The sequence below is a fragment of the Lolium perenne genome, chromosome 3 (assembly GCF_019359855.2).
Source record: "Lolium perenne isolate Kyuss_39 chromosome 3, Kyuss_2.0, whole genome shotgun sequence".
In the NCBI taxonomy this organism is placed as follows: domain Eukaryota; kingdom Viridiplantae; phylum Streptophyta; class Magnoliopsida; order Poales; family Poaceae; genus Lolium; species Lolium perenne.
In genome coordinates, this window is record NC_067246.2 from 253,313,310 (window position 1) to 253,385,398 (window position 72,089).

The 72,089-nt window shown below is 46.7% G+C and overlaps 2 protein-coding genes across 3 annotated transcripts; one reads left to right on the forward strand and one right to left on the reverse strand.

Moving 5' to 3' along the window:
• Nucleotides 1–25,698: 25,698 nt before the first annotated feature.
• Nucleotides 25,699–28,071, reverse strand: LOC127344769 (uncharacterized). Of its 2 annotated transcripts, XM_051371104.2 has the most exons (4): nt 27,863–28,071; nt 27,384–27,768; nt 27,017–27,054; nt 25,699–26,463 (listed from the first exon to the last, which is right to left on the reverse strand). In XM_051371104.2, the coding sequence occupies exons 1-4, from the start codon at nt 27,881–27,883 to the stop codon at nt 26,245–26,247; spliced, it is 663 nt and encodes a 220-aa protein (XP_051227064.1). In that variant the 5' UTR covers nt 27,884–28,071; the 3' UTR covers nt 25,699–26,244. The 2 variants fall into 2 exon arrangements, with proteins under 2 accessions (XP_051227064.1, XP_051227065.1); XM_051371105.2 differs by lacking the exon at nt 27,863–28,071 and having other exon boundaries at nt 27,384–27,803.
• A 313-nt stretch (nt 28,072–28,384) lies between these two features.
• On the forward strand, nt 28,385–33,656 carry LOC139838142 (uncharacterized). Its single transcript, XM_071827503.1, has 4 exons — nt 28,385–28,408; nt 29,148–30,627; nt 31,897–32,870; nt 33,054–33,656. The coding sequence occupies exons 1-4, from the start codon at nt 28,385–28,387 to the stop codon at nt 33,654–33,656; spliced, it is 3,081 nt and encodes a 1,026-aa protein (XP_071683604.1).
• Nucleotides 33,657–72,089: the final 38,433 nt, after the last annotated feature.

Sequence of the window (72,089 nt, forward strand, 5' to 3'; positions counted from 1 at the left end):
GTCGGATCTTGTGAGCTGCCTAACATGATCAAGATCATCTATCTGTAATTCTATATGTTGCGTTTATTGGGATCCGATGAATAGAGAATACTTGTTATGTTGATTATCAAAGTTATGCTTATGTGTTGTTTATGATCTTGCATGCTCTCCGTTACTAGTAGATGCTCTGGCCAAGTAGATGCTTGTAACTCCAAGAGGGAGTACTTATGCTCGATAGTGGGTTCATGCCAGCATTGACACAGGACGATGTGAGAAAGTTCTAAGGTTGTGTTGTGCTGTTGCCACTAGGGATAAAACATTAGTGCTATGTTCAAGGATGTAGTCACTAGTTACATTACACACCATACTTAATGCAATTGTCTGTTGTTTGCAACTTAATATTGGAGGGGGTTCGGATGATAACCTGAAGGTGGACTTTTTAGGCATAGATGCAGTTGGATGACGGTCTATGTACTTTGTCGTAATGCCCAATTAAATCTCACTATACTCATCATGATATGTATGTGCATGGTCATGCTCTCATTATTTGTCAATTGCCCAACTGTAATTTGTTCACCCAACATGCTGTTCGTCTTATGGGAGAGACACCTCTAGTGAACTGTGGACCCCGGTCCAATTCTCTTTACTGAAATACAATCTACTGCAATACTTGTTCTACTATTTTCTGCAAACAATCATCTTCCACACAATACGGTTAATCCTTTGTTACAGCAAGCCGGTGAGATTGACAACCTCACTGTTTCGTTGGGGCAAAGTACTTTGGTTGTGTTGTGCAGGTTCCACGTTGGCGCCGGAATCCCTGGTGTTGCGCCGCACTACATCCCGCCGCCATCAACCTTCAACGTGCTTCTTGGCTCCTCCTGGTTCGATAAACCTTGGTTTCTTTCTGAGGGAAAACTTGCTGCTGTGCGCATCATACCTTCCTCTTGGGGTTGCCCAACGAACGTGTGAAATACACGCCATCACTAGCCAAAAACCTGTACCGAGAGGGAATGCTTCTCGTGCATCCAAACCTTAACCCAAACCTATGCCATTTGTGTCCACCATAACTACCTACTACATGGTATTTCCTGCCATTCCAAGTAAATACTTCGTGTGCTACCTTTAAACAATTCAAAATTTACTATCTTTTATTTGTGTCAATGTTTTATAGCTCATGAGGAAGTATGTGGTGTTTTATCTTTCAATCTTGTTGGGCAACTTTCACCAATGGACTAGTAGCTTCATCCACTTATCCAATAACTTTGCAAAAAGAGCTGGCAATGGGGTTCCCAGCCCCGATTAATTAACCTTCATAATTTTACAAATAGACACTCCTCCATGGTATGTGATTGTTGGAAGGCACCCGAGGATTCGGTTAGCCATGGCTTGAGAAAGCAAAGGAGGGGAGGAGTGTCATCTAAATAAAACTAAAATAAAAGGCACTCCTTCATGGTATGAGATTGTTGGCAGGCACCCGAGGATTCGGTTAGCCGTGGTTTGTGAAAGCAAAGGTTGGAAGGAGTGCCAACCTAAAATAAAACTTTATGGGAGCCGCTCTTCGAGAGTTTGTCTAGCAAGGGGGTTAGAGTACCCGCTGCCAGTCGTTTGCAACAACAAACACCTCTCAAAATGTTACTTTTATTCTCTTTATATGATTTCAAAACTAAAAAATCTCTAGCACATGACTTAATCCCTGCTTCCCTCTGCGAAGGGCCTGTCTTTTACTTTATGTTGAGTCAGTAAACCTATTTCCCTCCATCTTAAGCAAGCATTTGAGTTGTTGTGATCAAAACATCTATACTGTGATTTATTTCATCGTGTCTTTTACTCTTCCTTGTTTAGTACAAGTTTTATCCGAATGAATATGGCTTTGAAAGTTATCAATGATTATGAGGAGATTATTATGATTGAGTATGCAAGTTGTGCCATATAAACTTTAACATAAGAGCGCTGCTCGATAGATAGGTATAACATGTTAATTGTTCTCTGACCAAGAACGAAGTTTGCCATCACCAATTATGATTTCTTATGCACCTTTATTTGTGATTACCTTCTACTTGTTTCAAGTTGAATTATATGAGGAAGTTGTTTACTAGAATGTCTTGTGTGAATGAATATTATGCTTCTTGTCCGTATTTTATTTATCGACTCTTCACTCCATAAACATGTGGTCCTGTTTACCGAGTTCAGTTTCACTTGGGGACAAGCGAAGTCTAAGCTTGGGGGGAGTTGATACGTCCATTTTGCATCACTATTTTATATCATAATTTGCTGTTATTCATTGATATATTTCATATTTGGAGATGATACTTATGTTATTTCATCTATTTTGCATGTTTCATGATTATTGGAGGATCGCGCACTGGAGTCAGGATTCTGCTGGAAAAAGCGCCGTCCGAATGCAATATTTCGGAAGATCAACAATTGACGGAAATTATATGAAAATTCCTATTTTTCCAGAAGACGAAGGAAGCCAGAAGGGGGAGCCGAGGAGGGCCGCCGTGGGCCCACCTCACAGGCCGGCGCGGGCCAAGGCCTGGCCGCGCCGCCTTGTGGGGAGGGGGCCCACAGCCCCCTCTGGCCTCCTCTCCTTCGCGTACATCTTCGTCCCAAAAACCTAAGGTCCAGGGGGATAGTCGCGAAGAGTCACAGCCGCCTCTGCGGGGCGGAGAACACCAGAGAGAAAAGAGCTCTCCGGCAGGCTGAGATCCGCCAGGGAAATTCCCTCCCGGAGGGGGAAATCGACGCCATCGTCACCGTCATCGAGCTGGACATCATCTCCATCACCATCGTCATCATCTACATCATCATCACCGCCGTCTCCACCGCTGCACATCGCCACCGCTGTAACAATTTGGGTTGGATCTTGATTGTTTGATAGGGGAAACTCTCCGGGTATTGATTTCTACTTGTTATTGATGCTATTGAGTGAAACCATTGAACCAAGGTTTATGTTCAGATTGTTATTCACCATCATATCACCTCTGATCATGTTCCATATGATGTCTCGTGAGTAGTTCGTTTAGTTCTTGAGGACATGGGTGAAGTCTAAATGTTAGTAGTGAATTATGGTTGAGTAATATTCAATGTTATGATATTTAAGTTGTGGTGTTATTCTTCTAGTGGTGTCATGTGAACGTCGACTACATGATACTTCACCTTTATGGGCCAAGGGGAATACATCTTGTACTCGTTTGCCAATTGCGGGGTTGCCGGAGTGACAGAAACCTGAACCCCCGTTGGTATATCGATGCAGGAGGGATAGCAGGATCTCAGAGTTTAAGGCTGTGGTTAGATTTATCTTAATTACTTTCTTGTAGTTGCGGATGCTTGCAAGGGGTATAATCACAAGTATGTATTAGTCCTAGGAAGGGCGGTGCATTAGCATAGGTTCACTGATACGTCTCCGACGTATCGATAATTTCTTATGTTCCATGCCACATTATTGATGAAACCTACATGTTTTATGCATACTTTATGTCATATTTATGCATTTTCCGGCACTAACCTATTAACGAGATGCCGAAGAGCCAGTTGCTATTTTCTGCTGTTTTTGGTTTCAGAAATCCTAGTAAGGAAATATTCTCGGAATTGGACGAAATCAACGCCCAGGGGCCTATTTTGCCACGAAGCTTCCAGAAGACCGAAGAGGAGACGAAGTGGGTCCACGGGGCGCCGCCACAGTAGGGCGGCGCGGCCCAAGGGGGGCCCGCACGGCCCTAGTGTGTGGGGCCCCCGTGCGGCCCCCTGACCTGCCCTTCCGCCTACATATAGTCTTCGTCGCAAAACCCCCAGTACCGAGAGCCACGATACGGAAAACCTTCCAGAGACACCGCCGCCGCCAATCCCATCTCGGGGGATTCAGGAGATCGCCTCCGGCACCCTGCCGGAGAGGGGAATCATCTCCCGGAGGACTCTTCACCGCCATGGTCGCCTCCGGAGTGATGAGTGAGTAGTTCACCCCTGGACTATGGGTCCATAGCAGTAGCTAGATGGTTGTCTTCTCCTAATTATGCTTCATTGTCGGGTCTTGTGAGCTGCCTAACATGATCAAGATCATCTATCTGTAATGCTATATGTTGTGTTTGTTGGGATCCGATGGATAGAGAATACTATGTTATGTTGATTATCAATTTATATCTATGTGTTGTTTATGATCTTGCATGCTCTCTTTTATTAGTAGAGGCTCTGGCCAAGTTTTTACTCTTAACTCCAAGAGGGAGTATTTATGCTTGATAGTGGGTTCATGCCTCCATTAAATCTGGGACAGTGACAGAAAATTCTAAGGTTGTGGATGTGCTGTTGCCACTAGGGATAAAATATTGATGCTATGTCCGAGGATGTAGTTATTGATTACATTACGCACCATACTTAATGCAATTGTCTGTTGTTTGCAACTTAATACTGGAAGGGGTTCGGATGATAACCTGAAGGTGGACTTTTTAGGCATAGATGCATGCTGGATAGCGGTCTATGTACTTTGTCGTAATGCCCAATTAAATCTCACAATACTCATCATATCATGTATGTGCATGGTCATGCCCTCTCTATTTGTCAATTGCCCAACTGTAATTTGTTCACCCAACATGCTATTTATTTTATGGGAGAGACACCTCTAGTGAACTGTGGACCCCGGTCCATTCTTTTACATCGAATACAATCTACTGCAATACTTGTTCTACTGTTTTCTGCAAACAATCATCATCCACACTATACATCTAATCCTTTGTTACAGCAAGCCGGTGAGATTGACAACCTCACCGTTTCGTTGGGGCAAAGTACTTTGGTTGTGTTGTGCAGGTTCCACGTTGGCGCCGGAAACCCTGGTGTTGCGCCGCACTACATCCCGCCGCCATCAACCTTCGACGTGCTTCTTGGCTCCTACTGGTTCGATAAACCTTGGTTTCTTACTGAGGGAAACTTACTGCTGTACGCATCACACCTTCCTCTTGGGGTTCCCAACGGACGCGTGTTGAACGGAAAGACATACGTCAACTACGCGCAGCAAGTAGATTTTCTGGCGCCGTTGCCGGGGAGATCAAGACACGCTGCAAGGGGAGTCTCCACAATCCAATCTCTTTACTTTGTTTTTGTCTTGCTTTACTTTATTTACTACTTTGTTTGCTGCATTATATCAAAATACAAAAAAATTAGTTGCTAGCTTTACTTTATTTACTGTCTTGTTTGCACTCTATATTAAAAACACAAAAAAATTAGTTACTTGCATTTGCTTTACTTATTTCATCATGTTTCCTCCTAAGTTTGTTCTTAAAGATGTACCGGTAGGCCGAGGGCCTATCCTTGGGAAAGATAATATAGAAGATTTTTTCACTCACGTTAGTACGGTTGAAGATTTTGAAGATAGACACTTGGTAGAACTTGCTCCTACTTATGAAATTGCTGTTGCTTCTTTAGTACACGCGTTAGAAGCTAGATTTGTTAATCTTAATCCCGTGATTCAATATATGTTTCTTACATTCAGTGATATGGAAGAAGGAGAAAAGAAAGATTTTGTATTAGAAACCCTTCTTAAAGAATTTGGGGGAATAGCAAGAGAAGCTAGAAAAGTCTTCACTAAATATAATATGCTAGGCTCTTATACCAACTTTGCCAGTACCCTTGAAAAGATGGAAAAAGATAGACAAAATTACACTAATAAAGTTAATTATGAGGGGGATATTAAAACATCAATACCTTGCAAGCTCTTGGGAATGTGCGAGGCACTAGAAAAGAATTTTGATTGGATTGTTCCTGAAGATTTGTTTGATGAGAGTAGCAAGCCTAAGGGTAATGAAAAGGGAGCCTCTGAAACTTACATAGATAAGATACAATGCATAGTTGAGAAAACTCCAAACCCCGCTGTATACACTTCGTCTCTTGATAATATTTGATACACACTTTCTGCGCCTAGCTGAAAGGCGTTAAAGAAAAGCGCTTATGGGAGACAACCCATGTTTTTACTACAGTACTTTTATTTTATATTTGAGTCTTGGAAGTTGTTACTACTGTAGCAACCTCTCCTTATCTTAGTTTTGTGCATTTTTGTGCCAAGTAAAGTCGTTGATAGTAAGGTTCATACTAGATTTGGATTACTGCGCAGAAACAGATTTCTTTGCTGTCACGAATCTGGGCCTAATTCTCTGTAGGTAACTCAGAAAATTATGCCAATTTACGTGAGTGATCCTCAGATATGTACGCAACTTTCATTCAATTTGAGCATTTTCATTTGAGCAAGTCTGGTGCCTCTTAGAAATTGATCTTTACGAACTGTTCTGTTTTGACAAATTCTGCCTTTTATTTCGCATTGCCTGTTTTGCTATGCTTGATGGATTTTTCTATTCCATTGACTTTCAGTAGCTTTGTGCGATGTCCAGAAGTGTTAAGAATGATTATGTCACCTCTGAACATGTAAATTTTAATTGTGCACTAACCCTCTAATGAGTTGTTTTGAGTTTGGTGTGGAGGAAGTTTTCAAGGATCAAGAGAGGAGGATGATACAATATGATCAAGGAGAGTGAAAGCTCTAAGCTTGGGGATGCCCCGGTGGTTCACCCCTGCATATTTCAAGAAGACTCAAGCGTCTAAGCTTGGGGATGCCCAAGGCATCCCCTTCTTCATCGACAACATTATCAGGTTCCTCTAGTGAAACTATATTTTTATTCCATCACATCTTATGTGCTTTGCTTGGAGCGTCGGTTTGTTTTTGTTTTTGTTTTTGTTTGAATAAAATGGATCCTAGCATTCATTGTGTGGGAGAGAGACACGCTCCGCTGTTGCATATGGACAAATATGTCCTTAGGCTTTACTCATAGTATTCATGGCGAAGGTTGAATCTTCTTCGTTAAATTGTTATATGGTTGGAATCGGGAAATGCTACATGTAGTAATTCTAAAATGTCTTGGATAATGTGATACTTGGCAATTGTTGTGCTCATGTTTAAGCTCTTGCATCATATACTTTGCACCCATTAATGAAGAAATACATAGAGCTTGCTAAAATTTGGTTTGCATAATTGGTCTCTCTAAGGTCTAGATAATTTCTAGTAAAGAGTTTGAACAACAAGGAAGGCGGTGTAGAGTCTTATAATGTTTACAATATGTATTTTATGTGAGTTTTGCTGCACCGGTTCATCCTTGTGTTTGTTTCAAATAATCTTGCTAGCCTAAACCTTGTATCGAGAGGGAATACTTCTCATGCATCCAAAATCCTTGAGCCAACCACTATGCCATTTGTGTCCACCATACCTACCTACTACATGGTATTTCTCCGCCATTCCAAATTAAATTGCTTGAGTGCTACCTTTAAAATTTCTATTCTTTACCTTTGCAATATATAGCTCATGGGACAAATAGCTTAAAAACTATTGTGGTATTGAACATGTACTTATGCACTTTATCTCTTATTAAGTTGCTTGTTGTGCGATAACCATGTTCCTGGGGACGCCATCAACTACTCTTTGTTGAATATCATGTGAGTTGCTATGCATGTCCGTCTTGTCTGAAGTAAGGGAGATTTACCACTCATTTAATGGTTAGAGCATGCATAATGTTAGAGAAGAACATTGGGCCGCTAACTAAAGCCATGAATCATGGTGGAAGTTTCAGTTTTGGACATATATCCTCAATCTCATATGAGAACATTAATTGTTGCTAAATGCTTATGCATTAAAGAGGAGTCCATTATCTGTTGTCTATGTTGTCCCGGTATGGATGTCTAAGTTGAGAATAATCAAAAACGAGAAATCCAATGCGAGCTTTCTCCTTAGACCTTTGTACAGGCGGCATAGAGGTACCCCTTTGTGATACTTGGTTAAAACATGTGTATTGCGATGATAATCCCGGTAATCCGAGCTAATTAGGACAAGGTGCGGGCACTATTAGTATACTATGCATGAGGCTTGCAACTTGTAAGATATAATTTACATGATACATATGCTTTATTACTACCGTTGACAAAATTGTTTCTTGTTTTCAAAACCAAAGCTCTAGCACAAATATAGCAATCAATGCTTCCCTCTGCGAAGGGCCATTCTTTTACTTTTATGTTGAGTCAGTTCACCTATCTCTCTCTACCTCAAGAAGCAAACACTTGTGTGAACTGTGCATTGATTCCTACATATTTGCATATTGCACTTGTTATATTACTTTGCATTGACAATATCCATGAGATATACATGTTATAAGTTGAAAGCAACCGCTGAAACTTCATCTTTCTTTGTGTTGCTTCAATACCTTTACTTTGATTTATTACTTTATGAGTTAACTCTTATGCAAGACTTATTGATGCTTGTCTTGAAAGTACTATTCATGAAAAGTCTTTGCTACATGATTCATTTGTTTACTCATGTCATTTACCATTGTTTTGATCGCTGCATTCATTACATATGCTTACAATAGTATGATCGAGGTTATGATGGCATGTCACTCCAGAAATTATCTTTGTTATCGTTTACCTGCTCGGGACGAGCTGAAATTAAGCTTGGGGATGCTGATACGTCTCCGACGTATCGATAATTTCTTATGTTCCATGCCACATTATTGATGATACCTACATGTTTTATGCATACTTTATGTCATATTTATGCATTTTCTGGCACTAACCTATTAACGAGATGCCGAAAAGCCGATTCTTTGTTTCTGCTTGTTTTTGGTTTCAGAAATCCTAGTAAGGAAATATTCTCGGAATTGGACGAAATCAACGCCCAGGGGCCTATTTTGCCACGAAGCTTCCAGAAGACCGAAGAGGAGACGAAGTGGGGCCACGGGGCGCCGCCACAGTAGGGCGGCGCGGCCCAAGGGGGGCCCGCGCGGCCCTAGTGTGTGGGGCCCCCGTGCGGCCCCCTGACCTGCCCTTCCGCCTACATATAGTCTTCGTCGCGAAACCCCCAGTATCGAGAGCCACGATACGGAAAACCTTCCAGAGACACCGCCGCCGCCAATCCCATCTCGGGGGATTCAGGAGATCGCCTCCAGCACCCTGCCGGAGAGGGGAATCATCTCCCGAAGGACTCTTCACCGCCATGGTCGCCTCCGGAGTGATGAGTGAGTAGTTCACCCCTGGACTATGGGTCCATAGCAGTAGCTAGATTGTTGTCTTCTCCTAATTATGCTTCATTGTTGGGTCTTGTGAGCTGCCTAACATGATCAAGATCATCTATCTGTAATGCTATATGTTGTGTTTGTTGGGATCCGATGGATAGAGAATACTATGTTATGTTGATTATAAATTTATATCTATGTGTTGTTTATGATCTTGCATGCTCTCCGTTATTAGTAGAGGCTCTGGCCTAGTTTTTACTCTTAACTCCAAGAGGGAGTATTTATGCTCGATAGTGGGTTCATGCCTCCATTAAATCTGGGACAGGTGAGGAAAGTTCTAAGGTTGTGGATGTGCTGTTGCCACTAGGGATAAAACATTGATGCTATGTCCGAGGATGTAGTTATTGATTACATTACGCACCATACTTAATGCAATTGTCTGTTGTTTGCAACTTAATACTGGAAGGGGTTCGGATGATAACCTGAAGGTGGACTTTTTAGGCATAGATGCATGCTGGATAGCGGTCTATGTACTTTGTCGTAATGCCCAATTAAATCTCACAATACTCATCATATCATGCATGTGCATGGTCATGCCCTCTCTATTTGTCAATTGCCCAACTGTAATTTGTTCACCCAACATGCTATTTATCTTATGGGAGAGACACCTCTAGTGAACTGTGGACCCCGGTCCATTCTTTTACATCGAATACAATCTACTGCAATACTCGTTCTACTGTTTTCTGCAAACAATCATCATCCACACTATACATCTAATCCTTTGTTACAGCAAGCCGGTGAGATTGAAAACCTCACTGTTTCGTTGGGGCAAAGTACTTTGGTTGTGTTGTGCAGGTTCCACGTTGGCGCCGGAATCCCTGGTGTTGCGCCGCACTATATCCCGCCGCCATCAACCTTCGACGTGCTTCTTGGCTCCTACTAGTTCGATAAACCTTGGTTTCTTACTGAGGGAAACTTACTGCTGTACGCATCACACCTTCCTCTTGGGGTTCCCAACGGACGCGTGTTGAATGGAAATACATACGTCAACTACGCGCAGCATTCACCCACACAACACTTATCAAAACAATGAAGATTAATTAGCTATATGAAGCGAAAGCACTAGACTAAAATCCCGTGTGTCCTCAAGAACGTTTGGTCATTATAAGTAAACAAACCGGCTTGTCCTTTGTGCTAAAAAAGATTGGGCCACTCGCTGCAATTGTTACTCTCGCACTTTACTTACTCGTACTTTATTCATCTGCTACATCAAAACCCCCTGAATACTTGTCTGTGAGCATTTACAGTGAATCCTTCATCGAAACTGCTTGTCAACACCTTCTGCTCCTCGTTGGGATCGACATTCTTACTTATCGAAAATACTACGATACACCCCCTATACTTGTGGGTCATCACCACACTTCACAGTGTGGCGCCGATGCCACGGGCGCCACACATCCACTTAAGTGTGGCGCCCGCGCCCGCCCCCAGCCCGACCCTCTTCTTCTTTCTCTTCTCTGTTTCTTCAAGACTGCAAGGCGGTCGGCGGTTCCTCCTCCTCCCCCTCCCCCCCACCAAATCGGCCACGATTTCGTCAGATCTGACCGGCCAATCTCTTCCCCATCCATTCCTCAAGGTAATCCCCTTCGAATCCCTCACATTCATCCACTAATTTCATAGATCTTGCTAGATTTGTACATGAACCCTAGACATGGAAACTAGATTTGAAATGACTATGTATGTGTTGAAATGGCTATGTATGTGTTGAATGTGTATGTGTAGGAACCCTAGATATGTATATATCCTAGATTTGTGGAGGAATCCTAGACATCAAATTTCATGAATGTGTATGTGTAGGAAACATATATATGTATGTATCCATATTTGTGTTACATATGACCATTATTTGTGATGGAATAACTCATATTTGTGATGGAATAACTCATATTTGTTAGGAATGGCTCATAATATGGTTTTTTATCCCTAGATAAGTATGTATATGTATGTATGTGATGTATGTGTGATGGCTTATTTGGATATATTCTCATGTATGTGTTGCTCATATTTGTTAGGAATGGCTCATAATATGGTGTATTTGTGTAAACATGTAGGATGGTGTGGCTCCTAGATCAAGAGTATGACAGAGATCACCGGGCTTTTCATATGACGGAGAGGAGAACGGATCTTCAACCTTTGAAGATTCGTTACATCATCTTCTGAAGAGCCGGAGGTATGGACTATTTTGTTGTTGTCAAACATGTTCTTACTAATTTCAACTTTTATAATCTCATGTGTTCATGTTTGTGAAGATTCCTGACGACGAGAAAATTTTGAGTCAAAGCATTAGTCGCGGCAAGAAGCAAGCCACACGGTCTGCTTATCAGTTGAAGCCAAGGGGCAAGGCTCCAAACCGATACACTCTGGAAGATTATGTCAACCGAGGAAAGAAGGTTTTCATTGAGGAGGAGGAGGCGCCGCCGTGGAGATCATCATTGAGGAGGATGAGGAACGATGAACCGTTATCTTCAGAGGAGGAAGAGCAGCAGTAGCAGCAGCAACAAGAGCCACGGCAGCGGACGAAAAGGATGGCCGTCCGGAAGCAGCCCGTGAGGAGGGGACGTCGAGGATAGATGGATTTGTGTTGTGAACTCTATCTTCATTGCTACGTGTTCTAAACTCTATGTCATTACTACGTGTTGTGAACTATATGTCATTTCGAACCATGTTTATTGTTGCTACTTGTTGTTTGAATCTACGTGCTACGATGTGAGCTATGATGTGTTATATGTGTATGTTCTATGTGTATGAAATTGGTATTGTTGTGTTCAAAACTGTTTAACTAAGGCAAGAATCTTCATGGTTTTAACACAAGTCAACAAGTGGCGCCCCTCACACTGGCGCCACACATCACTATGTGGCGCACATGGCATCGGCGCCACATAGGTTGATTATATGTCGAAAACATCCAGGGGCTCCGGACGCTTGGTCCTTAGCCGTTTGGGCGAGGCTGTTTGTGTGGCGCCCGTGGCATCGGCGCCACACTGTGGCATCGGCGCCACACATAGAGCCTCGCCAAAACGGCTAAGTCCCAGGCGATTTGTCTTACAGTATGTTTTGGGCAATTACAAGTGCATGTGTGGCGCCGATACGAGCGGCGCCACACATCCTGCCACGTCGAAACGGCGCACCAGCTCAGCGTCGAGGGCGCCACGTCGGCTGGGAGAGTGGCGCCGAAGGCACGGGCGCCACTCAGGCATGTGTGGCGTCCATGAGAGGGGCGCCACACAAAAGGGTTAGATGAGTGAAATAGTTTACCCGGAAGGCCAGTCTGTGCTATAGTTACAACAAAGGGTTATTTTTGTGTAAATCCCCGAGCATGTTCCTCGTGACGGCAGGGGAGAAGGTCGAGAGCTGAGCTGTCCTGTGGTGGTAGTGGTAGTGCCTTCCCACGCCACCTCACCTCGCCGTTGGTCGGCGCTTTCAGCTGCGCGCCCCCCTATCATTGCGAGAGTCACGACGAGGACGTGCTGGACCAACCACCCGTCCACACGCCACCGCGTGCCCAGATCCCGTCACCGCGATCCCGCATCTTCGAGAGCGCCACCTTCAGCCTTGATTGGTGTGCAGGAGAGAGGAGAGTCGCCTGACGCCTGTCATGCTTGTATGGTGAAATGGAACCTCGCCTTTCGTTTGGTCAGTTTTGTCCGAGGGTGCAATCTGCCAGCCACGACGCTGACATCTTCTGGCTTGATAGTTGCAACATTTTGTCGTCTGCTTCGCTAGCCACTAAACCACTGCACCTTGATATTGTGTACTAATATAAGTTATTCTTCTGTTAGGCAACATGCCAGTTCTTGAATTGAAAATATGCTTGCAGAGAACAAGATGAAGCCGGCCTCGTCGAGTAGGCAACACACCGAACAAATGCTGCATGATTTTTCCTCTGACGGATGGTTAAAGCGAAAACTCTAGAAAAAGACTGACCTTCGCGAAGTGAAGACAACTCGCTCCGCACGCGACAAGTGGCGCGCTGTGTTGCCAGGAAATCCCTAGGAGTGGTCTTCCTGCTCGTCACGTGTCGCAAGGGAAAATAAGGTGAGGATGGGGGAGGAGAGAGAAGACTGGGTTGTGTCACTTTTTCCTTTTTTCTTCTAGATTCGTTTTTTTAAAATGAAATATCTTGAAAACCGTAAGTCCAAATTGCGAACCGTTTTCACTTTTGAGATCCTCGCGTCGAGATCTTCAAAACTAGAGCCCATATTGATAGGTTTGGAGATACTTTTTTTTCGTACTTCCAATAATATTATGATTGTACCTGTGGTGTGTACCTAACTGTACTCGTGTTTCAACTGATAAGTACTTCTGTTTTTAGTGTATTTGGTGTAATTTTCCCTTTACTCGCTAACTCTACTCGCCCGTGTGCGGGATTGTACCTGTACTTACGCGCGACTGTACCTGCTCGTGTGCGCCATTGTACTTATGTACATGTATTTACTTGTGTTCACGACTGCTCGTATGCTCGTATGCGCGTTTGTACCTGCTCGTCTGCGTGACTGTACTTGTACTCGTGTGTTGTGCGTGATCAGATCACTGTGTGCACGATCAGATGCTCGTGTGCGTATTTGATCAGATTTGTACTCACCTGTGTGTTCAACTTTACTCGTGTGTTATGCGTGACTGTACTTGCTCGTGTGCGTCATTGTACTCGCTCGTGTGCGCGACTGTACTCGCACATCTGCGCGACTGTACTTGTTGGTCTGCTCGACTGTTATCGATCGGGTGCGCGACTGTACTCGCTTGTGTGTGTCAATGTACCTATGTTTTGATAAAAAAACGTCGTCAATGTACCTATTGTTTTGATAAAAAAAACAAGGATATACAGTTATATGTAGTGAGCTAGGTACATCATTTTGTACTTGATTTTGCGAGAGTTAGTTAGCTACGTGCGGCAGTACGCGTACTTTGGGCGGAAAATCACGCGTACTCACGCGGGAGAATGCCCAGCTAGCGCGTACTCGCGTGCCGGAGGATGAGCGGCTAGCTACCGCGTACTCGCGCGGCGCGGGACGGTACTCGCGGCGGAGCGCGTGGCGCGGGACGGGATTCGCGTGGGATGGACACGCGTCAGCTTCTCGTACGTTTCGCGGACGGAATTTTCCCTTCGTAGAGGTCGGTCTTTTTCTAGTGGTACCCATGGTTAAAGGGCTGACAATGAGAGACCTGAAGACAGTAATATAGTTTATATATGATGGGCCTGCTCATGTGAAGCCCTCTTTCCGACTTGAGGCAGGCATGTTGGACCGAAAGAGTTGTTCTACTTGAGGGAGGTGCTATACACCGACCCATGCGGCCCACAGACCACGCCGCACACCCTCAGGCCGTCAAGCGGGTGTTTTGAGCCGGCCCGCCGGTTATTCTCATTTTTTCTTTACCTTTTATGTTTTTTCTTATTTATGTTATCAAAAGCTGAATGTTTTTAAACCTGATTTCTTCAAATTTGGACACTCACCGGAGACAACAGGACTGCTGCTCTGTTCCACGTCGGAGACCACCTCGCCTAGACAATAGTTGCGACCCTACACATGTTTCCTTAAACATATAGCCCTTTTAATCCGCAGCGTTAAACAAGCAGGTAGCACAGCTTTTGCTAACGTAATTATGGTGCGTTCCAGTATAAAAGTATTATAAGCGAGAGCACCTCTAGCAAAATTACAAAATAGACTTTAGAGGAAGAAATATGCATCGTGAACGGTTGAAGCCGAAAAACGATTAGAGGAGGAAAGATAGGATAGTGATCCCTAAAAATCGAGGCGCTTCTCTCATCTTTCCTCCACGCCACAGTACCTCCCCAAAAATTGAGCTCCCACCCAACCGGCCGCCACTCCAGCCCAAAACATCCGCCTGTCGTCGCCGACACCATCGTTCTCCCCTGACACGGCTGGAATGGCACCGGAGCTCGTCCCCGCATGCTCGCCGGAGTTTTTGGGTGATGAATCAGCGCCCGATTCAATCCCCGTGAGGCCATCGATGCTGCAGAACAGGTTGGGCAACACCAGACCGGTGCATCCGGTGGGAGCGGCCAACAAGGCCACCGGAAATCCCGCGGCCGTGGGTAAGCCGCCTCTAGCGCGGATGTTGAGCGGCCCACGATCACGGAAGCCGACGGCGGCGATGCAAGCCCACTAAGTCGGCGGCATAGAAGAGGAAAAGGATGGCCACGACGGCATCGCCTCGACGCCTATGCGCAAGGCCAAGGTGTAACGGCCCCGGATATACCCCTATTAGATTTGCTTGTTGTTTTTCTTTTATGCATCATCATGACATCATGCATCTCTCACCTTGCATATTTTGCGAAAAACCAAAACTATTCGCAATAAACTCTATTTTGATTTCTCTTGTATGGTTTAATAAAACCCTCCTCCGCTCTTTTCTTATTTTAACAAAACCCGAAAGAAAGATATTTGCAATATTTTGGAAAAAATAGTTTTACTAAATGATTTGAAAATGTTGTCCCTTTAAAACTCTTCCCAATCCTCCCGTATCTCTCTTTTGTTTTCCTCAAAGTTCGGTGGTGCAAAGAGATCAGAAGAAATAGGAATAGAGAAGAAGGAAGCATGTCATCCGTTTCAGCCTAGCTTCATGTCTTGGTCCATCTCACGTTACAGCCCAACACTCCAGCTTGTTCCTTCTTTGCCCAGCCCGCAGCAACCCGACCTGACCCCTTTTATTTCAGCCCAAAGCCCACCGAAACATCCCTTGCTTCCTCACGTCGTTGTCTTCCTCGTACGGCAGCGCATCGAGCTACTCCATGTCGCCTGTATTACGATGGGACGGCCGATCCTTCTGCCTCCTCATTCCTTTAAAACCGGCGCTCACATGTCCCATCAAACCCTAGCTCCAGTCCTCTTCCCAGCCGCCGCCACTCTTTCTTTCTCCCTCGTGATCCATCCTCCTTCCGACATCTCTGCTCCTCTCCAACACCGTGCGCGGCGACGCCAAGCTCCACCTCCAAGCCAAACAGCAAAGCAAGCTCGTCTTTGATCTGCAGCCTCCAGTACGTCCGTCTCGTTGCAGCGCACGCCGGAGCTCCTCTTTGTCGACCTCCGCCTGCTCCGCGACCCTGCTTCTGCAACCCCGGCGCGAACCATCGGTCGTCTCCGACCACGCCTCCCCAACCTGCTCCACGCGGAAGTCCCCGACGCCGGCCATGTTCGTCTCGATGCTTCCTCGTCGAGCAGCGGCATGTTATCAACGATCCAAGGGTGAGCGCCATGCCGTTCCCGTCTTTTCCATGTTTTTCATCCATGTCCGACTCCGCGCACAGCCTCTGACCGTCGGCTTCCTCTTTCCATGCACGCGACCGTGGACGAGCTCGAACCTCTGCGTGTTTGCGTTCCACCAAGATCGTCGTCCGCGTCAGCGCTCGTCGCCGTTCCTCTATTCGCTGAAGCGCGGCCATGCAGTGCGTCCTCGCACGCAACGCGCACGCAGCAGCCTTCGTCGTCGCCGGCAGCGGCCTCCTGTAGCTTCCCATCACGGACGTCGTCGACGGTCGACGTCATGTACTGCCGGCCTCGCGTCCCTGCTTCATCAACGGCTGGCCATGCGCGTCTACCGCGCGCCAGCATCCGCGTCGCCAAGACCCTTTGGTTGCCAACGCTGCTCGCCGGCAAGCACAGCGCCATCTCCCAGCTTCTCGGGCCCCGTCATGCAAGTCCAAGTTTCCGCCTTGGACTCCATCAAGAGCAGCGCGTCTCCTTGTTTGATATCATCTGAAGCTAGCCCAGCTGGTTCGTTTCTGCAATGCATCTGTGCAATCCCGTGTTCAATCCCCAAGCCATGCAAAGCCATCCCTTTTTCTTATTTAATTCTTTGCTCCATGACAGCTGGGCCCCATCCGTCAGCCTCTGGGGCTGGCTTCTTGTCGGTGAGAAATGTCCTCGCCCACCTGCTCCAGTCAGCGTCCATGTCAGCAGCGTCCGGGCCCGTGCGTCCGTGACCCAGGCTGTCCTCCCCTTCGGTGAGAAACGTCCCAGGCCTTTTTCTATTTTCTGAAAATTGCAGGAATTTGCTAAAACTTGGAAAATCAATATCTTTTAATGTGTAACTCAAAATAAAATGTTTTTTATATGAAAATTGATCAGAAAAATGTGCTGAACATGAATATGCCATCCATTCATCTGTTTGCATCTTGCATCATATCGTGACGTGATAGTTCGTGCATGTTCATCTAACATATATGCGGAGTATTTCGGATACCGACTAGGGTTTCCCCGCTCCGTTTAATTTTGAAGTAGCGCACCCCTGCCATGTCTTGCCATGCTAATCAACACTTAAATTTGCCTGTAGAAAATGCAACTCCAACCAAATTGGTTTGTCCGGGTTCCGATCCCGCTTAATTTGGATAAGTGCATCGCATCATCATTGTCATGTCATGCATATCATCTTGATCATGCTGGATCTTCTTTATCCGTAGTAGTAAGACTTGCATACGTTGTGTGTTCCAGCATTTGCTTCTTCCCGGATAGGATCGCGAAGTGGTGTGGTGAGATACGACGAGATCTCCGGATGTCCCTCTGCAAGTTTTAACAGGCAAGCATTTCCCCTATACTTCTGCCCCTGCAGAAGTCGCTCACCTATTTTATTTTGCCTTCTCCCTCATGCTATCCTTAAGTTGCGTTCTTGTCACGTGTCCTTTCCACTTACCTCAAGCAGCCCATATTGCCACCACCACCTCCTACGGCTATTGTTTGGTTATCGTGTCTGCCTTGCGAGTCGTAGTGCATGCTAGTGCTGTTTTATCTCGTTACCGTTACTGCTATCTTATTGGGTTATTATGTTGGGAAGAATCATGGTTACTTTAGTTGTTGACATTTGTCTAGCGGAGGCATCGGTGGGTCAGCTGCTCGTTTTGTGACGGCTCACTTGTGTTTCCTAAATATCTTAGGACCTCGAGTTCTTGTTATCATTCCGAGATCGAGCGCTCTAACCACACGTGGGTATGTTTCGGTCTCCCCTTGACCATGCCGGAATCTACAAACTTTGTCCAGTGGCCACAACTAGTTTGCAATGTTTTACCATTTGTTGTTTGCGTGCATGCCCATTTTGTTACTTATTTACTTTGGGAAGCCCCTTGGTGCCTTGTATCCCTTGTTTACGGTACGCACGTATAGGTTGCGGAGCCGCTGCGAAGTGGTTTATCGCCCTGTGTGTTTAAACCACCTAGTATCTTGGCGCAACAGCCTAGGTCCGCTTCGGAGATTCGGCGGACTTCGATTCGGGTTTAACTTGGTTAGGTGGCTTCCTGGACATTGTTGTCGTGAAGGAGAGTGCGAGTCGTGATATCCACCTGTCGCAAGTGGGTTGATCGTGCGTGTGGGCACATTTGGGCACCCCTGCAGGGTTAAATCTTATCGATAAGCCGCGTCCGCGGTTATGGACGACTTGGAGCTGTATGACTCGACCATAGACAACTTACACCTGTTGTTTATTGATAATAACTTGCATAGTAAGTTAGTACAACTTCAATAATAAATGGTTAAAACTTGATAACCGTGTGAGTGCCCTTGTAAGTACTTCCTTGCGAGGGGGGAACACATCGGCTGTGTTATGTTTGCAGAGTATAGAACTGTTAGTTTATGCGATCTCTCACCTTCTCTGATTAGACGAATGTAGTAGAGTGTCTCTATAGGTTTTTAGTGCTTGCGCGCTGCCGCTTAACCCCACCATATTGCCTATGACGTTTCTCTTGCGTCCTCTAAGTCCCATGCGTGCCTCAAGTACAAATGACGACTGGTTGACGAATGCTCATACGTCTTGAAGTCTTGTTAAGTACGAACCCGTACTTACTGCTGCTTCTACGGGATATAACCGGGCAGGTATGAAGATATGTTCGATGAAGACGACGTTAGCAAGGTTACCCTTCCGGCTTGGCACGGGCAGGGGTTATGGACGCCACTGGTTATCTTCAGGACTCTTAGTCCATATTTGTATCTTGTCCGTACTCGGATGTATTTGATCTTCTGTATGATTTGGATCTTTGTATGTATCTATTTGTATCTTGACTCGTTGGAGTCGTTGTTGTAATATATGTATCTTGTGGGCTCTATTGTAATCCTGTTGTAATGTTACCTCTCGTGATTGATTCCACCCGCATCACGTGCATGCTTCGGCGTGTACGAGGCGCTTGGTGGTGCGTCTCCTAAAATCGATATCGTGCGGATTTTGGCGGATTCGCTAAGATCCTCATGGTACCGGTTTTGGGGCGTCACAAGTTGGTATCAGAGCATCAAAGTTGACTGCATTCCCACTAGTCCAGCCTTTAGGATAACCTTGCCAACAGTCGTTGAGTTTAGAGAGTCCAAACTATTTTCTAAAACTCGTTGAATAGCTCTGATTAGCTCTGATTTTTCTCCTTACCTATATTCTTTCTCCTCTTACCTATGCGAGTTTTGAGTGTTCTCTCTTATCTGAGTTTTCCGAGTCTTAGGTTGCGACGCGGGTTGGACGATCTTTGCCCCTCACCTATCAGGTCCGATCTTCGGAGGTCTCGATGAAAGCGTATCGTCAACATCGGAACAAAGACTCCTTGTTAGTGGTGTCGATGTTCTACGCGGAGCAACAACTCTTGTTAGTGGTGTCGAGAAGATCGACATGCCGCAAGAAGATCCGATAGTTTAACCAACTCCCCCTTAGGTTGACGTGGAACCTCGGGGCGAGGTTCCTTGTTAGTGGTGTCGATTGTAACGGCCCCGGATATACCCCTATTAGATTTGCTTGTTGTTTTTCTTTTATGCATCATCATGACATCATGCATCTCTCACCTTGCATATTTTGCGAAAAACCAAAACTATTCGCAATAAACTCTATTTTGATTTCTCTTGTATGGTTTAATAAAACCCTCCTCCGCTCTTTTCTTATTTTAACAAAACCCGAAAGAAAGATATTTGCAATATTTTGGAAAAAATAGTTTTACTAAATGATTTGAAAATGTTGTCCCTTTAAAACTCTTCCCAATCCTCCCGTATCTCTCTTTTGTTTTCCTCAAAGTTCGGTGGTGCAAAGAGATCAGAAGAAATAGGAATAGAGAAGAAGGAAGCATGTCATCCGTTTCAGCCTAGCTTCATGTCTTGGTCCATCTCACGTTACAGCCCAACACTCCAGCTTGTTCCTTCTTTGCCCAGCCCGCAGCAACCCGACCGACCCCTTTTATTTCAGCCCAAAGCCCACCGAAACATCCCTTGCTTCCTCACGTCGTTGTCTTCCTCGTACGGCAGCGCATCGAGCTACTCCATGTCGCTTTGTATTACGATGGGACGGCCGATCCTTCTGCCTCCTCATTCCTTTAAAACCGGCGCTCACATGTCCCATCAAACCCTAGCTCAGTCCTCTTCCCGGCCCGCCGCCACTCTTTCTTTCTCCCTCGTGATCCATCCTCCTTCCGACATCTCTGCTCCTCTCCAACACCGTGCGCGGCGACGCCAAGCTCCACCTCCAAGCCAAACAGCAAAGCAAGCTCGTCTTTGATCTGCAGCCTCCGTACGTCCGTCTCGTTGCAGCGCACGCCGGAGCTCCTCTTTGTCGACCTCCGCCGCTGCTCCGCGACCCCGCTTCGCAACCCCGGCACGAACCATCGGTCGTCTCCGACCACGCCTCCCCAACCTGCTCCACGCGGAAGTCCCCGACGCCGGCCATGTTCGTCTCGATGCTTCCTCGTCGAGCAGCGGCATGTTATCAACGATCCAAGGGTGAGCGCCATGCCGTTCCCGTCTTTTCCATGTTTTTCATCCATGTCCGACTCGCGCACAGCCTCTGACCGTCGGCTTCCTCTTTCCATGCACGCGACCGTGGACGAGCTCGAACCTCTGCGTGTTTGCGTTCCACCAAGATCGTCGTCCGCGTCAGCGCTCGTCGCCGTTCCTCTATTCGCTGAAGCGCGGCCATGCAGTGCGTCCTCGCACGCAACGCGCACGCAGCAGCCTTCGTCGTCGCCGGCAGCGGCCTCCTGTAGCTTCCCATCACGGACGTCGTCGACGGTCGACGTCATGTACTGCCGGCCTCGCGTCCCTGCTTCATCAACGGCTGGCCATGCGCGTCTACCGCGCGCCAGCATCCGCGTCGCCAAGACCCTTTGGTTGCCAACGCTGCTCGCCGGCAAGCACAGCGCCATCTCCCAGCTTCTCGGGCCCCGTCATGCAAGTCCAAGTTTCCGCCTTGGACTCCATCAAGAGCAGCGCGTCTCCTTGTTTGATATCATCTGAAGCTAGCCCAGCTGGTTCGTTTCTGCAATGCATCTGTGCAATCCCGTGTTCAATCCCCAAGCCATGCAAAGCCATCCCTTTTTCTTATTTAATTCTTTGCTCCATGACAGCTGGGCCCCATCCGTCAGCCTCTGGGGCTGGCTTCTTGTCGGTGAGAAATGTCCTCGCCCACCTGCTCCAGTCAGCGTCCATGTCAGCAGCGTCCGGGCCCGTGCGTCCGTGACCCAGGCTGTCCTCCCCTTCGGTGAGAAACGTCCCAGGCCTTTTTCTATTTTCTGAAAATTGCAGGAATTTGCTAAAACTTGGAAAATCAATATCTTTTAATGTGTAACTCAAAATAAAATGTTTTTTATATGAAAATTGATCAGAAAAATGTGCTGAACATGAATATGCCATCCATTCATCTGTTTGCATCTTGCATCATATCGTGACGTGATAGTTCGTGCATGTTCATCTAACATATATGCGGAGTATTTCGGATACCGACTAGGGTTTCCCCGCTCCGTTTAATTTTGAAGTAGCGCACCCCTGCCATGTCTTGCCATGCTAATCAACACTTAAATTTGCCTGTAGAAAATGCAACTCCAACCAAATTTGTTTGTCCGGGTTCCGATCCCGCTTAATTTGGATAAGTGCATCGCATCATCATTGTCATGTCATGCATATCATCTTGATCATGCTGGATCTTCTTTATCCGTAGTAGTAAGACTTGCATACGTTGTGTGTTCCAGCATTTGCTTCTTCCCGGATAGGATCGCGAAGTGGTGTGGTGAGATACGACGAGATCTCCGGATGTCCCTCTGCAAGTTTTAACAGGCAAGCATTTCCCCTATACTTCTGCCCCTGCAGAAGTCGCTCACCTATTTTATTTTGCCTTCTCCCTCATGCTATCCTTAAGTTGCGTTCTTGTCACGTGTCCTTTCCACTTACCTCAAGCAGCCCATATTGCCACCACCACCTCCTACGGCTATTGTTTGGTTATCGTGTCTGCCTTGCGAGTCGTAGTGCATGCTAGTGCTGTTTTATCTCAAGTATCAATTCTTGCTATCTTATTGGGTTATTATGTTGGGAAGAATCATGGTTACTTTAGTTGTTGACATTTGTCTAGCGGAGGCATCGGTGGGTCAGCTGCTCGTTTTGTGACGGCTCACTTGTGTTTCCTAAATATCTTAGGACCTCGAGTTCTTGTTATCTGTTCCGAGACTGAGCGCTCTAACCACACGTGGGTATGTTTCTGGGTCTCCCCTTGACCACTGCCGGAATCTACAGCTTTGTCCAGTGGCCACAACTAGTTTGCAATGTTTTACCATTTGTTGTTTGCGTGCATGCCAGCCTGTTACTTATTTACTTTGGGAAGCCCCTTGGTGCCTTGTATCCCTTGTTTCTGGTACGCACGTATAGGTTGCGGAGCCGCTGCGAAGTGGTTTATCGCCCCAAAGGTGTGTTTAAACCACCTAGTATCTTGGCGCAATGACCTAGGTCCGCTTCGGAGATTCACGGACTTCGATTCGGGTTTAACTTGGTTAGGTGGCTTCCTGGACATTGTTGTCGTGAAGGAGAGTGCGAGTCGTGATATCCACCTGTCGCAAGTGGGTTGATCGTGCGTGTGGGCACATTTGGGCACCCCTGCAGGGTTAAATCTTATCGATAAGCCGCGTCCGCGGTTATGGACGACTTGGAGCTGTATGACTCGACCATAGACAACTTACACCTGTTGTTTATTGATAATAACTTGCATAGTAAGTTAGTACAACTTCAATAATAAATGGTTAAAACTTGATAACCGTGTGAGTGCCCTTGTAAGTACTTCCTTGCGAGGGGGGAACACATCGGCTGTGTTATGTTTGCAGAGTATAGAACTGTTAGTTTATGCGATCTCTCACCTTCTCTGATTAGACGAATGTAGTAGAGTGTCTCTATAGGTTTTTAGTGCTTGCGCGCTGCCGCTTAACCCCACCATATTGCCTATGACGTTTCTCTTGCGTCCTCTAAGTCCCATGCGTGCCTCAAGTACAAATGACGACTGGTTGACGAATGCTCATACGTCTTGAAGTCTTGTTAAGTACGAACCCGTACTTACTGCTGCTTCTACGGGATATAACCGGGCAGGTATGAAGATATGTTCGATGAAGACGACGTTAGCAAGGTTACCCTTCCGGCTTGGCCTGGGCAGGGTTATGGACGCCACTGGTTATCTTCAGGACTCTTAGTCCATATTTGTATCTTGTCCGTACTCGGATGTATTTGATCTTCTGTATGATTTGGATCTTTGTATGTATCTATTTGTATCTTGACTCGTTGGAGTCGTTGTTGTAATATATGTATCTTGTGGGCTCTATTGTAATCCTGTTGTAATGTTACCTCTCGTGATTGATTCCACCCGCATCACGTGCATGCTTCGGCGTGTACGAGGCGCTTGGTGGTGCGTCTCCTAAAATCGATATCGTGCGGATTTTGGCGGATTCGCTAAGATCCTCATGGTACCGGTTTTGGGGCGTCACACAAGGCTTCGCCGGCTTCCTCAACGACCACGACTTCTCTCTCGGCCGGTGTTGCCCATCCTCGAGTGGCCGCTCACGACGTGATCGACGAAATGATCGAGAGTAAAGCAAGTGCCACCGAGATTGGGGTGATCAAATTCATGTCTCAATTGTATTCTTCACACACCCAAGACCTCGATGAGCTCAACTTCGGCGTTGGTGATAGCTACGACGTCTATGCCGTGGAGGATGAAGGAACCGAAGAATAAGAGGTGACCAAGGTGGAAGAAGCCGAAGAAGAGGTGGCCGAGGTGGCGGCGACTAAAGAGATGGGAAAGAAGTCGAACAAGAGATCCACCAACTATAGTGAAGAAGAAGACATTGTGCCATGCTTGGATGAACGTTTCGCTTGATGCATCGGTTGGCACAGATCAATGCAAGGACAAGTTTTGGCAAAGAATTGAACAGCACTACCGCAATGTTGTCAAGATACCGTCCTACCGCACCCAAGGCTCTCTTAGTCATCGTTTGGGTGCAAGACTTGAGTGTTGCAATCGGTGGTCCGACCCCATTGAGACAATGAACAATTCACCACCAAGTGGGGTGCCAATCACCCAATATATGGCATTGCAACAAGAAGTGTACAATCATCGCAACAAGAAGGGTGACCACAAACTTTTACATTGTTTCATTGCTACAAGGAACTAGAGGGCAATGAGAAGTGGCTAAGAAGAAACTATGAGGCTACACCCAAGAGGTCAAGAATCACTACGACCATTAATGTCGATGATGACGAAGAAGAAGGTCTCAACATGAGGTCGGAGAAGGTGCCAAAATAGCAAAGGAGAAGAAGAAGAGGGGAGGTGCGGCAACATACAAAGATGAGTTCAATGCTATCGTTGAGACCAAGAAGGCATTGGCGGCCGAACGCAAAGAGGACAAGGAGACAAGGTGGACGGAGCTCAAAGCTCTTGACGATGAGAAGTGGTGGTCCAAGTTGGCGGTGGAGCAAAGAATGATAATACTAGATGGAGAAAGAATGGCCAAGGAGAACATGATAGAAGGGAAAAGGCTTGCACATGAGGCGAAGAAGTTGGACAAGGAGAGGGAGGATGCCAACCGTACCATCATGTTCATGGACCCTAGCTAAATGGATGACAAATCTAGGGTCTATTGGGAGATCACCCGGGCGAAGATCTTGGCCCAAGAGAGTGGTGGCGGTGGTGTTTGAGCTCGCCGAGGTGGTGGTGGCCGAAGAAGAAGAGGTTGAGTTTATTTACTCAGCAATTGTCTTCCTCATCCATTACAGAAAAATTCAATGCCAATATTAAGTGACGAGACACAAGGATTCCATAATGAAGTTCTAACACAAGCAATGCATTATTAAAAGTTCTGGAAGACATTAAAACATTCCTACATGGAGCAAAGATACACTACCAATAAAGATTTCTTGAAGCCCCTTGGATCGCCCATCCAAAACCATGTGAAGCGGTGATAGTTGAACGGACTTGGCCATGGGATGATCTCCTAGAAGTACAACTGAACCACAAAATCTTTACCATAATATCGAAGAAAGATTTCAACTCCACAAAGAATCAAGCAAATGAAAGCAACATGACACAATAATTTGAACTCATTAGGTCTGAATAATCGGACAGCGGGGACACAAACTTCTCTAGCTTCGTGGCACCACTATAAAACTAGAGTAACTTTATTTGCAAAACGATAGAAAATATCTGAGGCCCCCCACCACTCGCAGCCAAGATGGTAGCCGGGGCTAAGGGGACCGTAAATTTCTCCATCGGCGGGGACGGCTATTCTTCGATGATTTTCTCTCTTGTAGTGTTGAACTTTACTCAAAAAGAGAGAAAACATCTAGATTTTTTTTGTCCAACTTCCACTAAGAGTGAGAAATGCATTACGTTTGACACCTAGTAGTAGAAAATTATCCGGGCTTGGGGTCAATACGTGCTTCAACTTCAACACGCGTCATCTCATACCATATATGGTTACAAATAAAATTTCGAATTCTAATCCCAACAGGTCGAAAGACGGAAGACAAAAAAAAAAGACGGACTAATCAACAGATGATCTTTTTTTTTTTTTTTTTGAAGAAAATCAACAGATGATCTGGACACGTGCAGGAGCGGGGAGCAGCTGCTCGTCCCATGTCATTTTGCTCCGTACAGCTCCATGACTCGGCGCCTCGTGGTAGGGCCGTGCGAATTCCAGCGGCACAGAGAAGACAAGCACTGGAACAAGAACTGAGCCCAGCAGCAGCCCAGTAGGCCACCACCATGCCCATGACACTTGATGCAGGCGCGCCGCGACAGCCATGGCACTGCTGCCGCAGTCTAGCCACCACCCGGCCCGGCCGGAGCAATAATTCAGCTGGACCAGCCGCTCAATTCGCGAGCTCTTCAAACCGCAGTGGTGTCGCCCTCACGGCGGCTCCTTGTTGGTTCATCTTGTCTGGTCTCATGGTCATGGCATGTATAGGCGGTTGCCGCACCGGCACCGCCATGCCTCCGGGTAGTACTCGGTGGTGACCGGCACGCCCGGCGGCACGGCCACGTGCACCGGGTAGCACGGGCTGCAGCTGCCGCACTTGGACGCGCACCGCGGCGGGTACGACCCCGGCCCTTCCGTCCTCGACAGCAGCCGCCGCCGTGGCCGCCATTGCCCGCTGGCCCTCGAGCTCACCTGCGAACATGAAACACAGCCAGTGTGAGATGGCGTGTAGATATATATGGATTAAACGCGACCGGGTCCGTATCTCGCTGTTCAGGTAGAGGACAGCGACGTATGGCCAGAAGCACAAGGGGCCCCGGCCGTCGATCGGCGTTGAAGGGCTGTCGGAAGGGCCGTGAGCTGGCATTCATGGCTGCGCCTGTGCCTGTGAGCTAGTGGAGGTCGCAACGTGCAGCCGCTTTGGCGGGGCCTGTGCTAGCTACGATGCTGCCCTAGCTACCGTCCTGCGAGGACCTCGCCTTGTTCATGGCGGCGCATCACACCATTTCAAGATGAATATATCGATGTTGAAAACAAAAAAAGATGAGCATAGAGGCAGAGCGGATCAAGGCACGCCGATCTACGTGAACCGCAGTGGATGTACGCCGGTGTGCATTCCAGTGGTGTGGAGCTGTAAACTTGTGGCATAGACTTGTGTGCACTCACTACGTAAACTGTTGTATAGCAGTCTGTGCAAGGGATCAGAGGGAAATTTAGCGAGAGGAAGATGATGATGCGAACTCACCTGATTAGCGGAAGATGCTGTTGTTCGTCTCCGAAAATCTGCACAAAAGAAAAGAAGGGCACGAAGGTTATTAGACAGTGATTGTAAGTTTGTAACACTCCAACCGGCTGGTCAAGAACAGAAAAGATGATATTGCCGAGTAAGGAAGCACGCGCGGAACAAATTGCAAGTAGTAGAAAGAACTAGCATCAGCATGCAACAAAGCGTAAACTCAATATGCAACCTCGACAAGAAACCAGTACTCCGTACAAAGTTACAAACCAAACATTCAGAAGAACAAATGCACAATCCCAGCGCAGGACTCAAAACTTGCCAAAACGGAGGAAACAAGTGCAGGGATGAGCATCGCGCAGGCTGAATTCGTTACCTGAACGGAGCGCCACAGTACACCCGCTGCAGCCACTGCCACCGCAATCCCACAAGCGGACGCAGCACAGGGAGACGGCCGCGACGAAGCACACGGCCACCACCGCCATCAGCGCGCATCTGCCGCCCCACCTCCACCTTCCCCAGGAGCTCTCCATGGGCGCTTGCGCTTCCCTGCAGAGCCAGGCCCGGAATCGGCAGCAACAGTGTGGCCGCAGCTGACCGAGCGGCCAAATTTGGGAAGCTAGCGGAAGCAGAGAGATTGAGCAACGCGCGGTGGCTCGCCAGTGTCTCTTGTAGTTGTACCCCTCCCCTCCTCTCTCTCGCCACGTACTGTAGCCACGTCGTTCAGATCTCTCGATCTCGGAATCAGCTTGGACAAGACTCTACAACGAGATGGATCGACCGATCGGTCAGATTATTACATACATCGGGCGAGACAGAGGAGTGCACGCAGAGGCGGGAACAGTGCCAACGTACCCGTCTACCACGCCCTCGCATTGGCGTACGTCCTCCTCCTCGCCTCACTCGTCACTTCAGTACCCCTTGTTCTGCATGATTGCGCAGGGCCTGCTACAGATCGGCGTCGATTGGTCTCGCCAAATACTACCAGCCTATGGGGAGGTAGAGGACGACGCAGCAGCTCGCATGTGCCGTGTGCTCCCCCGGAAAGCTTACACGCCGATGGGTCCGCGGCTCCTAGGTGTCCGAGAGACAGTGAAAGGTGCAGGTACTGGGTATGGGCATTGGTAGGGCAGTGACTTGTGCGAGTGACTGAGGAGTGACTATCATTCCCGCAGCCTATAATCTAGTACGATCTAGCTACGGGATCATCATCATTATCGAAAAAAAAAGCTACGGGATCATGGAGGAGACTTCTTGGGTCAAGTGTGACTGACTGACTGTAGGAGGAGGACGCAAGATCCATCATCCATGCCCTGCATGTACATTATTCATCCTTGGAGGACTGGCATACTTCTTGAAAGACAAATACATGCAGTGATGCAGATATGGATTTTCGAAAAGGTAAAAGAAAATGGATATGGTTGTAAGGATTTTTGGCAAAAGATCTCGATCACAGCTCAATTATGTGCCCAAAAAGTCCTAAAAATAAAATAAAGACATCTTTCGGTGGGGAAATTAAATTCGGCTCCCACATACATATGCTCCTCTACCAAAAAATTATAATTGGAAGTGTCGAAAATAATTTGCATGTACATCTACATAATATATCTGAGTTCTCCAAGTTTCATGAAAAACCAACATTATTTTGGTTGTATGTATAAAAGAGAAAATTTATCTTGTGTACAGTATCACTGAATTTTATCTTTTTTACACATGTTGGATGATAAGTCGATTTTTCGTTAAACAACTTTGTGGGTGCGTAGCACATGAAAATATACGTGCGATTTTTTTTTTCATTTTCTTAAAAATTTAAAATATGAGTAAAATGCATTTCAAAATGAAGGGAGCATATGCTCCCATATTTCAAAATGAAGTGCCCCCACCAGTCGTCGTTACCGGTGGGATGCCGAGGAGCGAGCCGATCCCACCTTGGCCTCCACCGGTAACGACGACTGGTGGGATGTTAGACATTGTATTGTACCTGTATATGTGTATCCATACCTATTGGTATTGGACTTGTATTGTACCATTGTGTACCCCCTATATATATATGAGATAGGCCACCCCTAGAGGGTTGTGCCGGTTCCCCCTCCAACATATTGTTTCACATGGTATCAATACCTATCCGATCCTGACCTAGATCGCCGCCGCCGTCTGCTCCCTCGCCGCCGCCGCCGCGCGCCTCTCTCGCTTCCGCCCCATTGTCGCCGGCGCCATGACTACGAGCGCCACCTCTGGCCTCTCCTCCTCCAGGTATCTCCCGACCTCCTTGGCGGCGCTCCTCAACCGGCCGCTTGATGCAGCCGCCGCCGCCGCCACGACGCCCCAAGTGGGGACCCTCAGCGTGGGCTCTCTCTTCGTGAACCCACCATCGGCCTCTCTGCCGCCGATCTCCACCGCTATGCAGCTCCAGATCGCCTCCGAGCCAGCCTCCAGCTCCAACGTTGCTATCACCAGGCCCCCGGCCACGCCTCCGGCTCCTACGTCGGCGGCTCCTGGTCCCGTGGCGCCGACCGTGGTGCTCCCGCCAGCTGCTCCGGACGCGTTCGCCACGCTGCCGCCGCCCTACCACTTCGGCGATCACATCACCATCAAGCTAACGCCCGATAACTATATATTTTGGCGTGCGCAGGTTCTTCTGCTTCTCCGGAGCCATTACTTGATGGGCTATGTCGACGGTACCCTGCCCTGCCCTCCCGCGCTCATCGACAGCGTGCATGGTCCGGTCATGAATCCGGCTCACCATGTGTGGATGGCGCAGGACCACGCGAACCTGTCCTCCATCCAGGGGTCTCTCTCCCCGACGGTTGCCAGGATGGTTGTCTTCGCCACCACCTCGTGTGACGCATGGAAGACACTAGAGTCGAGCTTCTCGGCTCAATCACAGGCGCGCGCCAACTCCCTCCGCCTTGAACTTGGCGAGTGCGAGAAGCTGGACATGAGCGCCAAGGACTACTACAACAAAGTGCGCGGGCTTGCTGACACGCTTGCGTCTATTGGCCAGCCCCTCTCTGATTCTGAGTTCAACTCATATATTGTGAACGGACTCGATGATGAGTATGATGGCTTGGTCGAAGTGATGGAAGATCGCACCACGCCCATGCCTCCGCACATGCTCTATGCGAAGCTCCTCCGTACTGAGCAACGCGTTGAGGCTCGCCCTGGCCGCCAGAGTGACGGTGCCCACTCCGACCCTTTAGCCAACATCGCGCACAAGGGTGGTGCCCGTACCGCCCCGCCTTCCTCCCAGGGCAAGTCTCCTGCCCCCTCGCCTCCGGCTCCTGCTTCATCACCGGGCTATGGAGGTAGCCGGCCGCAGTGCACCTGCCAGCTCTGTGGCCGGGATGGTCATGTTGCTTCCAAATGCCATCGTCGCTTCCAGCGTAGCTTTCGCGGCCTTGGCAACGACGGTCGGGACACTCGCAACAATGCGCGCCAGGCCGCCATGGCTGATCGGTCTGCGCCCCAGGGCCAGCAAGGACACACGCAGTCCTACTCCGTCGACCCCGCATGGTACATGAACACTGGGGCTACGGATCACCTGACTAGCGAGCTCAACAAGCTGCATACTCGCGATGCCTATCACGATTCTGACAAGGTTCACACTGCAAACAGAGCAGGTATGCACATCTCCCATATTGGTCAAGCATCCCTACTCACTAGTCATCCATCTAGACAACTCCACCTAAAAGATGTCCTTCGAGTACCTGCTGTCACACGCAATTTACTCTCAGTTCCTAAGCTCACTCATGACAATAATGTTTTTTGCGAGTTTCACCCGTTTGATCTTTTTGTTAAGGATCGAGCCACGAGGGACGTTCTTCTTAGCGGGCAGTTGTGTCATGGCCTCTATCGCGTGGATCCCCCGGGCGCCCCTCAGGTGTTCAGTGGAGTTCGTGTTTCGCCGTCGCAGTGGCATGCTCGCCTTGGTCATCCTGCCACACCTATCGTTCGTCATGTCTTGAGTCATCATGAGTTACCTAGCTTGTCTAGTAATAAAGTTTTAGCAGTGTGTGATGCCTGTCAACAGGGCAAGAGTCATCAGCTTTCGTTTTCTGATTCTATTCGAGAAGTTAAGAGTCCTTTAGAACTTGTGTTTACAGATGTATGGGGCCCTGCTCAAACTTCGGTCAGTGGCCATACATATTATGTCAGTTTCATTGATGCTTATAGTCGCTTTACATGGCTTTATCTTATTAAGCGCAAATCTGATGTGTTTAGTATTTTTATTCAATTTCAAAAGCATGTTGAACGTCTTCTCAAGCACAAAATTATTCATGTTCAGTCAGATGGGGGGGGGGGGGGGGGGCGAGTATCGCAACCTCAACTCTTTCTTTCAGGAGCTTGGGATTTCTCATCGTTTATCATGCCCTCATACTCATCAGCGGAATGGCTCAGTTGAGCGTAAGCATCGGCATATAGTTGAAACTGGTCTTACTCTTTTGGCACATGCATCTGTTCCTTTTCGATTCTGGAGTGATGCTTTCTCCATTGCCTGTTTTCTCATCAATCGTACTCCCACTCGTGTGTTATCTATGAAAACTCCACTTGAGCTTCTTCTTAATGAACTACCAGACTACACCTTTTTCAAGGTCTTTGTTTGTGCATGTTGGCCACATTTGCGCCCCTACAACAAACGCAAGTTGGAGTTTCGATCTAAAAATGTGTTTTTCTTGGATATAGTGCTCTTCATAAAGGGTACAAGCGTCTACATGTTCCCACAAATCGTATCTATATATCTAGGGATGTCGTTTTTGATGAGAATTCTTTTCCGTTTTCATGCCTTCCCGCGTCCACTACAATACCCTCACCATTGCATTCATCATCCACCACTGCTGACCAATTTGATGATGCTTACTCTCCCATGTTGTTACCTAACCATGGCGCAGGTATTGGTCGCGGCGCTCGCTTGGAATTGCTTGAAGAATTGCCTTCACCGTTGCCTGCTCCTCTGCAGTCCTCGTCGACGGGCGACGCTTTCTCTACACCCGCGGGTGTACATGGCCTTGGCAACCGTGCCCGCCATGCAACCGCTGACGACGATCGTCCCGCCTCTGCTGATGCCGCCCGCATGCATGCGGCCACGTCCCCAGCCTCGTCCCACGACGATCGCTCCGTCGTGCATGGCCTCGGGGACATCACCAGCCATGCACACGCTGATGCTGCTTGGGCGCCCGCGTCGCCTACATCGCCATCACCGGCCCATGCGCCCCCGCATGTCGACGATGGGCTGTCCCCTGGGTTGCCTCTGCGGCCTGCCTCGCCGATCCTCCGCAGCCCTTCACCGACACAGGCGTCCTCGGCCTCGTCTCCGTCGTCCAGTCCGTCGCCATCACCTGGTACCACCCCAGCTCCGGCGACAACGACCGCAGCCCCTGCAGCTCCGCCAGCTCTCCGGCCTCATACGCGCAGCCGCAGTGGTATTTTCCGTCCCAAGGAACACACTGACGGGACTGTTGCCTGCATGACTGCTGCACTTGCTGATCCGACTGTTGAACCTCACACATATCAAGCTGCCATGAGTATTCCACATTGGCGAGAGGCTATGGAGCAAGAATATCAGGCTTTGCTTCGCAATGAGACTTGGACACTTGTCTCTCCGCCGCCTCGTGTTAATGTTATTGACTCCAAATGGGTGTTCAAGGTGACCAAGCACTCCGATGGGACTATTGAGCGTTACAAAGCACGTCTTGTTGCTCGCGGTTTTCGGCAATGGTTTGGTCTCGACTATGAAGATACCTTCAGTCCTGTCGTCAAGCCTACTACTATTCGCCTTCTCCTGTCGCTTGCTTTTACTCGAGGTTGGTCTCTTCGTCAGCTTGATGTGCAGAATGATTTCCTTCATGGCTTATTAGAGGAAGAGGTCTATATGCGGTAGCCTCCAGGTTTTGTTGATCCTGATCATCCCACACATATATGTCGCCTCACTAAAGCTCTCTATGGTCTGAAGCAAGCGCCTCGTGCTTGGCATGCTCGTCTTGGTTCAGCCCTTCGTGCTCATGGGTTTGTGCCCTCTACAGCTGATTCCTCTCTGTTCCTTCTACAGACACCCAAGGTTACTATGTACTTCTTGGTCTATGTAGATGATATTATTTTGATCAGCTCGTCGGTCTTGGCTTCCGATGCTCTCATTGCTTCGCTTGGGAAAGATTTTGCAGCCAAGGATCTGGGTACTCTCCATTACTTTCTTGGTCTAGAGGTGGCATCTTGTGCTTCTGGTTTGGTCATGACTCAGAAGAAGTACTCTTTGGACATTTTGCGCCGTGCTGGGATGCTCAAATGCAAGCCTACCGCCACGCCTATGTCCTCCACTGACAAGCTTACTGCAGTTGATGGTGTGCTCCTCACCTCTGATGAGGCTACTGAGTACAGAAGTGTTGTTGGAGGTCTTCAGTATTTGACCATCACTCACTCGGATATTTCCTATGCTGTCAACAGAGTTTATCAGTATCTACATACACCACGAGACACTCATTGGGCGGCTGTTAAGCGCATTCTTCGCTATGTACGGTCTACCTTGTCTCATGGTCTTCACATACGGCCAAACCCCTCTGGGGTGCTCTCGGCCTATTCAGATGCGGATTGGGCTGGTTGTCCAGATGACAGGCGATCCACGGGGGTTATGCTGTGTTCTTTGGTTCCAACTTGATCGCCTGGAGTGCTCGGAAACAAGCCACTGTGTTTCGAAGTAGTACATAGGTTGAATACAAAGCTGTTGCCAATTCCACTGCTGAGCTCATATGGGTACAGTCTTTGCTTCGCGAGTTGCGGATTTCTCAGCCACAGTCTCCAGTTCTTTGGTGTGATAATATCGGTTCTACATACCTTTCAGCCAACCCGGTGTTTCATGCTAGAACCAAACATATTGAAGTGGATTATCATTTTATGAGGGAACGTGTTGCACGAAGACAGCTACAAATCAAGTTCATCTCTTCTAAGGATCAAATTGCAGACATCTTCACAAAGCCATTGCCTCTCCCACAGTTTGAGGCTTGTAGGCGCAATCTTACACTTTTAGATTCTTTACAAAGTGGCTAAGATTGAGGGAGGGTGTTAGACATTGTATTGTAGCTGTATATGTGTATCCATACCTATTGGCATTGGACTTGTATTGTACCATTGTGTACCCCCTATATATATATGAGATAGGCCACCCCTAGAGGGTTGTGCCGGTTCCCCCTCCAACATATTGTTTCACATGGGAGGACTTCTTCCAGGCGCAGTATGACGTCGACATGAACAGCACTGACGGCCTCGTTGGCCGGAGGAACACTTGGAACAAGGAGGGGCGCGTCTGTTTCTCGGGCGTTCCCAGGTGCATCCTCCAAAACGTCATCGACAACATCCACAACGGCGCACACTAGGCTGGAGATGCCACCTTCCTCGCTACCCTCTCCTTCGGCCGCAGCGCGCTGGCAACCGAGGAGGACGTACTCGTCCTCCTCGAACTCTTCTTCTTTGGGGCCGGCACGACCGACGCCTTCCTCGCACCGCCCCATGCCGTACAGCGTGCCGAAGCACGAGGTGAAGGAAGAGCCGAAGTACGCGACGCCGCCCGCGATTCGGAGGCGCGTCAGCAGCAACGTCAACATCCACGAACCAGCGCGGCATCATCATAGGCGCGCCAACGGCGCCCTCCTCGTTCCGAAGCCGGAGGTGAAGGAGGAGCAGGACGATGAGGAAGCCGCGAAGGCCATGCAAATGGCAAAGTACGAGCGGTGGCAGCCACTCATCGCCAGTAGCGACGACCCAAGGACTGCCCAAGCTTGCACGCGGCGTACATGGCGTCGTTGAAAGACAAGGGCGCCTGGAGGGGCGAGCTCGACGCGGCGATCGCCATGTCCATCCACGACGCTGGGATGCCGCTCGTCGACCTCACTAATGACGGCGAAGCTGGGCCAAGCGGTGCGGTGAAGGACGAGCCCGTCGACAAGCCCGACGAGCGCGGCAAGCAGGACTTCATTGTCAACGATATGTACAACTTTCATCAGTACTACGACCGTTCTGGCCAACGCAAATACTACTAGATTAGGGTTTAGATTTAAATTTTATCGAATTTTGTTCGAATCTATGTAATATGTAGCAAGTTTAAATAAATTCAACTATTTTCGATTATATTTTAATAATCTCAAATTCTTTTTGGGATGTGGCTGGGAAGCGAAATTCTATTCTAATTTGCTAACCAGCATTGTCTCGGCAAATTTAAACGTAACGTGTGCGTAAGGATTTATCACACAATACATGCACTGGTGGAAAAAGTCGCGGTTCGCAACTGCCATTAGTCGCGGTTGCGCAACCGCGACCAATTAAGCGCGATTAAAGGCCCCCTTTTAGTCGCGGTTCCTTACGAACCGTGACTAAAGGCACGTCCACGTGGCCGCCAGCAGTCCGTCGGGGCGGAGGACCTTTAGTCGCGGTTCTCCTGGCCAACCCCTAAACCTGTTTTCTTTTTAATTTGTATTGTTTTATTTCTTTTGTGTTTTATTTTAATTTTGAAGGAGTTTCACATATTCTACGGTACTACATACATGCATATGAATGTACAATTTCAAACAAATTTGAAATTAGAACCAAAAAGAATTCAAGAGGAATATACAATATATATTCAATATCATCGGATGACCATGTACAATTTTGAACAAGTTTCCATACATAATTTGATGCATATGAAGTTCTACATCCTCGTAATAGTGTTCTCCTTTAGGATCGATGACTTCCCTCGTGAACCATCCAGCTAGTTCCTCTTTAAGTGGTCGGAAGCGAGCTTCTGGACTAAGCATCTTCCGGAGGTTATTCCTCTTCTCATTGTTATCACTCGGAACCCGCTCAGAGGTGTATCTCCGGATCATCTCACAGACGTAGTATCCACATAGATTGGTCCCCGCTGGCGGAATAACGCCACCATTCTTAGCCATTGACCGCATGAAATGTAGCTCTTTTTTGAAATCACCGACCCTTTCATCTGAGAACCGTCTCCAAACCCTACGAGGCAAAGAAAATTAAATGAACAAGAGAGTTATTAGTTACTTGATATTAGGAAATGAACGAAATAGGCCGATCGATATAGAGCGCAAATGAATGAAAATAATTACTTCTGCAGCATTCTTCTCATGTCGCCCCAAAGCTTTGAATCCAGAGTCAGAGAGTCGTGGACGAGACATGTGGAGGTGTCAAATTTAATTACTAGCAGAATCCAGTGGAACCTGCGGACACGATACATGCACAGTCATGCATAACTCATCGATTAGCTGGCCACATACCATGCATGGAGTAAACAAAAGAGAATGTGCTCAAGACAGAAACACTCACCCAAAATGGTAAGGAAATAGAATATCACTTTTGAGTTCCTGCTTTGTAAGAAACTGCCACAGATCTTCCTCCACGTCGGCGGGGTGATGCTCTAACACATATCCATTAACGATGTGTGGGTCAATGAACCCAACATCATGGATGTTCCTTACTCTGCATTCCTTAGTCTTCATTCTGCATATATAATAGCATACACAACAATATAGTTAGGACATATATATAGTGCAGGCAATATGAACGAGATGGGTAGAAATAAATCACTTACAGAACGTAGCAACTGATGATAGATTTGTCGAGCTCACGCAGATTGAAAAGCTGGAACAATTCACTCAGATGAATTTGTACATAGTAATGTTTGAAGTGATTATCATATCTAACTTCCGCATAAATATATTCTTTGGCGTTTTTATTTTTTATGTAACCCTTGTACCATTTCAGCAGACTTGTTATTTGTGGAGGTAGATCCTCTTCCTGCGCAGGCTCGACGAGAGGCCCATTCGACACATATGTAATTACTACCTCCTTCACTGGCGCCTCATCAAGGCCTAACAGTTCACGAAGAGTCATACCTAAGTTAGCCGCTTGTTCTCTGGCACTCATTACAGTCAATCCCTGTGCTGCCGCAGCTGCTATGATATCGGGGGCATCCGGACCGGCGGCTTTCACTATGAGCGGGGCAATTGATTGTTTACTTTGTTCCCCGAGCTGGGCAACTCGTTTCCCGCTTTTTTTACTTGCTAATTCTTTCTCGGCCTCCTCCAAGGCTTTCTTCTCCTGCTTCTCCGCCCGCTCTTTCTTCTCCTTCAACACGAGTGCCTGCCTACGAAGTTCACGTGCATAGTCGTCAGGCAGATTCTTCACGGCTTGGGACGGTGTGCTCAAAAATGACTTAGCCCACTTCTTTTGCTCATCAGAAAATACTGGCTTGGGCTCGGGCTCTCTTTTCTTCTTGCAGTCCGCCTTCCATTTCTCATAATCAGCAGCCGCGGCCGCGTCGACTTCATCGGCACTACGTTCCCAAGGCCTCGTGGGGAGAGGCTTCAGTGATGGCTCCGGTACCTTTGTTATCTTAGGTACATAAGGGTTCGGGTTAATACTCCAGGACTGCTTCTGCTTCTTCGCCGGAGGTGGATTGGGGGGCGGCGTCTGCTTACCCACCCGGGGCAGACTGGGGGGCGGCGGCTGCTTACCCGCCGGAGGTGAATTGGGGGGCGGCGTCGGCTGACGTGAAGGAGGTGTAGGTGAAGCACCACCACCACCACCACCACCGCCACCACCACCACCACCGTAGGGGGGTGGACTTGTTGGCCTTGGCGCCTCGCCTGGAAACTTGATAAACTTCTTTTGCCATAGAATGAACTGGCGCTTGACATCTCCAAGTCTTCTCGCCCCTTCAGGTGTAGCAATGTCAATCTCCAGGTCCTCAAACCCTTGGACTATGTCCTCCACCGTGACACGGGCATAGCCATCTTGAATGGGGTTGATGTGGTGGAGTGCTCCAGGTAAACATGGTAAAGCACTGCCGATGGCTACCTTCATGGACATGTTCCCCATTGGATAATACAGATGACATTCTTTCATCTCCTTTACATCGTCCACGGGGTAGCGAGGAGGCTCCGGTGCAGTAATTTCGATCGTCGGAGGCTCCGGTGCAGTAATATCGATCGTCGATGCATCTGCACTAGCCGGCGGGGCCTCCGTGGAAGCCACGCTGCTTCTCCGCTGCTGGCTTCCGAGATCCGCTGGATGATCTGCATGCGTCCCAGCTGCCGATCTTTCTTGTACTAGTATATTCACGGTTTTCTTCATCTCATCGATTTCCGATGCCAACCGCGCCACAACATCTGCATCCCGATCCATCTTTCTCTTACGGCTTCTGTAACCGTACGGGTCATCGTTCTGGGAGAACCCTATTTTCCACGGAATGTTCCCCATGCCTCGTACACGTCCTCCGTGTTCAGGATTCCCGAGGGCTTTTGTCAGCGCGTCGTTCTCTCTGTTGAACTTGATCTTCCCCTCTTGAGCATCCCTCATTGCGTCAATAAGGGCTTGGGTGGGTTTAAACGTTTTGTCCCGGTGGGTACACGCCCCTGTCTCCGGGTGTAGCGTTTCCCCATGCCCGTACCACCAGCTTTTGGCCCTTGGGTCCCATCCCTCCGTACCTGGACGGATTCCTCGCGCCCTCAGCTTGTTCTCCATCTTCTCCCACCTAGGCTCCCAAAGGTGATACCCTCCTGGCCCCATAATATGATTGTACTCCTTCTTAGCCGCATTTTCCTTATTTTTTCGATATTTCAATGAACTGCTCCGATTTCTTTTGCTTCACAAATTCTGGCCAATCATGTTTCAGTTTCTCATATTGTCCTTTGAAATCCGGAGTCTCGCTCTTGTTGACATAGTCACGGGCTAGATTTTTCTTGAATTTCCGGAATGCGGCGGCCATCTTATGAAGAGCGAACTGTTTGAATAGCCTCCTCCTCTCCTTGTTTTCCTCAATCTTGTTACCCTCCTCATCGAATTTGTTGTATTCCGGAGGTAGAATGAAATGTTGCATAAGCTTTTTCAAGCAATCTTTTTTTGTTCTCTTCTCGACAAAAGTGAAAGCAAGATGTGCCTTCTTTGGCTCATTCCACTCCTGGACGGTGATCGAGACGTTGTCTCTAACAACGGCTCCGCATTGGTTGATAAACTTGGTGGCGTTCTTGTGGGGCTCCAGCGGCTTGTCGGTTGCACTGACAACCTCGATGGTATAAGTTTCTCCTTGTTTCAGCGTCTTGGTTGCGCCACGCTTTGACGATGTACTCGATTGTTTCGACGATCCGGCCGAGGGCTAAAATAAGAAAGAGAGTCGCGCGCGTTAGTACACACATATTTATTCAAATCAGTAAGTTTGTATCACCAGAGGCTCAATGTATATATATACCTCGGCGCCGGAGGTGGTTGCTACTTCCAATTGAAGATCGTCGTTTATCGATGTTTCTTCGTCATCATCTTGCTGACGGCCTTCATCTTGACCATCAAGGTTCAGATAAGAAGAGATATCCCCTTCTTCATCTTGTTCGGTCGGCACATAAAGAATATCGCCGTTTATGAGGCCCATTATATGTTCTTCAGCTTCCGGATCATAGTTGGCCATAATCGGGTCAGCTCTATCGTCCGCCATATGTCAGTCCTGAAAACATGTAGTAAAAACAAATTAATTAAGTGAAGAAGGGGGCGGTGGCGGTGGCGAAAGGGCGGTGGCAAAAGGAGATAGGGCGGTGGCGGTGGCGAAAGGGGGGACGCGTATTAGATGTGTATATGCGGACTGGGTGATCGGCGCGGCCTTCCGCGCCGGTATATATAGGGACGACAACCCCAACGCCGGGGGTCGAAAGCGGAGCAGGAGGAGGCGGAGCGAGGGTACTATGTAGGAGGGGGCGAGGAAGGGGGGTGTCGCGAAAGAGCGCGAGACGGGGCGGCAGACGACGGCGTCACGAAGAGGGAGGTGGAGGAGGACGTTGTTGAGTGCGTTGTTTGCTTGTGTCCTGGGTTCACGAATGCGCGACGACTGTGCGGGGAGTGGATGGGAGTTGGGGACGGGTTAATTTTTGTTGTTAATTAAGTTAATTTTTTTGTTAATTAAGTTATTTTTGGTTAAGTAGTTAAAATTAACAAGCTAGAACAAAAAAAAACACAAAAAAAAAACACTTTAAATTTTTATTTCAATTTTAGTTACAATTTTTAAAATTAAAACTTCTAAGTTAAAAAAATTTAAGTTAAATTTTTTGTTTTTGTAAAAAAAAAAGGAGAGAGGGGCGTTGGCCGTGTACTGTTTACTGGCGGTGCCCCTCTCCTCTGTGTATTGGCGTGCGGGGCAGCCGGCCGCCACGGGGCGCCGGTAAAATAGCGGCGGCGCCGGCGGCACCGCGCGGCGGCCCCGGCGATCGAGGAAAGGGCGCCGGCGGGGCCAAAGCTATACGGGAGCCGGCGGCGTCTCGGGTTTCGGCGGCGGCCGGCGATAGAGGAAGGGTGCGCGCGGTGGCGCGCCGTGGGCGAGCTCGAATCGGCGGCGGCGGAGGAGCTTCGGAGGTTCGTCGGCGGGGAAGAAGATGGCGGCGAGCACGGGCGGGCGTTTCGTCGCCGGCGCGGCAGCCTGACGGCGTCGTTTGTGTCGTCGAGATCGGCGCGGGGCGTCTCTGCGTCTTCTGCGTCAGCGGGGAAGGAGATGAAGTGAAACCAAAACGACAACCGCGACTAAAGGGATACCTTTAGTCGCGGTTGGCCAGTTTTTGGGGAAATTTCGTTCCCGCGCTGAAGGACCCTTTAGGTGATTTTCCAAATTCTTTTGATTCTAAAATCTGAAAAATACAAATAATATATCAAAAAATTCAGAAAAATAAAACTAATTCATTTCAAAATTTGAAAAATACAAATAATATATCAAAAAATCAGAAAAATAAAACTAATTAATTAAAAAATCTTAAAAATACAAATAATATATCAAAAAATAAAGAAAAATAAAAATAATTCATTTAAAAATCTTAAAAATACAAATAATATATCAAAAAATTCAGAAAAATAAAACTAATTCATTTAAAAATCTTAAAAATACAAATAATATATCAAAAAATTCAGAAAAATAAAACTAATTCATTTCAAAATCTGAAAAATACAAATAATTTATCAAAAAAATCAGAAAAATAAAACTAATTCATTTAAAAATCTTAAAAATACAAATAATATATCAAAAAATAAAGAAAAATAAAACTAATTCATTTAAAAATCTTAAAAATACAAATAATATATCAAAAAATTAAGAAAATAAAAACTAATTCATTTAAAAATCTTAAAAATACAAATAATATATCAAAAAATTCAGAAAAATAAAACTAATTCATTTCAAAATCGAGCAGTGCGTCCACCCACGCACGCGTTCTTATCCTGCCGACAGCTTTAGTCACGGTTGCACCCTCCAGCAGGGACTAAAGCTTACCCAGACGTCCTTATCCCACCGATAGTTTTATTAGATGATACAAAACCACCTTTAGTCTCGGTTGCACCCACCAGCCGGGACTAAAGATTAGATGACTAGCTCTGGATTCTTCTTCTTCCCGCCATTTCTTCCCTGTCTTCCCGCCAATTTTTTCCCGCCTCTTTCTTCCCGCCACTTTCTTCCCGCCTCTTTCTTCCCGCCACTTACTTCCCGCCTCCTATCTTCCCGCTCCCATTTTTCCCTCCATTTCTCACTACATATATGTAGCCCGGCTTGGCCAGCATTATCACATCTCTACAATCTCTCATCACTCTCTCATGGCTTCCACCGCACCCACTCTAACCTACCAGCAGGTGGAGGAGCTTTGCGCCTCGAACTACCCTTGCCCACCGGGCTACCGCGTCCCTGCCGGCTGGAGCCTAAGCGCCGACGGCGTGCCGGTCCCTCCCATCCCTCAGGGTACTGCGCGCCGGGCGGCCATCACGAACCACTACTACCTCGACCTCACGCCGGAGCAGCGGATGAATCCCCGCTGGCATCCCGATAACCAGCATACTTGGGACGCCTTCTTCATCAATCGTCGTGAGAGGGCGCTCGCCAGGTATGAGGAGGACGGTCTGCCTCCTGGGAACTTCCACGAGGCCGGCCGTCGGCTATGGTGGTACGGCCGGACTCTGCAGAGCGTCATGGACTACATCACGGCCGGCGATATCCCCCGCCTGCGCTACCCTCAGTTCGAGCCACGAGCGCCGCCCGATGACAGCGACGACAGCAGCGACGACGACGGCGGCAACTTAGAAGGCGACGACTACCAGTACAATGGCGGCGGCTATGAAGACTACGAGTATGCATATTATACGCCTAGGCAGGAGTATGACTAAATCACTCCAAATTTCATGTATCATCAGTGTGGTTTCTCGAATCAATTGAATCATTCGAAAATGGACACCAAACACATCACGGGTAATATAATTCACATGATCCATTCAATAAAGTTTGGTACAATAAATTATTACACATCATTTCTTCCCTTGTGTCCCTGCTTGCTTACGATTGTGCCGTATCCATGGAGCATCCTCATCATTTAACTTAATGTTTGGGTCGGTGTTCACTTTGAAGGGCGGAATTTCAGCAAACATATTATAATCTTCTGACATGTCTGTCTTGTCCTCCACTCCCACGATGTTTCTTTTCCCTGAAAGAACAATGTGGCGCTTTGGATCATCGCATGATGTACTGATCGTTTTCTTATCTTTCTGTTTCCTTGGTTTGCTACTCATGTCCTTCACATAGAAAACCTGAGCGACATCTTTCGCTAGGACGAATGGTTCGTCAAGGTAACCAAGATTGTTGAAATCCACCATTGTCATTCTGTATTACTGGTCCACCTTTACCCCACCTCCTGTTAGCTTGAACAATTTGCACCGGAACAAAGGGACCTTAAAGGAGGGTCCATAGTCAAGTTCCCATATCTCCTCTATGTAACCAAAATATGTGACCTTTTGCCCATTCTCGGTTGTTGCATGATACGTCTCTAACGTATCTATAATTTCCGATGTTCCATGCTTGTTTTATGACAATACCAACATGTTTTGTTCACACTTTATATCATTTTCATGCATTTTCCGGAACTAACCTATTAACAAGATGCCACAGTGCCAGTTCCTGTTTTCTGCTGTTTTTGGTTCCAGAAAGGCTGTTCGGGCAATATTCTCGGAATTGGACGAAATCAACGCCAAACCTCCTATTTTTCCCGGAAGCGTTCAGAACACCGAAGAAGAGTCGGAGAGGGGCCAGGGGGCCACCACACCACATGGCGGCGCGGGCCAGGCCTAGGCCGCGCCGGCCTAGGGTGTGGCGCCCCCAGGTGCCCCCCTGCGCCGCCTCTTCGCCTATAAAAGCCCTTTCGACCTAAAAACGCAGTACGATTGACGAAACTCCAGAAAGACTCCAGGGGCGCCGCCGCCATCGCGAAACTCCAATTCGGGGGACAGAACTCTGTTTCGGCACCCTGCCGGGACGGGGAATTGCCCCCGGAGCCATCTCCACCGTCGTCTTCACCGCCATCTTCACCGCCATCGCTGCCTCCATGATGAGGAGGGAGTAATCCACCCCCGAGGCTGAGGGCTCCGCTGTAGCTATGTGGTTCATCTCTCTCTCCCATGTACCTCAATACAATAATCTCATGAGCTGATTTACATGATTGAGATTCATATGAGTTTTGTATCACTACTATCTATGTGCTACTCTAGCAAAGTTATTAAAGTAGTTCTATTCCTCCTGCACGTGTGTAAAGGTGACAGTGTGTGCACCGTGTTAGTACTTGGTTTATGCTATGATCATGATCTCTTGTAGATTGCGAAGTTAACTATTGCTATGATAATATTGATGTGATCTATTCCTCCTACATATGCATGAAGGTGACAGTGTGCATGCTATGCTAGTACTTGGTTTAGTCTTTTGATCTATCTTACACTAAAGGTTACTAAAATATGAGCATTATTGTGGAGCTTGTTAACTCCGGCATTGAGGGTTCGTGTAATCCTACGCAATGTGTTCATCATCCAACAAAAGTGTAGAGTATGCATTTATCTATTCTGTTATGTGATCAATGTTGAGAGTGTCCACTAGTGAAAGTGTAATCCCTAGGCCTTGTTCCTAAATATCGCTATCGCCGCTTGTTTCTTGTTTTCTTGTGTTACTACTGCTGCAATTCTACCACCATCGACTACACGCCAGCGAGCTATTTTCTGGCACCGTTGTTACTGCTCATACTTATTCATACCACCTGTATTTCACTATCTCTTCGCCGAACTAGTGCACCTATCTGGTGTGTTGGGGACACAAGAGACTTCTTGCTTTGTGGTTGCAGGGTTGCATGAGAGGGATATCTTTGACCTCTTCCTCCCTGAGTTCGATAAACCTTGGGTGATCCACTTAAGGGAAAACTTGCTGCTGTTCTACAAACCTCTGCTCTTGGAGGCCCAACACTGTCTACAGGAAAGGAGGGGGAAAGTAGACATCAAGCACTTTTCTGGCGCCGTTGCCGGGGAGGAAAGGTAAAAGGTACTCACACTCCGGACCTCGGCTACCAAGCTATTTCCCGTCGTTGTAAGTACTCGAAGCTATTTCCTTTAGATCCTGCAATTGCAACTTTTTGTTTCTTGTTTTACACTAGTAAGGCATAATGGAAAACATCTGTGAGCTCTTTGTACTATTTCCTGAGTCAAGACATGAATGGTTTAATGCGAAAATTTAAAAACCTATGGAACCTTATTTGCATGCTAGTAGCAATGATATTAGTATGAACACTTTGAACACCATTGTTGCTAATGATATGGAAAATTCTAAGCTTGGGGAAGCTGGCTTTGATGAGCATGATCTTTTTAGTCCCCCAAGAATTGAGGAGAAAATTTTCTTTGATGATACTTTGCCTCCTATTTATGATGATTATAATGATAGTAGTCTTTTGTTACCACCTGTTATGGAGGATGAATTTGATTATGAATACACTATGCCTCCTACACTTGATGAGAATAATAATGATAGCTACTTTGTTGAATTTGCTCCCACTACAACTAATAAAATTGATTATGCTTATGTGGAGAGTAATAATTTTATGCATGAGACTCATGATAAGAATGCTTTATGTGATAGTTATATTGTTGAGTTTGCTCATGTTGCTACTGAAAGTTATTATGAGAGAGGAAAATATGGTTGTAGAAATTTTCATGTTACTAAAACACCTCTCTATGTGCTGAAATTTTTGAAGCTATACTTGTTTTATCTTTCTATGCTTGTTGCATTATGCTTCTTGAACTTGTTTATTTACAAGATTCCTATGCATAGGAAGCATGTTAGGCTTAAATTTGTTTCATACTTGCCTTTTGATGCTCTCTTTTTGCTTCAAATACTATTTCTTGCGAGTGCATCATTAAAACTGCTGAGCCCATCTTAATGGCTATAAAGAAAAGAACTTCTTGGGAGATAACCCATGTGTTATTTTGCTACAGTACTTTGTTTTTATTTTGTGTCTTGGAAGTTGTTTACTACTGTAGCAACCTCTCCTTATCTTAGTTTAGTGTTTTGTTGTGCCAAGTAAAGCCGTTGATAGAAAAGTAAGTACTAGATTTGGATTACTGCGCAGTTCCAGATTTCTTTGCTGTCACGAATCTGGGTCCACCTCCCTGTAGGTAGCTCAGAAAATTAAGCCAATTTACGTGCATGATCCTCAGATATGTACGCAACTTTCATTCAATTTGAGCATTTTCATTTGAGCAAGTCTGGTGCCATTTTAAAATTCGTCAATACGAACTGTTCTGTTTTGACAGATTCTGCCTTTTATTTCGCATTGCCTCTTTTGCTATGTTGGATGAATTTCTTTGATCCACTAATGTCCAGTAGCATTATGCAATGTCCAGAAGTGTTAAGAATGATTGTGTCACCTCTGAATATGTTAATTTTTATTGTGCACTAACCCTCTAATAAGTTGTTTCGAGTTTGGTGTGGAGGAAGTTTTCAAGGATCAAGAGAGGAGTATGATGCAACATGATCAAGGAGAGTGAAAGCTCTAAGCTTGGGGATGCACCCGGTGGTTCACCCCTGCATATATCAAGAAGACTCAAGCGTCTAAGCTTGGGGATGCCCAAGGCATCCCCTTCTTCATCGACAACATTATCAGGTTCCTCCCCTGAAACTATATTTTTATTCCATCACATCTTATGTGCTTTTTCTTGGAGCGTCAGTTTGTTTTTGTTTTTTGTTTTTTTTGAATAAAATAGATCCTAGCATTCACTTTATGGGAGAGAGACACGCTCCGCTGTAGCATATGGACAAGTATGTCCTTGGTTTCTACTCATAGTATTCATGGCGAAGTTTCTCCTTCGTTAAATTGTTATATGGTTGGAATTGGAAAATGATACATGTAGTAATTGCTATAAATGTCTTGGGTAATGTGATACTTGGCAATTATTGTGCTCATGATTAAGCTCTTGCATCATATGCTTTGCACCCATTAATGAAGAAATACATAGAGCATGCTAAAATTTGGTTTGCATATTTGGTTTCTCTAAGGTCTAGATAATTTCTAGTATTGAGTTTGAACAACAAGGAAGACGGTGTAGAGTCTTATAATGTTTTCAATATGTCTTTTATGTGAGTTTTGCTGCACCGGTTCATCCTTGTGTTTGTTTCAAATAAGCCTTGCTAGCCTAAACCTTGTATCGAGAGGGAATACTTCTCATGCATCCAAAATACTTGAGCCAACCACTATGCCATTTGTGTCCACCATACCTACCTACTACATGGTATTTTCCGCCATTCCAAAGTATATTGCTTGAGTGCTACCTTTAAAATTCCATCATTCACCTTTGCAATATATAGCTCATGGGACAAATAGCTTAAAAACTATTGTGGTATTGAATATGTAATTATGCACTTTATCTCTTATTAAGTTGCTTGTTGTGCGATAACCATGTTTACTGGGGACGCCATCAACTACTCTTTGTTGAATATCATGTGAGTTGCTATGCATGTTCGTCTTGTCTGAAGTAAGAGCGATCTACCACCTTATGGTTAAGCATGCATATTGTTAGAGAAGAACATTGGGCCGCTAACTAAAGCCATGATCCATGGTGGAAATTTCAGTTTTGGACATATATCCTCAATCTCATATGAGAAAATTATTAATTGTTGTTACATGCTTATGCATAAAAGAGGAGTCCATTATCTGTTGTCTATGTTGTCCCGGTATGGATGTCTAAGTTGAGAATAATCAATAGCGAGAAATCCAATGCGAGCTTTCTCCTTAGACCTTTGTACAGGCGGCATAGAGGTACCCCTTTGTGACACTTGGTTAAAACATGTGCATTGTGATGATCCGGTAGTCCAAGCTAATTAGGACAAGGTGCGGGCACTATTAGTATACTATGCATGAGGCTTGCAACTTATAAGATATAATTTACATGATGCATATGCTTTATTACTACCGTTGACAAAATTGTTTCATGTTTTCAAAATCAAAGCTCTAGCACAAATATAGCAATCGATGCTTTTCCTCTATGGAGGACCATTCTTTTACTTTCAATGTTGAGTCAGTTCACCTATTTCTCTCCACCTCAAGAAGCAAACACTTGTGTGAACTGTGCATTGATTCTTATATACTTGCTTATTGCATTTGTTATATTGCTTTGCATTGACAACTATCCATGAGATATACATGTTACAAGTTGAAAGCAACCGCTGAAACTTAATCTTCCATTGTGTTGCTTCAATGTCTCTACTATGAATTTATTGCTTTATGAGTAACTCTTATGGAAGACTTATTGATGCTTGTCTCGAAAGTACTATTCATGAAAAGTCTTTGCTATATGATTCACTTGTTTACTCATTGCATTTACATTGTTTCGAATCGCTGCATTCATCTCATATGCTTTACAATGGTATGATTAAGATTATGTTGGTAGCATGTCACCTCAGAAATTATCTTTTATCGTTTACCTACTCGAGGACGAGTAGGAACTAAGCTTGGGGATGCTGATACGTCTCTAACGTATCTATAATTTCCGATGTTCCATGCTTGTTTTATGACAATACCAACATGTTTTGTTCACACTTTATATCATTTTCATGCATTTTCCAGAACTAACCTATTAACAAGATGCCACAGTGCCAGTTCCTGTTTTCTGCTGTTTTTGGTTCCAGAAAGGCTGTTCGGGCAATATTCTCGGAATTGGACGAAATCAACGCCAAACCTCCTATTTTTCCCGGAAGCGTCCAGAACACCGAAGAAGAGTCGGAGAGGGGCCAGGGGGCCACCACACCACATGGCGGCGCGGGCCAGGCCTAGGCCGCGCCGGCCTAGGGTGTGGCGCCCCAGTGCCCCCTGCGCCGCCTCTTCGCCTATAAAAGCCCTTTCGACCTAAAAACGCAGTACGATTGACGAAACTCCAGAAAGACTCCAGGGGCGCCGCCGCCATCGCGAAACTCCAATTCGGGGGACAGAACTCTGTTTCGGCACCCTGCCGGGACGGGGAATTGCCCCCGGAGCCATCTCCACCGTCGTCTTCACCGCCATCTTCACCGCCATCGCTGCCTCCATGATGAGGAGGGAGTAATCCACCCCCGAGGCTGAGGGCTCCGCTGTAGCTATGTGGTTCATCTCTCTCACATGTACCTCAATACAATAATCTCATGAGCTGCTTTACATGATTGAGATTCATATGAGTTTTGTATCACTACTATCTATGTGCTACTCTAGCAAAGTTATTAAAGTAGTTCTATTCCTCCTGCACGTGTGTAAAGGTGACAGTGTGTGCACCGTGTTAGTACTTGGTTTATGCTATGATCATGATCTCTTGTAGATTGCGAAGTTAACTATTGCTATGATAATATTGATGTGATCTATTCCTCCTACATATGCATGAAGGTGACAGTGTGCATGCTATGCTAGTACTTGGTTTAGTCTTTTGATCTATCTTACACTAAAGGTTACTAAAATATGAGCATTATTGTGGAGCTTGTTAACTCCGGCATTGAGGGTTCGTGTAATCCTACACAATGTGTTCATCATCCAACAAAAGTGTAGAGTATGCATTTATCTATTCTGTTATGTGATCAATGTTGAGAGTGTCCACTAGTGAAAGTGTAATCCCTAGGCCTTGTTCCTAAATACTGCTATCGCTGCTTGTTTACTGTTTTACTGTGTTACTACTGCTGCAATTCTACCACCATCGACTACACGCCAGCGAGCTATTTTCTGGCACCGTTGTTACTGCTCATACTTATTCATACCACCTGTATTTCACTATCTCTTCGCCGAACTAGTGCACCTATTTGGTGTGTTGGGGACACAAGAGACTTCTTGCTTTGTGGTTGCAGGGTTGCATGAGAGGGATATCTTTGACCTCTTCCTCCCTGAGTTCGATAAACCTTGGGTGATCCACTTAAGGGAAAACTTGCTGCTGTTCTACAAACCTCTGCTCTTGGAGGCCCAACACTGTCTACAGGAAAGGAGGGGGAAAGTAGACATCATTGCATCAAAGCGGACACCACTGTTTGGGTTGGTGCTGTTTTTATCTTGGGCGATCGTGTAAAATGTATTCCCATTTGTCTCGTACCCTTGGAAAGTCGTTATAGTCGAAGATGGTGTCTTGGCCAACATGTACAGCTGATCTACAACATCATTGTCATTCATTAAATGTTTTCTCAACCAACTGCCGAAAGTGTCCATGTGGGCCTTCCTAATCTAGGATTCAGGCTTCCCCGAGTTGTCCGAGCGTAAAATATTCTTGTGTTTCTCAAAGTACGGAGCCACCAAGCTGGAAGTGGTCAGAACTGTGTGGTGTGCTTCAGTCATAGAATGGCCGTCCATACATATCGTTGATTTCCTTCCGATCGTGCCTTTTCCACTTAGTCTCCCCTCCTGCCGCGATCGAGGAAGACCAATCGGCTTAAGGTCAGGAACAAAGTCAACACAAAACTCAATTACCTCCTCATTTCCATAGCCCTTGGCGATGCTTCCTTCTGGCCTAGCACGGTTACGAACATATTTCTTTAATACTCCCATGAACCTCTCGAAGGGGAACATATTGTGTAGAAATACAGGACCGAGAATGGAAATCTCTTCGACTAGGTGAACCAGGAGGTGCGTCATAATATTGAAGAAGGATGGCGGGAACACCAACTCGAAACTGACAAGACATTGAACCACATCGTTCTGTAACCGTGGTAGAACTTCTGGATTGATTACCTTCTGCGAGATTGCATTGAGGAATGCACATAGCTTCACAATGGCTACTCGAACATTTTCCGGCAGGAGCCCCCTCAAAGCAATTGGAAGCAATTGCGTCATAATCATGTGGCACTCGTGAGACTTCAGGTTTTGGAACTTTTTCTCCGCCATGTTTATTATTCCCTTTATATTGGACGAGAATCCAGACGGGACCTTCACACTGCTCAGGCATTCAAAAAAGATGACCTTCTCTTCTTTGGTCAGAGCGTAGCTGGCACGACCTTGAAACCATTCCGGATGCCGGTCATCAGGGTCTTTCAAACGTTGCTGGTCCTGCCGTGCTTCCTTTGTATCATTTGTCTTCCCATACACGCCCAAGAAGCTTAGGAGGTTCACGCAAATATTCTTCATAACATGCATCACGTCGATTGCAGAGCGGACATCTAGGACTTTCCAATATTCTAGCTCCCAGAATATAGATTTCTTCTTCCACATGGCTGCGTGCCCGTCAGCTCCCTTCGGAACTGATTGTCCGCTAGGACCCTTTCCAAAGATGACTTTCAAATCCTTGACCATATCAAATACCTTAGCACCAGTGCGTTCCGCAGGCTTCGGCCGGTGATCTGCCTTGCCGTTGTAATGCTTGCCTTTCTTTCTTACTGGATGAATTTTCGGAAGAAATCGACGATGCCCAAGGTACACGTTCTTCTTACAATTTGGCAAATGTACACTTTCAGTCTCATGTAAGCAGTGCGTGCATGCATTGTATCCCTTATTTGACAGTCCCGAAAGGTTACTAAGAGCAGGCCAATCGTTGATGGTTACGAAAAGCAACGCTCGTAGGTCAAATTCCTCTTCTTTGTGCTCATCCCACAGACGGACACCAGGTCTGCCCCACAACTGTAAAAGTTCATCAACTAATGGCCTTAGGTACACATCGATGTCGTTGCCGGGTTGCTTCGGACCTTGGATGAGCACTGGCATCATAATGAACTTCCGCTTCATGCACAACCAAGGAGGAAGGTTGTAGATGCATAGAGTCACGGGCCAGGTGCTATGGCTGGAGCTCTGCTCGCCAAAAGAATTCATGCCATCTGTACTTAGACCAAATCTTATGTTCCTTGCGTTAGCTGCAAAATCTTTGAACTCTCTGTCGATCTTTCTCCATTGCGTTCCATCTGCGGGGTGTCTCAACTCCTCGTCCGACTTACGGTCCTCTTTGTGCCATCGCAACAACTTGGCATGCTCTTTGTTCCTGAACAGACGTTTCAACCGTGGTATTATAGGAGCATACCACATCACCTTGGCGGGAACCCTCTTCCTGGGTTTCTGGCCCTCAACATCGTCACCAGGGTCATCGCCTCTGATCTTATAACGCAATGCAGTGCATACCGGATATTCATTCAAATTCTCGTATTCACCGCGGTAGAGGATGCAGTCGTTGATGCATGCATGTATCTTCATAACCTCTAAACCTAGAGGGCAGACAACCTTCTTTGCTTTGTACGTACTGACGGGTAACTCGTTATTCTTTGGAAACATATTCTTTAACATTTTCAGCAAGTTTTCAAATGCCGAGTCAGCTACACCTGCATGTGCCTTCCATTTCAGCAAATCCAGTGTGCAGCCCAGCTTTTTCAGACCATTATCGCATCCGGGGTACAGCGACTTTCTGTGATCCTCTAACATGCGATCCAAATTCTCCCTGTCCTTTTCAGTTTCGCAGCGTCTCCGTGCATCAGCAATGGTCCGACCAAGATCATCAACGGGCTCATCACGTGCCTCTTCTTCACCTTCCCCTTCACCTTCAGCATCCTCCATGAAAGTATCACTGAAATGATCAAGATAGTTTTCATCGATGAAATCATCCCCTTCTTCATCTTCTTCCATTATAACCCCTCTTTCTCCATGCTTGGTCCAACAATTATAGCTTGGCATGAAACCGTGCCGAAGCAGGTGCAGGTGAACTTCTCTTGAGGAAGAGTAACCCTTCTGATTCTTACAGTCAACACATGGACAGATAACAAAACCGTTCTGCTTGTTCGCATTAGCCACTACGAGGAAATCTTTCAAACCCGTAGTGAACTCGCCGGAGGGACGGTTACCGTACATCCATTGCCGATTCATCTGCATTATTATAATATAAAATATATAATTAACCATCATGCATTTGTTAAACTAACTAGCTATAAACAATAGAAATTAAACAATGAACTACACACATGCATATTTTATCAATGACACATATGAAAGGTTCAAGTTGCTAACCGCGATCGAGGAGGAAAAAATAAATGAGGAAGCTCAAGTGTGGCTCCGACACTTCATATCATGTTTGTTTCATGCTCTTGGGGCATTTCATCAAACACTTTGTGTGCATAAGAGGAGCCAAAAGCAAACCTAACACCCCCTTGTGAAGTTTGTGAAGAGAAGTGGCACCAAATGGCTAAGTGCAGGCCAACCGCGACTAAAGGCCTTCGGGCACCTTTAGTCGCGGTTGGCCTGGCCAACCGCGACTAAAGCCCCTCACATGCACCAGCTGGCTGATACGTCTCCGACGTATCGATAATTTCTTATGTTCCATGCCACATTATTGATGTTATCTACATGTTTTATGCACACTTTATGTCATATTCGTGTATTTTCTGGAACTAACCTATTAACAAGATGCTGAAGTGCCAGTTGCTATTTTCTGCTGTTTTTGGTTTCAGAAATCCTAGTAAGGAAATATTCTCGGAATTGGACGAAATCAAAGCCCAGGGGCCTATTTTTCCACGAAGCTTCCAGAAGTCCGAAGACGAAACGAAGTGGGGCCACGAGGTGCCCGGACTACAGGGCGGCGCGGCCTAGGGTTGGGCCGCGCGGCCCTGTCATCTGGAGCCCTCGTGTGCCCTCTTGACCTGCCCTTTCGCCTACAAATAGCCTCCGTGACGAAACCCCCAGTACCGAGAGCCACGATACGGAAAACCTTCCAGAGACGCCGCCAACGCCGATCCCATCTTGGGGGATCCAGGAGATCGCCTCCGGCACCCTGCCGGAGAGGGGAATCATCTCCCGGAGGACTCTACGCCGCCATGGTCGCCTCCGGTGTGATGTGTGAGTAGTCTACCCCTGGACTATGGGTCCATAGCAGTAGCTAGATGGTTGTCTTCTCCCCATTGTGCTATCATTGTCGGATCTTGTGAGCTGCCTAACATGATCAAGATCATCTATCTGTAATTCTATATGTTGCGTTTGTTGGGATCCGATGAATAGAGAATACTTGTTATGTTGATTATCAAAGTTATATCTATGTGTTGTTTATGATCTTGCATGCTCTCCGTTATTAGTAGATGCGCTGGCCAAGTTGATGCTAGTAACTCCAAGATGGAGTATTTATGCTCGATAGTGGGTTCATGTCTCCGTGAATCTGGAGGGGTGACAAGAACCTCTAAGGTTATGGATGTGCTGTTGCCACTAGGGATAAAACATTGGTGCTATGTTCAAGGATGTAGTCACTAGTTACATTACGCGCAATACTTAATGCAATTGTCTGTTGTTAGCAACTTAATACCGGAGGGGGTTCGGATGATAACCTGAAGGTGGACTTTTTAGGCATAGATGCAGTTGGATGGCGGTCTATGTACTTTGTCGTAATGCCCAATTAAATCTCACTATACTCATCATGATATGTATGTGCATGGTCATGCCCTCTTTATTTGTCAATTGCCCAACTGTAATTTGTTCACCCAACATGCTGTTTGTCTTATGGGAGAGACACCTCTAGTGAACTGTGGACCCCGGTCCAATTCTCTTTACTGAAATACAATCTCATCGCAATACTTGTTCTACTGTTTTCTGCAAACAATCATCTTCCACACAATACGGTTAATCCTTTGTTACAGCAAGCCGGTGAGATTGACAACCTCACTGTTTCGTTGGGGCAAAGTACTTTGGTTGTGTTGTGCAGGTTCCACGTTGGCGCCGGAATCCCTGGTGTTGCGCCGCACTACATCCCGCCGCCATCAACCTTCAACGTGCTTCTTGGCTCCTCCTGGTTCGATAAACCTTGGTTTCTTTCTGAGGGAAAACTTGCTGCTGTGCGCATCATACCTTCCTCTTGGGGTTCCCAACGAACGTGTGAGTTACACGCCATCAAGCATATTTTCTCGGCGCCGTTGCTGGGAGATCAAGACACGCTGCAAGGGGAGTCTCCACTTCTCAATCTCTTTACTTTGTTTTTGTCTTGCTTAGTTTTATTTACTACTTTGTTTGCTGCACTAAATCAAAATACAAAAAAATTAGTTGCTAGTTTTACTTTATTTGCTATCTTGTTTGCTATATCAAAAACACAAAAAAATTAGTTTACTTGCATTTACTTTATCTAGTTTGCTTTATTTACTGTTGCTAAAATGGCCAACGCTGAAAATACTAAGTTGTGTGACTTCACAACCACAAATAATAATGATTTCTTATGCACACCTATTGCTCCACCTGCTACTACAGCAGAATTCTTTGAAATTAAACCTGCTTTACTGAATCTTGTTATGCGAGAGCAATTTTCTGGTGTTAGTTCTGATGATGCTGCTGCCCATCTTAATAATTTTGTTGAATTATGTGAAATGCAAAAAATATAAAGATGTAGATGGCGATATTATTAAACTAAAATTGTTCCCTTTCTCATTAAGAGGAAGAGCTAAAGATTGGTTGCTATCTTTGCCTAAGAATATTATTGATTCATGGACTAAATGCAAGGATGCTTTTATTGGTAGATATTATCCCCCTGCTAAAATTATATCTTTGAGGAGTAGCATAATGAATTTTAAACAATTAGATACTGAACATGTTGCTCAAGCTTGGGAAAGAATGAAATCTCTGGTTAAAAATTGCCCAACCCATGGACTGACTACTTGGATGATCACCCAAACCTTCTATGCAGGACTAAATTTTTCTTCGCGGAATTTATTGGATTCAGCTGCTGGAGGTACCTTTATGTCCATCACTCTTGGTGAAGCAACAAAGCTTCTTGATAATATGATGATCAATTACTCTGAATGGCACACGGAAAGAGCTCCACAAGGTAAGAAGGTAAATTCTGTCGAAGAAACCTCTTCCTTGAGTGATAAGATTGATGCTATTATGTCTATGCTTGTGAATGATAGGACTAATATTGATCCTATTAATGTTCCATTAGCTTCATTGGTTGCACAAGAAGAACATGTTGATGTGAACTTCATTAAAAATAATAATTTCAACAACAATGCTTACCGGAACAATTCTAGTAACAACTATAGGCCATATCCTTATAATAATGGCAACGGCTATGGTAATTCTTATGGGAATTCTTACAACAATAATAGGAATTCACCCCCTGGACTTGAAGCCATGCTTAAAGAATTTATTAGTACACAAACTGCTTTTAACAAATCTGTTGAAGAAAAGCTTGGGAAAATTGATATACTTGCTTCTAAAGTCGATAGTCTTGCTGCTGATGTTGATCTTTTGAAATCGAAAGTTATGCCTAATGAGAATCATCATAATAAAATTGTTACTATAGCAAATGCCATCCAAGTTAGAATTAATGAGAATATAAGATTAATGGTTGAACTGCGTGCTAGGTGGGATAGAGAAGAAAATGAAAAACTAGCTAAAGAGAAGAATGTAGCTAAAGTTTGGACTATTACCACCACTAGTAATGCTAATGCTACACATGTTGCTGCACCTCCTACTAATATTAATAAAAGAATTGGTGTTAGCAATGTTTCCACTTCTAATGCAAAGCGCGAAACCGCTCGAAACTGCTAAAACTGCTGAAACTGCCTGTGATAAAGCTGCTGAAATTTTTTCCAACATTGGGGATGATGATCCCATTGCTTTAGATTATAATGGATTGAATTTTGATGATTGTCACATCTCTGAAGTTATAAAGTTCTTGCAAAAACTTGCTAAAAGTCCTAATGCTAGTGCTATAAATTTTGCTTTCACGCATCATATTACAAATGCTCTCATAAAAGCTAGAGAAGGGAAACTAGAGCGTGAAGCCTCTATTCCTAAAAAACTAGAGGATGGTTGGGAGCCCATCATTAAGATGAAGATTGAAGATTTTGATTGTAATGCTTTATGTGATCTTGGTGCAAGTATTTCTGTTATGCCTAAGAAAATTTATGATATGCTTGACTTGCCACCGCTGAAAAATTGTTATTTGGATGTTAATCTTGCTGATCATTCTACAAAGAAACCTTTGGGTAAAGTTGATAATGTTCGCATTACCGTTAACAATAACCTCGTTCCCGTTGATTTTGTTGTCTTGGATATTGAATGCAATGCATCTTGTCCCATTATATTGGGAAGACCTTTTCTTCGAACTGTTGGTGCTATTATTGATATGAAGGAAGGTAATATAAAATATCAATTTCCTCTCAAGAAAGGTATGGAACACTTCCCTAGAAAGAGAATGAAGTTACCTTTTGATTCTATTATGAGAACAAATTATGATGTTGACACTTCGTCTCTTGATAATACTTGATACACACTTTCTGCGCCTAGTTGAAAGGCGTTAAAGAAAAGCGCTTATGGGAGACAACCCATGTTTTTACCTACAGTACTCTGTTTTTATTTTGTGTCTTGGAAGTTGTTTACTACTGTAGCAACCTCTCCTTATCTTAGTTTTGTGTTTTGTTGTGCCAAGTTAAGCCGTTGATAGAAAAGTAAGTACTAGATTTGGATTACTGCACAGTTCCAGATTTCTTTGCTGTCACGAATCTGGGTCTACCTCCCTGTAGGTAGCTCAGAAAATTAAGCCAATTTACGTGCATGATCCTCAGATATGTACGCAACTTTCATTCAATTTGAGCATTTTCATTTGAGCAAGTCTGGTGCCATTTTAAAATTCGTCAATACGAACTGTTCTGTTTTGACAGATTGTGCCTTTTATTTCGCATTGCCTCTTTTGCTATGTTGGATGAATTTCTTTGATCCACTAATGTCCAGTAGCATTATGCAATGTCCAGAAGTGTTAAGAATGATTGTGTCACCTCTGAATATGTTAATTTTTTATTGTGCACTAACCCTCTAATGAGTTGTTTCGAGTTTGGTGTGGAGGAAGTTTTCAAGGATCAAGAGAGGAGTATGATGCAACATGATCAAGGAGAGTGAAAGCTCTAAGCTTGGGGATGCACCCGGTGGTTCACCCCTGCATATATCAAGAAGACTCAAGCGTCTAAGCTTGGGGATGCCCAAGGCATCCCCTTCTTCATCGACAACATTATCAGGTTCCTCCCCTGAAACTATATTTTTATTCCATCACATCTTATGTGCTTTTTCTTGGAGCATCGGTTTGTTTTTGTTTTTGTTTTGTTTGAATAAAATGGATCCTAGCATTCACTTTATGGGAGAGAGACACGCTCCACTGTAGCATATGGACAAGTATGTCCTTAGTTTCTACTCATAGTATTCATGGCGAAGTTTCTTCTTCGTTAAATTGTTATATGGTTGGAATTGGAAAATGATACATGTAGTAATTGCTATAAATGTTTTGGGTAATGTGATACTTGGCAATTGTTGTGCTCATGATTAAGCTCTTGCATCATACGCTTTGCACCCATTAATGAAGAAATACATAGAGCATGCTATAATTTGGTTTGCATATTTGGTTTCTCTAAGGTCTAGATAATTTCTAGTATTGAGTTTGAACAACAAGGAAGACGGTGTAGAGTCTTATAATGTTTTCAATATGTCTTTTATGTGAGTTTTGCTGCACCGGTTCATCCTTGTGTTTGTTTCAAATAACCTTGCTAGCCTAAACCTTGTATCGAGAGGGAATACTTCTCATGCATCCAAAATACTTGAGCCAACCACTATGCCATTTGTGTCCACCATACCTACCTACTACATGGTATTTTCCGCCATTCCAAAGTAAATTGCTTGAGTGCTACCTTTAAAAATTCCATCATTCACCTTTGCAATATATAGCTCATGGGACAAATAGCTTAAAAACTATTGTAGTATTGAATATGTAATTATGCACTTTATCTCTTAATAAGTTGCTTGTTGTGCGATAACCATGTTCACTGGGGACGCCATCAACTATTCATTGTTGAATTTCATGTGAGTTGCTATGCATGTCCGTCTTGTCTGAAGTAAGAGAGATCTACCACCTTATGGTTAAGCATGCATATTGTTAGAGAAGAACATTGGGCCGCTAACTAAAGCCATGATCCATGGTGAAAGTTTCAGTTTTGGACATATATCCTCAATCTCAAATGAGAAAATTATTAATTGTTGTTACATGCTTATGCATAAAAGAGGAGTCCATTATCTGTTGTCTATGTTGTCCCGGTATGGATGTCTAAGTTGAAGAATAATCAATAGCGAGAAATCCAATGCGAGCTTTCTCCTTAGACCTTTGTACAGGCGGCATAGAGGTACCCCTTTGTGACACTTGGTTAAAACAGTGCATTGTGATGATCCGGTAGTCCAAGCTAATTACGACAAGGTGCGGGCACTATTAGTACACTATGCATGAGGCTTGCAACTTATAAGATATAATTTACATGATGCATATGCTTTATTACTACCGTTGACAAAATTGTTTCATGTTTTTAAAATCAAAGCTCTAGCACAAATATAGCAATCGATGCTTTTCCTCTATGGAGGACCATTCTTTTACTTTCAATGTTGAGTCAGTTCACCTATTTCTCTCCACCTCAAGAAGCAAACACTTGTGTGAACTGTGCATTGATTCCTACATATTTGCTTATTGCACTTATTATATTACTCTATGTTGACAATATCCATGAGATATACATGTTACAAGTTGAAAGCAACCGCTGAAACTTAATCTTCTTTTGTGTTGCTTCAATGCCTTTACTTTGAATTATTGCTTTATGAGTTAACTCTTATGCAAGACTTAATTGATGCTTGTCTTGAAGTGCTATTCATGAAAAGTCTTTGCTTTATGATTCACTTGTTTACTCATGTCATATACATTGTTTTGATCGCTGCATTCACTACATATGCTTTACAAATAGTATGATCAAGATTATGATGGCATGTCACTCCAGAAATTATACGTGTTATCGTTTTACACCTCGGGACGAGCAGAACTAAGCTTGGGGATGCTGATACGTCTCCGACGTATCGATAATTTCTTATGTTCCATGCCACATTATTGATGTTATCTACATGTTTTATGCACACTTTATGTCATATTCGTGCATTTTCTGGAACTAACCTATTAACAAGATGCCGAAGTGCCGATTCTTGTTTTACGCTGTTTTTGGTTTCAGAAATCCTAGTAAGGAAATATTCTCGGAATTGGACGAAATCAAAGCCCAGGGGCCTATTTTTCCACGAAGCTTCCAGAAGTCCGAAGACGAAACGAAGTGGGGCCACGAGGTGCCCGGACTACAGGGCGGCGCGGCCTAGGGTTGGGCCGCGCGGCCCTGTCATCTGGAGCCCTCGTGTGCCCTCTTGACCTGCCCTTCCGCCTACAAATAGCCTCCGTGACGAAACCCCCAGTACCGAGAGCCACGATACGGAAAACCTTCCAGAGACGCCGCCAACGCCGATCCCATCTCGGGGGATCCAGGAGATCGCCTCCGGCACCCTGCCGGAGAGGGGAATCATCTCCCCGGAGGACTCTACGCCGCCATGGTCGGGTCCGGTGTGATGTGTGTGTAGTCTACCCCTGGACTATGGATCCATAGCTGTAGCTAGATGGTTGTCTTCTCCCCATTGTGCTATCATTGTCGGATCTTGTGAGCTGCCTAACATGATCAAGATCATCTATCTGTAATTCTATATGTTGCGTTTGTTGGGATCCGATGAATAGAGAATACTTGTTATGTTGATTATCAAAGTTATATCTATGTGTTGTTTATGATCTTGCATGCTCTCCGTTATTAGTAGATGCTCTGGCCAAGTTGATGCTAGTAACTCCAAGAGGGAGTATTTATGCTCGATAGTGGGTTCATGTCTCCGTGAATCTGGAGGGGTGACAAGAACCTCTAAGGTTATGGATGTGCTGTTGCCACTAGGGATAAAACATTGGTGCTATGTTCAAGGATGTAGTCACTAGTTACATTACGCGCAATACTTAATGCAATTGTCTGTTGTTAGCAACTTAATACTGGAGGGGGTTCGGATGATAACCTGAAGGTGGACTTTTTAGGCATAGATGCAGTTGGATGGCGGTCTATGTACTTTGTCGTAATGCCCAATTAAATCTCACTATACTCATCATGATATGTATGTGCATTGTCATGCCCTCTTTATTTGTCAATTGCCCAACTGTAATTTGTTCATCCAACATGCTGTTTGTCTTATGGGAGAGACACCTCTAGTGAACTGTGGACCCCGGTCCAATTCTCTTTACTGAAATACAATCTACTGCAATACTTGTTCTACTGTTTTCTGCAAATAATCATCTTCCACACAATACGGTTAATCCTTTGTTACAGTAAGCCGGTGAGATTGACAACCTCACTGTTTCGTTGGGGCAAAGTACTTTGGTTGTGTTGTGCAGGTTCCACGTTGGCGCCGGAATCCCTGGTGTTGCGCCACACTACATCCCGCCGCCATCAACCTTCAACGTGCTTCTTGGCTCCTCCTGGTTCGATAAACCTTGGTTTCTTTCTGAGGGAAAACTTGCTGCTGTGCGCATCATACCTTCCTCTTGGGGTTCCCAACGAACGTGTGAGTTACACGCCATCACTGGCCACCGAGCGCCCTGGGCCCAGGCCTTTGGTCGCGATTCGCCTCCTGAACCACGACTAAAGACTCCATTAGTCACGGTTCCTATAGTTTCGCGACTAATGGGGCTGGACGGAAGGCTCTTTTTCTACCAGTGATGCTTGACCTGAGCTTGTCTCGTATTTGTTCTCTCGCAAATTCACTTGAAGCAGAAATGCAACGTGTGAATGTGAAGACAATTTTTGGGAAAATATATCAGTACTACCAACACTGCCCTCTGTCCTGACATCAGGCCGGGAGTGTATCACATCGAGTGATCTCCTAGCTCAAAGCATTATAGCTGTCTTTTCGGGAAAGTCTATAGAACCCCATTTTTCATTTGGATAGAACCCCATTTTTTATTTGGATGGACGAAAACGGTCCAGTCGCGCCTCCTGATCCTCGTTTTCGTCCGGATTTGGATCTTCATCCATCAGGCGAGCCTAGGTCATCCCAGGTCCTCTACGGAGCGCTCGGGGAGTCCGGACGAAACGAAAGCGCGGCAAACGTCGAAAAAACTTCCCGCGCGGCTGATGGCCCAGACTTGTCGGCGAGAAAGGTCAATCGTCTTCCGCGCGCTGCAAGAGTTGCCGTCGGTCAGTCTTCGCCGAACGCGTAGCTTCCACACGGCGAGTTAATGTTGTCGCCTCGGATTCACCCGCGACTCCCTCTATTTATCGCGGAACTACCGCGTTTGGCCATATTCAGCACCGTCGTCTCCCTTCTCTCCTCAGCCATGTCTTCTCTCTCCAATCCTCCTCCAGCGAGCAATGGCGGGCCACGGTGAAGGCGCGGCGAACAACAGCTTCGGCCGGCGTTCCCTACACCAGTGTGAGGCGGGAGTTCTGCACATGGCAGGCTACCCGACGTCGTCGGACTTTCGCGCGCCTGGAGGATGGCGCCTGAGCGCGGGGGACGTCCCAATCCCGCCGGTTCCGGTTGGAGGCGACTCGCTCGACGCCGCGATCGACGTTGTGCGGGTCACCCTCAGCGAGGAGGAGCGCGCGGAGGAGCGGTACCTCCCCGACAACTACGACGCCAGGAACGAGTTCTTCCGTCGCCGACTCGAACGGGAACTCGCAGCGTACGACAGTCCTCCCTCTCCTCCAGCGCGTAACAACGCCGCCGACCGCTGTCGCTGGTGGAGCGCGCCAAGCCGCACGCTCGCCAGTGTGCTCACGCACATCGAGGGCGGCACCAGCGCCGTTTCGGCATGTAGACCGTTTTTAAATTTTAGTTTATGTTTCCATCTGGCCGAATTCAAATACATTATGGATTTGGTCTATATATGTATGAACTCGCCTATGTATGTTAAAAATATTTCTAAATTTTGTCTATGTTTGAACTTATTTTGTTTGGTTTTGTTTGAATTCGTCTATATTTGTTCAAATTTTAAATCATGAGTTCGCCGCTGAGATTATAGATCTTTCCAGATCAAATTTTACATCCATCGAAGGCTAAATAATGCTCGATTTCGGCCTTGGACCCAACGGCTCGAGATGCTATCACGAATCAAAACATCTCTCAAAGTTCCAATCCATTTGCGAACTTTTTTTTTGGCTCCAAACTCCAAAGGCTGACAAGTCAAGCTTGCGTGAGGAGCGCAAAGAAAGGACACGCATTGGTTAGTGGATTCTGCAGTCACGCATTGGTAGGGCACACCCATCCCAGGACAGTTTGTCTCCTCGCTTGTCGGCTTCCCCCTGCTGAACATTTTACTCTCTTAAATTAAGGGCATCTCCAGCGGGCCGACGCATTTCGGACGTCCGAAATGTCCGTTTGCGCCGGCCCACGGACGCGTTGTGGGCCAGGGCGATCGTTTGCGTCGGGGGTAGCTCCAGCGGTGCGGATGCATATTTTATCCCGGGACAGCGTTAAGGTCGCTAATGGCGTTTTACGTCCCGTCGAGGACTGCCGCCGGCGATAAACTATTCCCGCGCGCGCCCAATACATTGGCAAGTTTCGCCGGCGGTTCGCGCGCGCGGAAAACGCCCTGCGCGCCAACGCCGTTTCCCGCCCCGCCGTGGCTATATATGGTGGACACCGGCGGGGGCGACGGGCACACCTCAAGCTACCATCCATCCATGGCCGACCACATGAACTGGGAGCACGTTGTTCACATGTGCCGCCAGCTCCACCCGGAGGAGGAGGAAGACGAGGTAGCCGCCGCCGGCGTTGAGGCGCAGCAGCTGGACCTGGAGGTGGTGGCGGCGGAGGCGGAGGTCGCGGAGGCGGAGGCGAAGGCGGCAGAGCGCGCGGAAGGGCGCCTCGCGGCGACTAGGGCGGAGATCGCCAACGCCATGGCCGAGCTCGCCGACGCCAGGGCCGAGCTCGCGGAGGCGCGGGCGGCCATCGCGGCCCCTCCGGCCGACGCCGTCATCCACGACATCGCAGACGACGACGTCCCCGTGCCCATGCGCTTCGAGTGCGCCGGTGACCAGCTGGTTCTGCTCGCGTCCTTCGAGTCCCTGGCTGGGGACGCCCAGTGCCGTCAGGCTTGGCTGGCGGAGGAGGAAGCCCACAGCTATGCGATGGCCATGGCTGGAGGGTTAATGTGCTCCGACCTGGACTCGCTCCAGCGTAGGGGGCCCTTCTCCCGCGCGGGTCGAGCAGGAGAACCGGGAGCTGGAGGTCGCCATCGCCGCCAGGGATGAAGCTGTGGCGGCGGCTAGGGGCAGGGCCCGCTTCGTCGCCGACGTGGCGGCGATCCAGGCGGCGGTCCAAGCGGAGGAGGACGCGGCGGCGGCGGCGGTCCAGGCGGAGGAGGACACGGCGGCGGCGGCGGTCCAGCGTCGGCGGAGGAGGAGGCCCGGGCGGCTGCGGCGGTCCAGGCGGCGGCAGAGGAGGAGGAGGCCCGGGCGACGGCGAAGGCGGCGGCTACCAAGGTGGCCGTTGCGATGGTGACGGCACTGTGGGATAGCTCCCTGGCCGAGGTCCTCGAACGCCGCAGGCGGCAGGACGAGCAGTCCGTTCGTCGGCGTGCGCGGCGCGCGGAGTGCAAGAAGCGCTCCCGCTTCGACGACGGCGCCGGCCCATCCGGCGGCCAGTAGTAGGGTGCGCGACTGCGAGTAACCGAGGCCGGTGTAGGCCGCGCGTCGGCGAGTAGGTATGGCCGTTGTAGTTTTAGGTTAACTCGACTAACCATCTCTGTAAAGATGGTCCTTTTGGCCAATCAATAGTAATGAAAAAATCTTTTGCTTACCTAGTCACTGCCGACCGGGCCCGGATGTACCCAACGGGGACATTTTCTGCGACCGCCGAGCCTCCGGGGAGACGCAAACCTGGCGCATATTTGGGCCAGGTTTGCGTCTCCGCGGACGGCCCGGTCACCTTGCATCGCCCCGCTGGAATAGGCCCCAGATGCATTTCCGGTCACGGCGGACGAAAACGGTCCCTCAGCGACCGTTTGCGTCGCGCCGCTGGAGATGCCCTAATAGCTAGAATTTTTTATACAAAATATGTCCGTTTTGATCTATTTGGGACGCCTCGTTGACATAAACAATACCAGAAAAAAAAGACTAGCCATAATATCGGTAGCAACGGCGCACCATGGTATTGGTGCGCGAGCTGTGTCCATACTAGTGGCGCACTACTTTATAGCAAAAAGTAAAATCACTTGAGCTGGTGGGGAGTAACTTAGCCTAGTAACATAAGTCATGTTACTAGTCTAGGTTACTATCTTTATAGTGGGTAGTAACTTATATGTGGTGTCATGCATTGTATCATTTATTATGCTGTAGACTTATCTTGCTTTGAGGTGTGTGATGTTATGATAACATAGCTAGTTACCACCTCACTCTCTTTCTTCATTTATTTGCATGCCATATCACCAAAATGTCTTGAGATATGTGATGTTACTAGCTATGTTACTCCCACTATGAGCACTCTTAGGCTGGCCATAGTGGGTAGTATCTTATAGTAGTATCATGTATATGATACTTTTCTATGATACTAGATCCATAATGCATAGTATCATATACTAGTAACATAGTTTAGCTATATTAATTGATTTGTAGAATCCCAATACAAATTTGTGTACAAGATTTATTTGATACTAACTTTTCTCGTGATGTGCGCTATGATACAGTATCTACCTATGATACTCTAATCTTCTATCTCATCCATAATTACCTGCCACATCAGCATTTTTGGTGGGGTAGGATGCATGATACTAGCAATGATACTAGCACTATGGCTAGCCTTATGCATCTTCAATGGGTTGATGCATGTCAAACGTCTGAATTGTCCACGCGTGTCTGTTCCTGTCAGCTCGCGGACACTATACTGGCTGGGATGACCGTTTGCATCGGGGGTATCCTCAGCAGTGCAGACGTATTTTTTTAGCATAGACACCGTTAAGGTCGTTAATGACGGTTTAACGTCCCATCGAGGCCTGCCGCCAGCAATTACTGGTTCCCGCGCGTTCCCAACAAATTGGCGCGTTTCGCCCCCGCGGGAAACGACCTGCGCGCCAACGCTGTTTCCTGCCCCGTCGTGGTTATATATGGTGGACACCGGTGGGGGTGACGGGCACACCATGGCGGAGCACACCCTTAGCTGGGATCAAGTTGTCCAGGTGTGCCACCAAGTCCACCCGGTGGAGGAGGAGCAGCTAGCCGCCGATGCCTTTCAGGCCGAGCAGCTGGACCAGGAGGCGGAGGTTGCGGAGGCGGTGAGACGGAGGCGGCATGGCGCGCGCTAGGGCGTCAACCCCTATTGGCGGGCAGGGCGGAACTCCGGGCCGAGCTCGCCGAGGCCAGGGCGGAGCTAGCGGGGGTGCGGGCGGAGGTGGCGGCGACTAGCGCCATATTTGTGGCGGCTCATCCATTGCCTGCGGCCCCACCCGCGAACGCCGTCATCCACGACATCGCCGATGACGACGAGGACATACCTAGCTGGTTCGACTGTGTCAGCGACCAGACCCCTCTGCTCGTGTCGTTCGAGAGCCTACCCGGGGATGCCCAACGTCGCCAGGCTTGGGCAGCGGGGGAGGAACCTCACGTCTATGGGATCGCCATGGCTCGAGCGTACATGTGCTTGGACCTGGATTCGGTCGCGCGGAGGGAACTGGATCCCGCGCGGGTCGAGTAGGGGAACCGGGAGTTGGCGGACGCCATCGCCGCCAGGGACGATGCGGTGGCGGGGGCTAGGGACAGGGCCCACTACCACGCACACATGGCAGCGGTGGAGGCGGTGACAGCGGAGGACGCGGTGGCAGCAAACAAAGTCCAGTGGGACTCATCTCTAGCCGAGGCCCTCGAACGCCGCAGGTGGCAGGACGAGATGTTCGATCGCCGGTGTGCGCGGCGCAAGGAGGGCGTCAAGCGCTCGTGTTTCGACGACGGCGCCGGCCCTTCCGGTGGCCAGTAGTAGGCAACGCGACTGCGAGTAACCCCGGCCGTGGTAGGCCGCGCGGCGGCGAGTAGGGACCGCCGTTGTAGCTTTAGGTTAACTCGACTAACCATCTATGTAAACATGGTACTTTTGTCCAATCAATAGTAATGAAGAAATATTTTGCTTAGCTAGTCGCTGCCTAGTGGGCCGGATGCAACCAACGCGGTCACTTTGCGCGACCGCGCAATGTCCATGGAGACGCAAACCTGCCGCATATTTGGGCCGCGTTTGCATCGCTGCAAACAGCCGGTCACTATGCATCGCCCTGCTGGAGCAAGGTCCAGGCGCACTTTTCGTCCGCGTGGATGCAAACGGTCACTCAGCGTCCGTCTGGGTCGTCCCGTTAGAGATGCCCTTACACCATTCTCATCAATCATGTTATCTATGACATACAAGCAGTCATCGCCTTCCACATGTCTCAATGCTGCATGTTCTAGAAGGGTGCAGAACAATAGCCCACCGAGACTAAACCACACCAAATGCACGTCATTCATGCAAGCCTCTTGTTGGTTCGCAAACCTTTATTTTGTTTATTTAATTTCTTGAGAATCATAGATTGTCCTTATAAGTGTATTACCATTGGACCATTGCCTTCCACAAGCTTACTGAATACCGAAGAGCGCTGCAATATGTTGATGTCATCGTCAGAACTTGCCATGCCGAAGAACGAGTGCCAAATCCAAAGATCATGTGATGCAAAAACGTCAAGAATAAAAATGCATCCATCCACATGCCGGCTATGTTGCCTCTATCAAGCAAAATGACAGTTTTTCCACTCAATGCATGCAATCTATGCTTTCAAGCATCCTAGGAAACCTTGCCTCGTTGATTGATCAGATTTAGGAAGTGTCGTCGATATTTGACTCTCTCAGGTATATATGGTCGTACACCGCAATCACGGCTTTCCACAACTTGTACATATAATAAAGGCAACTTGTCCCGCTCATGCGCAAGTATTCATCAACAAGATCACCATAATATCCATATGCAAGCATGCAAGCAGTTACAAAATATTTTTTATAAGAAATGAAGCCAATCTTACCAGTGGCATCGCCTTACATTCGAAGTACTACCCATGGTCCCTCACGCCTTCAAGAATAGTAAAGAACAACTTTCTTGGCATCTGAAAGCGGAGACGGAATATGTGCTCCTGGTAGATCGGATTGATAGCGTGGAAGTAGTCTTGGAAGATGTCTTGGAGTACCGCTGTAATGTCCTAGGTTTAGAGACGATCGAGGGGTAGATTTTAGAAAGGGATGTGCATTGCATCGTAAATTCTGGGGAAATTTCGCGCTTTTAAAAGAAAACTGCATCGAAGGGGGACAAGTTTCTCTCTCGACACCTTACAGGGTTAGGGTTTCGAGAGTGCGATAAATTTGGACCTCACTGAACTAGACTAGGGTTTTTGAGAAGAGAGGGGAATAGTACATCACAAACATTAAGTTGCATGATTGAATTCAACTTGGTAAGTTTGAACTTCAAATTCAAACATCATATGAATATCTCATAATTCAAAATTGAGGTAATTCATTAAATAAATATAAATAATTAATAATATAAATAATACATGTATTAAGTAAAGCTCATTAGAGAAAATTGGAGCTTTATTGATCAACACACATGATACATTGTCATTTACAATATTCAGAATTGAATTATGAAATATTACAACACATTACAAGAATTGAATAATGGAAAAAGAAAAAGAAAGAAAATTACAAGTAAATGATCTATCCTAAACTACATAAGATGATCATCATGGAAATCTTGCTCAAGATGATCTTGATCTTCATCTTGATCATCACATTGTTCCCTGCACACACACAAAGACCAAACAAAGGGTTATGCCAAGTGGCATTGCCACTTGGCAGGTTAGCAAGAAAAGTGAAATTGAGAGGATATGACCATGATCAGCCGAGCTGATCCACTCACTGGACCAAGTACCAACCAGCTAACACACAAGCTTCTCACACAGCCTTGGTGCATGCCCAACAGCAAGCCATGGTGTGTGCACGCACAACAGCACACATACACAGCCAGGGAGTCACCAAAATGGTGCCATGCCTTGTTGTCGACCAGAGAAGCAAGGGGAGGTTCATATATAAACTTTTCACAGCCAAACCCTAGCCATTCCATCGACAAGGAGCACCAGGGTAAGAACACAGCAAGAACAGCAAGAACAGGTGAACATCTAGAGCTGCTCCACCTATTCGAGAAAACCACAGAAATTAACCAAGCAGCACCAGCTTGCAAGGAGGAGCAGGGCAAGCACAAGCACATCATAGAAGCAATCGTCTACACCAACAACTAATTCTAGGAGCTGGAGTGAGGTATACCAAATTCCTGAGCAAACATCAGTTTTGCTCATAACACAAGCATGTGCATAACACACAAGTTAGAGGGTATGATTACCCTGTGTGCATCATCATTTGGTGTTAAACCATTTGATGCTGGTAAAATAGGGAATAAGCCAGAAGAGAATAACCCTAGGGAAGAATTGGTCAAGCCAAGTGTACCATCACTAAGGCAAACCAAAGAATCCAGCAAGGATTGATCCACAGCTAGCCTAGCCCAACTCACCTAGCACTAAATGGTTCACTAAACCATCAGAGATTAAGACAAATGATTGTCTATATGATTTTCAACATCAAAAGCTACTGGCAATCCAAACAAGGGATCACCCAGAAAGCATCTAGCAATTCACAGCAAGCCACAGAGAGGGGAGCTACCCAGAAACAGCAGATAATTACTGCTAGGGTCACCTCAACCACAAAACCATCAAGCCAAGCATTAGTATCATCACCCAGATGGGTTCAAAGAGGAGCTAGGGTCCCCAACAACTATTGTCATCCCTCTAGCTCAATCAAATTAATTATAAGAGTCATCACTGCAAGCAGTTCATCTCATTTATCCAATAAACCATGACAAGTTATACAGATAAATGAAATACACAAGTCACCAGTAACTGGAACACTTGCACATGATCCAATGGATCATCACAAGCATCCGCAGATGCTTGAGCAAGCATCGGCACACATCAGCACAAGCTTGTGTGACACACACACATCACATATTGAGCAGCAGTGAGGCACAGTAATAACACAGCAGCTTGTGCAAGAAACTGATGATCACAAGATCATCAGAAGCTTGCTAGAGCATGCTACAACATGCTAGAATCAATTCTAGTATCAATACATGGACCAGATAATTAAATCAACCACATAACCTGAACAATTGCATCACAGATAAGTAAATAAAAGCATTACAATTGTATCCAGAAGCACTCCATCAAGGGATGGAGCTGTCAAGTCCACAGATATGCTCAATTGAGCGTGTCCATGAATATAAGCACAAGAGATAGCCACCAGGAGCACTGGCACTTGCAAAATGCAAGAATCATGCATCATGATCAAGCCAGGGGCAAGGAATTGCACGCACAGGAGAGGTAGGAGTCATATAGCAATAGCAGGAACAATTAAATAGAGCATAAGCATCACAGTATGCTCTTGAGCAAGAGCTCGAGAGTTTGAACAGCAAGTTATAGAGAAGAACAGCACATCACAACAGCTAGGATCCATGGCAGCAGCACAACAGCAGTATACGCATAGCAGTAGCACAAGCACATCAGCTAGAATTCATGCCGCATGTAGGCAGCAGCAGCTAGCATAGCAAGGCAGCACCAGGGCAGGCATGGCGCAAAGCACAGAGGCGTAGCAGCAGCAGCACAACAAGGTGGATGCCAAGGCATCCAGAGGAAGGAGAGGAGGTAGAGAAGACAAGAGAGACGGAGGCGAACATACCTGGAGCAGAGCACCGCAGCGTGCCCATGGCGGCACGGGCTGACCACGACAGCGCCAGGCCGCAGCCAGGCCAGGCGTTGCCGGGCGCAAACGCCCCAGCACCACCACGGCGAGGCACACGGCCGCGCCACGGCGCCAGGATCGTCGGCGGGCGACGAATCGCTGCGGATCACCACGGCCTGGCGAGTAGATGAGCTGGGGGCGAAACGAGGAGGCGACGAAGACCAGATCGACGCGGTGGATCTGATGCGCCGTCGAACGGCGGTTCAGATGCGCCCCATCTCACCGCCGGCGATGGCCGGAGAAAATCGGCGAAGGCGGCGGCGACGCAAGTCGCCAGAGCATGGGAGAAGCTAGGGTTAGCGCGAGCGAGCGGGGAAGGGGACGGGTGCGTCCGACCGAGCCGGACGAGCGGCTCGGGTTAGGTTTAACCGCTGGGCCACCCTGACAGGTGGGCCCAGGGACATTTTAGTAATTTCACAATTTCCTTTAACCCTGAAACTTTGAAAATTTGTAGAAAATGATAAATAGCTCTAAAAAAATAATTAAAAAAATGAAAACTACTCAGGATAAAATTCTCTATCATAATAAAATATGAAAAGGAATTTTTGGAGACAAACAAGATTAAGTCCAAATTTGATGATTAAAAATCATTTAAAACACACCTTATATTTTCAATAATGAAAATAAGTCCATAAATGCTTTTGGACTTTAAAAACACCTTGACAACATTTCAAGGTAGTATTTTACCCTAAACAAAGTATCCCTAAATCATTCTTAGTATTTACCTCTCACATGAAATGATAAAAACACCGGAAGGGGGAAACAACCCTAAAAGCTGAATCATGCATAATTGCTTCTTTAACCATTGCCCTTATCGGACAATGATGCTATTTTTCAGCAACAGAGGACAAGGGTCAGTCCACACCATCCAACTGCAACACTTTGCAGTGTTCATGCAAGTTCATCACTTGCTCATGTCATTTGAGTATTTTTACCAAATTACTTGCAAAGTACTATGTTTATCACTATTGCATAAAAAGCAAAACCACTATTTTCATAACTATGAATATGACTATGTGGTGGGCAATGGAACCATGGATTGTGTTGATATGGTGGAGGTTCCATTGCAAGGGTTAATATCCATCTAGGATTAAACAACAAATGTCGTCCAGTGATTCTTGTGCTGTAATACCCGTGTTAACCATAAGATCTGGAGTGGGACGGAGTAGTCAATCGTATTTCCACCTCTTGTACATCAACGGACGCGCTTTACCGTAGACACTTGTATTCCAAGGGTGCAAGAGGTGGGCTGGGGAAGCCTAAAGTCCCCACGGCATTATCCGTAGACACTTGTAGCCCGAGGAGCAAGCGGTGGGTTGGGAAGCCTAAAGTCCCCACGGTTATTGCGATCTATGATGGGTTGCATCTCCCGGCGAAGGAGTTCATGGTAGAAAGCCCAGAACTGTTGTCGTGGTCGGGGGCCATCCTTAATTGGTATAAGTACACCGGCGAGGACCCAGGGTCGGAGTTTGCAACAAAGGGTGGGTGTATGAGGTAGCGGAGGAATATGATTGGTTAGGAGCTTATACCGGGCCTCACACCGAAGGAAGTGTGGACGGGAAAGCTGCCCGGTTGGCACCAAGGTTAAGATCTCTTATGGGTAAAGCAACACACCTCTGCAGAGTGTAATGAATCGTGACCTGTCACTCCCTGTTCCGGGATTTGGAACTGCGAACGCTGCCGGAAAGGAGCTCCATGAAGTTCTAGTAAACCGGTGAAGGCTGACGGACATAGTTCTTCTGAATAAAAGCAACCTCTTGAAGAAATGTTCATCAAAACCTGCATTGGTATTAGACTTTCTGGTATGATATCGTAGATAGTGCATTAAACACCTCTTTTCTATAATGAACTTGTTGAGTACGCTCGTACTCATACCACTCTTAAATCCCCTGCTTAGATTGTCTGAATTGATTGGAGGAGGACAACGATGACCCTGAAGGAGCCGAAGTCATCGGCTATGAAGAACCAGGCCTCTCAGGAGGTATCGAAGGAGTAGACTACCTCATCGTCTACGGAACCGGGGAGGGTTCCGTAGGAGAGCAAGCTTAGACCTACCGAGTAGTAGTAGTACCCGAGCAGTACGAACTCTTAGTACTTAACTGC

Excerpts from the sequence above, each read along its gene's own strand:
- LOC139838142 (XM_071827503.1), top strand. The coding sequence starts at position 28,385 with ATGCAGATATGGATTTTCGAAAAG. Across the intron at positions 28,409-29,147 it reads AGATATGGATTTTCGAAAAG|ATCGCCGCCGCCGTCTGCTC; the intron begins GTAAAAGAAAAT and ends ATCCTGACCTAG. Across the intron at positions 30,628-31,896 it reads TCACACTGCAAACAGAGCAG|GTATTGGTCGCGGCGCTCGC; the intron begins GTATGCACATCT and ends ACCATGGCGCAG.
- LOC127344769 (XM_051371104.2), bottom strand. The coding sequence starts at position 27,883 with ATGCGAGGGCGTGGTAGACGG. Across the intron at positions 27,769-27,862 it reads TGCGAGGGCGTGGTAGACGG|AGTCTTGTCCAAGCTGATTC; the intron begins GTACGTTGGCAC and ends ATCTCGTTGTAG. Across the intron at positions 26,464-27,016 it reads CAGCATCTTCCGCTAATCAG|GTGAGCTCGAGGGCCAGCGG; the intron begins GTGAGTTCGCAT and ends TCATGTTCGCAG.